This window comes from Natrix helvetica (assembly GCF_964273705.1).
Source record: "Natrix helvetica genome assembly, chromosome: 1".
NCBI lineage: Eukaryota > Metazoa > Chordata > Lepidosauria > Squamata > Natricidae > Natrix > Natrix helvetica.
The window spans coordinates 110,665,719-110,719,526 of NC_138548.1; the positions used below are offsets into that span (position 1 = coordinate 110,665,719).

The 53,808-nt window shown below is 39.6% G+C and overlaps 1 protein-coding gene across 1 annotated transcript; it reads right to left on the bottom strand.

Annotated features, from left to right (window-relative positions):
• Window positions 1-29,699: 29,699 nt before the first annotated feature.
• TNNI2 (troponin I2, fast skeletal type) lies at window positions 29,700-42,647 on the bottom strand. The gene is made up of 7 exons (XM_081935470.1): window positions 42,569-42,647; window positions 41,053-41,091; window positions 36,943-36,984; window positions 34,862-34,990; window positions 33,133-33,222; window positions 31,907-32,083; window positions 29,700-30,106 (listed from the first exon to the last, which is right to left on the bottom strand). Exons 4-7 carry the CDS (start codon window positions 34,982-34,984, stop codon window positions 30,011-30,013), a joined length of 486 nt encoding a protein of 161 aa, XP_081791596.1. The 5' UTR covers window positions 34,985-34,990; window positions 36,943-36,984; window positions 41,053-41,091; window positions 42,569-42,647; the 3' UTR covers window positions 29,700-30,010.
• Window positions 42,648-53,808: the final 11,161 nt, after the last annotated feature.

A 53,808-nucleotide genomic window follows, 5' to 3' on the forward strand; every position in this document is an offset into this window, starting at 1 on the left:
CTTCAATGTCACTTGGACAAGCAAACTGCTGGTTTGTCAAGCCACAATTTGAACATCTGCAGTCATTTGTTCTTTCATCAAAGAATTTGCCAGCTCACTCCAAAAAAAAAATATATCCATAGGACAAATGATCTTGGGTTTAACAATACAGCACATAATTGCATATATTAGATTCCAAGCATGATATTTTACATCTATAGACTACCACAAATAATAGAGGTAAGATTTTTATTCCAGGATTTCAGAGAACAATCTATAACCATTGTTTCTATTGGTCTTGTGCTCAATGTATGGCAATTATAGTGTCTGTTACAAAGCCTGGAAAATTGTCTGAGCCATTCAACATGTTTGATTATGTGATTGCATTGTCTAAATATCATTCATTGATCAAACTGACAATTACTGTAGCAAAATAAAGCTTTGTCCCATTATAGATGTTACACAGCCCTATGATGTTGATAAAAATGATCAGTTTTATCTTGAAGGACTGCTATCTAACAATGAAAAAAATTGAAGGTAGATTATCTATCTGGGCATGCTTATACCAATGGGTATATATTTGGGATTCAAATTTTTTTACTACTGGTTCTGTGGGCGTGGCTTGGTGGGTGTGGCAGGGGATGGATACTGCAAAATCCCAATTTCCTCCTGATCAACTGGGACTCGGGAGGCAGAGAATAGATGGGGGCAGGGGCAGTCAGAGGTGATATTTACTGGTTCTCCGAAGTACTCAATGTTTCCGCTCACGATTCTCCAAAACTGGTCAGAATCTGCTGAATACTACCTCTGGCTTATACCAACATATATTAATTGCATTTGGTCTAGTCATTATCCTTTATCACACAGAAAAAATACTGCTTGATCTTGCATTTTAAGGGAGAATCTTTATTTGAAATAGTCATAACCTGGTATGGCCTATTTCTCCACCTTCTTTGATGTTTCCACTATATTGAATTTTACACTGTAAACTCTTTGGAGCAAGAAACTGTTTCTTCACATTCAAGAAAGAGCCATAAGCATTTATTGCATAAAGAAAAAATGCCAGTTCTTATTTCTCTGTGTTTCTTACTTGTTTTCTAGAAACATGCATAGTTTATTGCTCACAAAACCATGGCATTTTTCCATTACCATGTGATACAAAAAGCTTATTCATTTAGCAGCTATACCTAACCTGACAACAGAATAACACCCTTCAGTGGGCAGCATCGAATCTTAGGAAGTCAAGATCAACTGAATTGGGAATATTCAGTTGTGTTCATTCTGCATTCTTCACCATTCAAAGTCTGGGCATTCTGTTTTAAGTGTCTAAGATTCTCAATCATCCAGGTCTTCGTTGTCCCAAAGGTGCTTTTCAAAAGGCAACTAGACTTTGTTAGGGTTTTTTTTTTCTTAAAAACATTTCGCTTCTCATTCATGAAGCTTCTTCAGTTTTTGGATGAGAAGCAAAACATTTTCAATGGAGTAAATCAAGAAAGTCCCATTGTTTTTTTTGAAAAGCACCTTTGGGGCATTCTGTTTTAAGGGAGAGCTGGCCTGACCTCTGTAGAAGGCTTCTCCTTAGTGCTTTTTGTCTTGGTTAAAGGTTTCTAGCAGCACACCATTTCTACTGATTAATTATTTTAATTAGTTCTCACCAAAGCATGTACCCCACACATATACACACATACCCACATACCAGTGGTGACATTCATTTTTTTTTACTACCGGTTCTGTGGCCGTGGCTTGTTGGGCGTGGCAGGGCAAAATCTCCATTCCCACCCCACTCCAGGGCAAGGTTACTGCAAAATCCCAATTCCAATCCCACTCTGGGGCCAGCCAGAGGTGGTATTTGCCGGTTCTTGGAACTACTCAAAATTTCTGCTACTGGTTCTCCAGAACCTGTCAGAACCTGCTGAATTTCACCCCTGCCACATACCCATCCTTTTAAAAAAAATGTAAACAGCCTTTTAACAGCTGGAGGTACAGAAGGTTCAGACCTTCTCAAATGGTGAACAATCATCACCTTGGACAAATATTTATGCATTGTTCATTGCAATATGAAATAATTTATTTGTGGTTTCTGTCACTCATAAGATTCATGTGATATGCTCATGAAGGCCTGCAGAATATAAAAACTGCATGCATAAGCATCTCATGGGAGGGCAAACGATGGCATTCTCATCATGATGGCAGGTTACAGGCATGCCTTATGCATTTATATCAGATGTCATGATGAAAGTATTAAGTTGTATTCTTTGCACAATGAGGGCATGATGCACATCTTTAAACACCTCTGTTATTACAGCCTCAAACCCTCATGGCTTCAATCTCAAACTGTCTACCATGGACCTTACCCCCTTCTTAAGAGGTCCGTAAAGGGGGGGGGGCGTGCATAAGCGCACCAGTGTGCCTACTGTCCCTGCCCTACTGTCCCCATTTATCTGAATTTACTTCCTTTGTTCGTGTTTATGTTCATACCTATACTTGTTACCTTGTACATGTTTGACAAACAAATAAATAAATAAATTATTTTGATGTCATCATGGCTTGTTAAAGATGTTGCTGCCCAAAACAAGGAGATAGTTTGGGATCTTAGAAACATGTCCAATGAGCTAAACATGTTTGGGATTGCAGCCCTGAGTTAAAATACGAGAAATATATCAAGGTTTCACATTAGGTTCACATGCTTATTAATTGTAACTACCACTTCAGCTTCTTTAATCTTGGAACAGTGCACCATTTCCAAGAATCAAATCAAACTTAGCAAAATAACATTTTATCTAGAAATATTGTCAGAAAGGTTGAGTTAATGATGAGAATTCCTTTCTTTTTTATTTTCCAGGCAACTCTTCTGAATTGTGATTTTTTCTTAATAAAATACACCTAGACTGATTCTCTTGTTTGATGCTTTCAAAGAGTGAATCTTTAGTGGTCATTCAGATTTTTGCTGCCCCTTTCTGATAGCTCTAGCATTACCAATTAAGTTATTAACTTATGGTACATTTTGATGGCAGAAAGAATCTTTTAAAAATGAAATCTACAGTATATTACTGGAATCTGAAAGCTCACAGGGTGAGCAACCTCACCAATAACTGGTTTACTTAAAGCCTATTATCATAAATTGTGTAACCCCTGACAAGAAAAAGAGTACGTGCAGGAAGGGGTTTATTCACTAAAATAGAATGTGTTGCTTTTTACCATCTTTAATACAGCCACAGGCATTGGAGTTAAACATAGAGCAGTGCCTCTTCTGCTCTGCCCTACGGAATGCAGTTCTGAGGAGTCCAAAGATGCCTCCTTGGGTATCAATTTTCTTAGACAATCTCCTCCCAATGCTGGATATTCTTAGCAACTGCTGTAATTGACTTAGGACTCTCCAAGTCTCCTCTAAGAGATCTAGAGAATTCAGGACAGCTGAAGATGTACATGCAAAGGAAAGGCTGAAGCTTACTGGCCCCATAAAGCAAGTCTTACTCAACGGCCATATATGGACAGCCTCCAGATATTGGGAACAAGAATGCAGAGCAGAAGGCAACCTTGAAGGTTGGGCGGGGATAATTAATCGTGCCTGTAAGGAGCTATTTTCTAGTCCACGAGCTCATAGCTCCAGCCACAAAAATGGTGAGACTGCTTCACACAACGCCAGCCTGGGCTCACCCTTCTGTGTTTGCTTTAATTGCATCCAGTTTTGATTTATGCAAAATGCAGTTGTTCAATTATCGACTGAAACTAATGGCAGAGAATATTTGTCACGCGTGCTGAGACAACCCCCTTGGTTATCATATTTCTTGAAGGCACTATTTAAATCTGCACTTTTGCCAGTCCATTTATTCTCCATCTAAGGTGACTTTTGGGGAAAGAGAATTACTGGAAATTTAGGGGAAGGCACATTTGCCGAGAAAGGTCTTTTTCAGAGGGAGAGGAAGGTTGGTAACCAAACAATACCAAAACCTCTTTCTATTTCTATGGGACATTTTGTCCTGAGTTAGTCAGGAATGCCACTCCAGTTTTAGAGAACAATCTGGCCCAAAATGTTAAGCAGCAACAATTTATTTATTTATCTCCAGCCTTTATTGTTTTTACAAATAACTCAAGGTGATGAATGGATCCAACACACCTTCTTTTAGAGGTGGTATTCAGCAAGTTCTGGCCAGTTCTGGAGAACTGAAAGTGGAAATTTTGAGTAATTTGGAGAACCGGTAAATACCACCTCTGACTGGCCCTGTCCCCATCTATTATCTGCCACCCGAGTCCCAGCTGATCGAGAGAGAATGGGGATTTTGCAGTAACCTTTCCCTGGAGTGGGAAGGGAATGGGGATTTTACAGTGTCCTTCTCCTGCCACGCCTATCAAGCCATGTCACACCATGCCCACCAAGCCATGCCCGCAGAACCAATAGTAAAAAAAATTGAATCCCACCACTGCCTTCTTCCTCTTATTTTCTCCCCAGCAACCCTTTGAGGTGGAATAGCTGAGAGACAATGATTGGCCCAAGGTCACCCAGCTGGCTAAGGCAGGACTCAAATTCATTTTCTCTCTTTCTAGCCTAGTACCTCAACCACTGGCTCTGTTTTTGTTTCAAAACAAAAAAAAGTCTTCAGATGAGCATGCACCAATCCTCCAGATCAAAATGCCTTAGCTCCACATTGTAATTACTTCAAAAGGTCAAAATATTGAAGTATTTTTGCTCATTTTTATTTTCATGTTTTTGATGTAGGTTTCTCTGCTTCTTCTAGAAATGAAGAAGCTGGTGCCTGTGCTCAACCTTAAACTTTTATCATGAAGCATTTGAATACTAGTTTGAGATTTTTGTGGAGGTCAATGAATTCATTCTTTAAAGCGACCAAGCAGTTTTCTCCAGTTGTGGTTATAACCATAGCAAAGACACACCCTAGTAATCTTTTGTATGTGTGTATGTGTGTATGTCTTGTGCCATCACCCAGAAAACATTATGAGCCCAAGTTTAAATCATCCTTAGTTATAATGAAATTCCCTCATTCTGCCTCCATCCAAGGCCAAATTTCTAAGGCTTTCACCAATTTCCTTGGAAGGAAAGCAAAAGGTGACTGCAGTGAGTGAGAACAGAGGAAATTGAGACAGAGATAAGGACTGGGTAGCAGGTCCAGCAAATGTTATGCTACTAGATTTTTCTGCCAAATGTACCAAGTGGTGCAGCCAATTTTATTCTATTATTTTGTCCTCACAATAATTGGTTTGCCTCATCCTCCCATCATGTTTTGCATAGCTTTATCCCTGCTTCTCATTAAGTAATTACAAAATACAGAGAGCTAAAATAGTCTAGAAAATTTATATTTATGCAGCAGATCTTCCTTTTACAACAGGAAGAGCTAGATTAGGCTAAGAGTCTATGATTTTGTAACTGTATTTGCATGATATGTTTAAATGTGGTTAACTTCGTCGGGTTAAAGCTACTGTATTTATACTGTCAAAATCCCAAACATCACTAGGTGGCAACCTTAAACTAATTAGAACACATGCACAACACAGTTAGCTCAACTATGTTGGTTATTTTATGGTTGAATGTGTTGCATAAGTGTAATCAATATTTTTTTTAAAAATGGATTGAAATAGCCAGGTATCTTAGATTTCAACGCCATTCATCCATTTAGATTGCCATAGGCCAAATCAACTGCAGATTATGAGAGTTCTAATCCTATATTCCTGAAGACTATTCAATTAGAGAAAGCTGGGCATTGTTTTTTAGTTTGTTGCATTTTGTTGATGTTTTATCTGCTGTATTTGTTATTTCTAACAACTTAGGAGACCATTTTCCAACCAAGGCATTATTGTGTGCTCCCCAGCAATGGTTTGGATGTTAAGGGTGGGTGGGCTGGGGAATCACCCACAGGATTTACAGAATTTAGCATTATTTTTCCTTGGATGATCAGAAGAAATTTCCTGATCTAATAGAAATTGGTTCTAAATCTTTGAAATGATCATAGTAATAATAGTACCTAGTTTGCTCACAATATCATGCCAGATTCTCTTTCTTTTATATTAACATGACATTAAATGTCACCTTAACTAATATATACATTTGAAGTTGTGACTGTTGTTGCATTTGAGAGATTAGAAATAATCCCAACTAATTGAAGCTATTTAATTTACAGGAGATTGGAAAGAAATAGCATTATATTTATGGTATGGTATGGTATGGTATGGTATGGTATGGTATGGTATGGTGATATACATTCTGCACACATCCATCCATAAATAAACCAAAATGCATCATTTATAAATAAACAAAGAGTGAATAAAACTGAGATATCTGTGAGATTCACAGTCAACCAGGTCGTGGTTGTCCCAAAGGGTGCTTTTTCAAAAGGCAACTGAACTTTGTTTTTCCTTGAATAAGGAAGACTGGAGTAAAAGTGAAGTCTTAACAGCCTTGGGGAAACTCCCAGTATTTTCAAAACAACAGTTTTAAAAGTTAGAAAAAAGAGGAAGAGGAAGTAAGACAACTATGAGGCTACGGCATGTGCAGCAAGAATAAAATACTGTTTTGTGGGAAGATGATCAAAATGGAAAAGGGGAAAGAGAAATCCTTAAAAAGGCTATGCAGTTAGTCTGGAACCTACTGCAATATTTTGTTGTAGGTCTCACTTTGCTTGAATTTCTGACTCAGCCCTTTTTGCTCAAACCTCTTGCTGAAGAGCTAAAGTGAGTTAAAGAAAGGGAAGTCTACTTCAGATTCTTGCAATTATTTTAGACCATTGCTTGTCTACAGCAGATATAATTAGGTTAAGCCGGTATTCAAAGAAAATGCAAAGGAAATATATTAAAACACATTTGTGCATGCATGTACACACACATAATATTTGATAGTGCATGCACTTTTAATGTTTATATGTTTGCTTAAGGATATGTCCCACTAAATACAGCAGAACCTCAGTTCTGATTTGATAGTCATAAGATTACAGTCTGAGCTTCTTACAGCAACTTTTATTCATATGGTATTTCCAAGCAAGACTTTTATCATGCATTGATTTTTCTTCATCTCCATTATGGAATTCTGCAGAAGGTAAGGTATCCAGACACCATCATTTTCACTATAAGCATAACCTTCCCATATTTTTATACAACATTTCTTCTATCTTTTTTCCTATGAAAGAAAAGAGATAGAAAATCCCACACGGAACTTTTGACTGCAGCTGTAGGAGACATCTGTCTGCAAGTACCCATTTTCTCATACGCACAAATCCTCCTTCAGTTATATTTCAGTTTTACTAAGTACAGTCATTTTCATTCAAATGTAAAGTTTGATATGCAGTTTACATTGTCCTGTTTCAAGAAACCTGAGTTTAAAAATTAAAATGAAAATAGACTTCTTAAAGGGGGTAAAAACCCCAAAAGCTGCCTTTCCTAAATAAAATATACCCGTTTTAAACTTTTCCCAAAAAACCCAACAACAACTATGGAAAATGTTGCAGTTTTGTCTAAAGGGCCCACTCCTTATATTATGAAGCTAAATAATATGTGGCCTCTGCCCTAGATATCCAAAGGGATTACTAGAAATGCAAAAATATGGAAGAATTGTCAGTGTTTTTTGAAAATCAAATAATCATGTGTGCAAATAACCTCTTAAGTGCATGCTGCTCAGATGACCTATCTAGGCTAAAAGGATGAAGTCTATATAAGTTCCACAAATACTTGCTGGCTACACTCACCGGCTGTAACCACCAGCTAATTAGTGGGAGATCTTCACCAGATAAGGATCTTCCACCAATGAAACAAGTTGACCAGCATGGGGGAGACATGCACCAACATGGCTCAAGACATCATGCAACTGTTCTCTCATTGCAAGGGGCCTTCTTACAGGCCTCCCCTAAGAAGCACTGCAGGCCTGCAGATGAGTCAGAGGTCTGACACAGTCATGCCTTTGTGCTGAAGATTTGTTGAATGTGTTAGAAAATATGTGGTGACTGGTAACTGCTACTCCACAGTGTGAAAACTGTCCATTTGAACATTATGAATTAGGACTATGCATGCTTTGAAAATGAGTCACAGAACTATTGCAAAGCTGCAAGTCCAGCTCATATCTGCTATTCATTGGAACAGCCATAGTTTTCTCTTCCTCTTTCTCCTCTGCCTTTTTTTTATTGCTAAGCTTCTACAAACTGCTTTAAGAATCACATCACTCATTAATGCATTAAAGCAGCTGTATTTTTTTCTTTAAAAAAACTGGCATGGCTGCTGGAATTGTCACAGAGAGAAACTGAATTCATGCAAAGTGCTGAAAAGCATTTCTGAATAAATGTGAAAGTATAGACTGTCATAATTGCTTTCTGAGTTATTTATTTGATTGATTGAATATAATTTCAGTTTCTCTTGGGAAGGGGGGCAGGAAATAGATCCCCAGTCTTGAGCCAGTATGATCATTTCCCAGGTATATCAATCAATATGGATAATTCTAAAACTGTTATCTTCAAATCCTTCCAGAGTGCCATTTTTCAATATAGCTAAATTTTTAAATGTTGGCTAGTTGGCAAAACTATCTCTGGAATGTGTAAAATGCTTACTATTCATGAGTACCAAACAATTTTAATGCATCCAGAAGAAAAATCTGAAAAACTAGCTCCCAAATATGATAAGCAGAATCATTTAATACCATCAATATCTTCATACACTATTTTAGTGGAAAGAGAAAATATCATAAACTACCCTCTTACTCTGAAAGATTGATGTCTAAAGATTTGATTTTAAGAAAAGGAAAATGTAGGATCTGCTTGCATAGCCAATTCCATCTATTTTCTGTATTAACTTGCATACTCACAGTGCCACATTTTTTATGTTTCTCACAAAGGCTCTGAATGACAATCAGAAAAAAATCATTTAAAAATGCCTCAGTAAAAATACTACCCTCCCCTAACTCAACATTTATTCAGCCATGTACCTGTCATTTTGAAAACATAAAAGGGAAGTTGGTAGTTAGGAAATAGCACTGACTGGAAGGGAGTCTTTGCAAATCAAGATGAAGTCCTGCAAAGACCTTGAGACTTTCTGTCAGATAACACCTAAGTATATTTGTGCTGCAAAGCAAGTTTCTTTTACTAATACCATACATTGCTTTTTAGAATGTTAAGGGAGGAGATTAGTAATAACCTAATACCAAAAGCAAAATCTAGGGACACTTGAATCAATTCACGGTTAATATGATTACAATCTTTATCTCAAGATTAAGTGAATTATCCATTGACTACTTTGCAAGGTCTGTATTTAAAGTGTTAGCAAAATGATTGATCTGTTGTTCTACATTCATTTTTGATTCACTGACTTCATGCTAAACCTATAAATATACACTATTCAAGCAAAGTAGGGCATGTGACTGATTCTAATCGTCTATTCCAAAATGTTACTTTTCATTCATTTGTGATGAGGGGCCAAACTGGAGGGTCCAGGCAATGGTCTCCCAAGGGCACTCAAGAATCAAGGCTGTTGAAGAATGCCAACTTGGTTAAATGATAAATTAATGTGTCACACCCATAGCTTTTCATTTGCACAGTGTTTGATGCTTCTTTGCTCATAGGGCACCACTATGCCACTAAATCTTACAATTACAAAGACACTTGTAAGAGGAAATCAAATAAAATCTCTTTCTCTTAAGCCCTTGGTTTTCAACAAAGATCCCCATCTAGGGTAAATTGCAACTGGGTGGTAATCAAGATTGTAATATGGAGGGAAGATGGTGAAAACATGTTTCATATCAGATATGCCACAATTTAAGTCTTGATCATTTTCTTCTTGCCCACCCAGTAGGTGCTACCTTAAATCTACCCATCTGAAATCCTGAGTACATGCAAACACACACAAACAAGAGACACATAGGTCTGCATCTGAATTTTCAGAATTGTGATGAGAAAATACAATTTCTTCTGCATTTAAATCAATTCTACTAGGGAAGACATGCACACACATACTTAAGAAAGGCCAAGACTTCAGTGGGATTGTAACATCATGAGCATCTTCACAGTCATTGCATTTTTTGAAATCCAAGGCTGACATCAGAAATTTGAAAGGCTTAAGATTTGTGGCTGTATTAACTTCCACCATGCTGTAAGATGCATAGCCACTCTGTGTCTTATAACCATTAATATAAGACTCAGACTAGGTATCGGGTTTTTAAAAATAGATCTCCCACAGTCTTGCTGAAAGTGAGAGGCCAATGCGAGGAGCAGAGAGTACAGAAAATTCTATCTCCTGGCCAAAATACCCACTCTGGTGCTATAGTATTTCCTACTGCTTTCCCATCACTACATTGTAGTTTGCATAGTATAGAGTCTGGCTCAGAGAAAAATGGTATCAGAGGGGAACGGACTGGTTCATTTCCAAGCTCCAATACAATCCTCATGACTGAGGTTTAAACTTATGGTATCTATTCTAATTGTATATTCCAAAATGTTACTTTTCATTCATTTGTTATGAGGGGCCAAACCCAAGACTTGTGCCTATAATACTGGAGGGTCATCTAATAACTGTGACATCTAATTTGTTCCTAAAAGCCAGAATTTAATATTTAAGTCCGAGGAAGAAGTAGAAACTGGATTCATCGGAAACACAGATCAGCCAACCATATCTTTGCATAACTTATTGTACAAACCCAAACCAAGTGGTTAATGTGTACCCAGGAATTTGGTTAATTGAGTAAGATACCCATACGAATGTCTTGCAAGCTTGCAAAGAAGGCCAACGTAGCAAAGAAGCTGGAGCCTAGATCCCAAATTGTTTACCTGATATACCTCTGGATTTGTCATTCCCCTTTCTTCTAAAGAGCCTCATTTTATCTACTTTAAAAGGAAAAAAAATCAGAAGAAAAAAGCGATTAACAATTAAGCTGAACTTCCCTACCTTTCGGTCTCTCCTTCGGCACCTTCCTGTTCCCCGATTTCACCCTCAAGGTCTCTCAAACATTCTTGCGCATCAGCCATTTTCTTTGCTGGGTTAAGACTCTGAGTTGAGTCACTTTTCTCTCCAAACTGTTTTGTAAGAATGATAAGAGTGCAGTTGTTCTCTCCCCACTCTTCCTGTATTGACTCTAAAGCCAGATGCACCGGAAACCATGTGGGACTGGGGGGGTGTGAGTTTACTTTTTAATCAGAAAGAATCATTCTTTTTTTAAAAAAAAAGTCTTAAAAGAAGAAAACTAATCCCTCCCCTCCCCAAAAAAATCTCAAGTACTAATGCAGGCCATAAGGGGAACAAAGCATAATTGCAGCTCACAGAGCAATCTTGGTGTTTAAGTCAAACTCACAAAAGCGGCAGCACATCTGTACTTGCAACTTTAGATATTTCGCATTCTTCTTTCCAGCCTTATCTGTGTTTTGTCTGTGTAAGGATCCTGAGAGCAAATAACAGGGTTGGGAGATTGGGGCAGTTGCAACACAACTTCAAGTATCTACAAGCTGCATATTTTGAAGGGATGGAAGGAACAAGAAACCCACAGTCTAGCAAAAGAAAAGAAAAAAAAACCTGACCAAAGGGGCCATGTAGGATAGCAAGAGATATTGTTAATGGGGGTTAAAGGTTTAATCAATGTTAAGCAACCCTAACCACCTATGATGCATCTAACCAAATGAAACCATCCTTTTCTGCCAATCGGCCAAGTGACTTCCTTAAAAGGACAGATGATTTCAGTGTCCTGATAGGTCAATGTACAGTTAACTGTTTGGTTTTATTTTAGTGTTTTTACTTTTAGAAGAAGACACGGATGAAGCGAGATGCTTCAGAAGATTAAAATGAAATGAGCATTGTAAAGAGAATATGCTGACTCAAGAGAAGGAATGGAGGATGTACTAGTCTACTGCAGACAAGCAAAGTATTTTGGATTAGCCTACTTAAATATGTCATTTTCGCGAAGAGCGCACAAAGCAAACCAGTACCAACTGGTACAGGAACCCAGCCCTGGTCTACTTCCTGCCTTAAAAAAAAACATGTTTCTCCATTTCTCATCCAGGGAAATGTAATATTCTGCCTTTTTAATATTTCCTAGAATATTTCATTCTTATAGCAGAGGGGTGAATGCCAACTTCCCACAATCCCCTCTTCCATTCTTCTCTAGAATGTACAGTAAATGCATTGCCAGATACAGGTCACGAATCACACACTGAATTTCAGCTTTATGCTTGCTTCATTCTAAAAGAATCCCATCTCTCACCTTTGACTACGCAGCTTGTATGTGATCTGATAAGAAACCTCAGTCTGAATTTAACCCATGAGCAATGGTGTTAAATCTTAGAATGAGTTTTCTTCTTTTCTTTCTCCTCAACCCAGAAGAATTGTGTGCATGTATAATGTTAATAAAAGAGAATATCTTTAGGTCAGAGGTGAGGTCTTGGATGGTCTCAGAAATGTTTGTTTGCTTCTGGGTTTTCAGCTAGGTAACATTTTCAGTGCACAATGAAACAAGAAACAACCAAGCTCAGAGAAAAGGACTTTTCATAGGACTTTATTCCAAAATCTGCTAAAATGAACTGCAGGCAATAAAAAAAATTGTTGGTTTTGTTCTTTTAACCAGAAATACATACTATTAATAAGTTCAGCGAGATCTACATCCTTTTGGGAAGCTGTGCACAGAATTGCTGTCTTATATTATTAAAAATTATGGCCTTAATACTTTTAATTCCCCTCATGTGAACCTGTACGTAGATTGCTTCTGTTTAATTGAAAAAAAAAAGGCACGAAAAATGGTTTTGTACCTTAAACAAATTCTCGCAGCTTTTCAAACTAGAATCCTGTTTTGCTCCATAAGTATGGGCAGGTCTGTCAAATCATAATAGATTTTCTATCTTCCAGTTGCTCTTAGGAACTACCAACCTTTTTGACAAAATGTATTCCATCAATTGCATTAAGACATGATATTTTGATTATATGGCTGTGGCTGCATTTTACATATTGACCTTTTTGATATAACTAATGACTATCAGATTTAACTGTTGAAAATTGTTATTATGTACTGCATGAAAAAGCAAATTCCCTCAAAAAATTTTTCTTTTTTACCATAACATTGTACAAAAATGTTTCAACCAAGGAATTACATATGCCATGTGAACCTAAGTATGATAATGCAGAGGTTATAAAGAAATCTCAGCAATATGGAGGAAGCTTGGTCTATCTCAGGTAATGGATAGGCAAACACAGGCTAACGGTAACAACAGCTCTTTATTAAATGCAACAAGTGAGAACAATCCAGCAAAGGTTGAGTCTAACAGCAGCCCTTTTATAGGGAGCTGTCAGACCCTTCGACCAATGAGATTAAACCTCTGTTCCTGCTGGATGCCTATCACTGTGGCAGGAATCCATAGAGTTCCCCCGGCATAGTTGTGAGCGTAAACTGAATCCCCTACGCTAAAGTTCCAAATTTTACTTGTGGAGTCAGGGGGCGATGGGGCAGAATAATTGGGGTGTAGCCGGTCTAAGTGGGACCTTAGCTGGTGACCCATGAGAAGCTCAGAGGGGCTTCTCCCTGTAGTGGCACTGGGTATGATATGCTGAATTAGCAAATAGTGGTCAACCCGTGTTTGCCAATCTCCCGGGCCCATCCTAGTGAGGGTCTCTTTTGCAGATCTCACCATTCTCTCCGCTTGACCATTGGAGGCCGGATGAAATGGTGTGACCAGGGCATGTCTGATTCCCTGAGCTGCTAAGAAGGTCTTGAATTGCATGGTCGTGACCAGGACATCGGGCAGGCCATGCATGGAGAAAAGTCTCCGTAGTACCTTGATGACCACTTCTGCCGTAGTGGAGGTCATCAGGACTACCTCTAGCCATTTTGAGTAGGCGTCCACAACTATGAGGAATGTCTGGCCATGAACTGGGCCAGCAAAATCAATGTGCACCCTAGACCACGGTGCTTGAGGTCGCTCCCACTCCTTAGCGGGCGCCTCTGGGTGAGCTGGTCTGGACTCCTGGCACGGTGTGCAGGTAGCCACCCATTCTTCGATCTCCCTGTCTATGTTAGGCCACCACACGTAACTCCTAGCCAAAGACTTCATCCTGACAATTCCAGGATGCCCTACGTGTAAAGCCTCTAATACTGCAATCTGCAGTTTGGGTGGAACAACGACCCGGTCCCCCCACAGCAAACAGCCATTTACAACAGATAACTCGTCACATTTATAATGGTACATTTTGAATTCAGACCCAACAGGCCCCATGGGCCACCCCCTCCACACCCAGTTCAAATTTTTTTTGATGGTGAAGTCCTTTGCAGAGTGACAGGCAACATCACTGGATGAGACAGAACCAGTCTCTAGGCAGTCAATGAGAAGGACTGGCATCTTGGGGGTTAGGTCAGCAATAAGTTCTGGCAACGGGCAGCAGCTCAAGGCTTCGGCGTGCCCCAAAGTGGAGCCTGGTCAGTGGATGAGATGGTAGGAGTAGGCAGCAAGGAAGATGGTCCATCTGGTCATCCATGGTGATAATGACACAGGGGTAGGATGGTCCCCAGCCAGTAAGCCCAGTAGCAGTTTGTGGTCCGTAAGGTGCTCGAAATAACGGCCATATAGGTACTCATGGAACTTTTTTACTCTGGCCACTGCAGCCAAAACCTCAAGGTCCAGCTGGCTGTAGTTCCGCTCGGCAGCAGACAAGGTCCTAGAGTAAAAGGCTATTGGAGCCTCAGTTCCGTTGGGCATGCGGTGGCTGAGGACGGCTCCAATGCCGAACGGTGAAGCATCGCAGGTCAACACCAGTGGCAGGGTCTGGCTGTACTGCACCAGGAAAGTGTCCTCCGAGAGAAGTCTTTTTACCGCGGCAAATGCGGTGGCTTCAGCTTTGCTTCAGGACCACTTTGTGTTCTTAGCCAGGAGACAGTGTAAGGGCTCAGCAATGGTGGCTTTCTGTTTAAGAAAGACGCTGTAGAAATTAAGGAGCCCGAGGAACGCCTGTAGCTTGGTTTGATTGCGAGGTGTAGTGGCATCCTGGATTGCTTTAATTTTTTTCAATCCCAGAGCCATCGATTAGGTACCCTAGGAATTCAACCCTTGGCACGTTAATTTGGCATTTTTCTTTCTTGAGACTGAGGCCTTTGTCTCTAATTCAAGCCAAAACAGTTCATACACATTTGAACAATTGTGCCTCATTTGCAGCCAATACCAAGATGTCGTCGAAATAGGGGACGACTCCTGGAATCCTCTGCAAAAGTCATTCCATGACACTTTGGAACAGTCCAGGGGTGATACTAACACCAAATTGCAGGTGGTGACCTTTGAATGCACCCCTGTGCGTCACAATGGTTTGGGCCTCTGCTGTAGCACCATCTCCAGGCAATTGTTGGTATGCCTGCACCAGACCCGTCAGATTTGACAGGTGTCACTATAGGAGTCTCCCAGCATGATCAACCAGCTCTAGGATTTCCTGGCCTACGAGCGTGTCAATTTCCAGATCTATTTTGGGCCGGAGAGTGAAAGGTACTCTCCTGAGCTTTAGCCTTATGGGGGCTATGTTGGGGTCCAAATTAAAGGAGATTGGAGTCTCCACAAACTTACCCAGATTGGTGCCGAAGACATCCTCGAACTCCTTAAAAATTGCTTCAGCACTTTCATCTTTTAAGCCGTTGATACCGGTCACTTCTAGGCCCAGGGCTTCAAACCAGTCAAGCCCCAGGAGGCTCTGCAGGTCGCTGCTGACCACCATCACTGGGGGTTGGCCGCTGTATTTCTTGAATTGCATCCGGAAGGTGCCCTGGCCCACGATGGGGACTCGGTTCCCCTGGTAATCACGGAGGCGGATGTCAGGGGCGCATAGATGCTGCTCTCTACATGGGGCTTCCCTTGAGATGCACTCGGAGACTGCAGTTGGTCCAGAATGCGGCCACGCGGGTGATTATGGGGAGTACTAGATACTCCCATGTAACACCTCTCCTGCGCGAGCTGCACTGGCTTCCTGTGGTGTATCGGGTGCGTTTCAAGGTTCTGATTACGATCTTTAAAGCGCTCCATGGCACAGGACCTAGTTACCTGCAGGATCGCATCCTGCCCCATACATCCCTACGACCAATCCGCTCGCACAGAGAGGGACTTCTTCAGGTGCCGTCCACCAAACAGTGTCGGGGGGTGACACCTAGGAGCAGAGCCTTCTCTGTGATGGGCCCAGCCCTGTGGAATGACCTCCCCCTTGACATCAGGATTACCTCCGATCTCCGCTCCTTCCGTGTAAAGCTCAAGACCCACCTCTTCCAATTAGCTGGCCTGGCTCAACCATAGTTTATCCCATTGCTCCTGACAGTCTTTTTTAAATTTGGAATTTTAACTGAGGGTATTTTAATTGTTAATTTTAATTCTATTATTATTAATGTATGCATTTAACGATAGTTACCTCCTCCATGTACATGTACGGGTATGTGTTTGTATGTATGTGTATATGTATTGTATGTATATGTATATTTGTATATGTATATTTGTCCTTCTGGAGAGGGAGCGGCTAACAAATTAAATTTATTCTATTCTATTCTATTCTTCAGGCTAGGGATAGCCCTCTTGAGCGTAGACCATAGCATGATAGTCAGTGATGACCCTGTGTCAATCTCCATCTTGCATGGAGAGCCCTCGATGAGGACAAAAAACCTTCAGCTTTTTTGGCCACCTAGTGCGGCCTTGGCCGATTAAGGTGTGGTAAGTGACTCTGGCGGCACCCTCTGAGTGCCATGGTGGCTTCTGCCATGTCCCTTGGTTGGGCCTCTGCTGGCGGTTAGCTCGGCTTCTTGTTTGCCAGGTCATCGTGGGGTGCTCGCTTCTGCACATCTTGGCAATGTGCCCTTTTCGCTCGCAGTGCTGGCAGGTAGCGTCGCAGAAATGGCAAGCCAACCGGGCATGGTCTCCTCTGCAGCTAGCGCAAGGCAGGAATCATTGTTCAAATTTGCGCTCCTGCTTGGCGCGGCTACGGCCTTATTGGCCTTCGGAGCTCTCGGCCTCAGCAGCCTCGCAGTGAACGTGTGTATTCTTCCGTGCGTCTTGCGGCGTGTTTTGATGCTGCAGTGTCTCTGTGGACTTGACGGCCAATTCTGACACCCTGGCCTCGTCCAAGGCAATTGGTAGAGTGAGGTTAGACTTGGCAAGTAACCTCCTATGTAAATTAATGTCCCGCATACCACAAATTATGCGGTGAAGAATGAGTTTGTCTAGGTCTCAGAACTCACAGTATGCTATGGCCTTTTGTAGCGCTGCATCGTACTCATTGATTGATTTGCCTTCCCGCTGGTTGCAAATGTTAAATTCATGCCAGCGAACCTGCTTAGATGGCTTGGGAGCATAGTGGGTCTGCTGGAGCATGGACCAAAAGACCAATTGTAGTGGCGTTGGTTCTGACAGGTCTTTGGTAGTTTCGAACACTTCCCATCCACAGTAACCAAGGAACATATTCTTCTTGCAGCCTTCAGAAAGGCCCATTAGGTCATTGGCCTCAAGGAAGCAGTCAAATTGTAGGATATACGAGTCCTAGTGCTCGGTGACTGGGTCATACGGTGTCGGTGGGGTGTGCATGGCCATTTTGTATCCTGAGAGCGTTTTGAGTTTGGCACTCAAAAATGGCTGCTCGAAGCCGCACTGAGCTTTGGGCTGGATGTACTTGCTGGATTGCTACGCTCTTTTTGGTTCGCCTAGTTGCCTTCCAATCCCACCTTCGTCGCCAGTGTTAGATCGGGTAATGGATAGGCACACACAAGCTAATGGTAGCAACAGCTGTTTATTAAACACAACAAGTGAGAACAATCCAGCAAAGGTTGAGTCTGACAGCAGCCCTTTTATAGGGAGCTGTCAGACCCTTCAACCAATGAGATTAAACCTCTGTTCCCTCCAGAACAGAGGACCTTGGTGGAAACCACTATAGTTGAAGCTAGTATGTAACAGTCTATAATTAACCTGGAGGTAATAAAATGTAATTTTGATTTTAAAAAGGAGCAGGGATTACTAGCATTCTCAGAATGCCTTGACTTTCCAAATAGGATTTCACCATAATGTTTTTTCTTAGCACAAGTACACATTGTATACCTGGCTTGCTAAATTAATCTCATAAAGTTAAAAATGTGAGAAATACAATATTTAGTTTTATTAAGAGCTTGAAGTTTACCCCTTCTAATAAATCTGTTTTCATGTTTTGCTTAAAAGGATGTAAATTGCTTTCATAGTAATTTAATAACGTAGCTAATCCTTTTACCAAGGTCATGAGCAATTGAAATATAAATGCTGCTGTGGTATAAAGTGCACCCAAACTGTACAGGTTTTTTTAAGGATAAAATAGCTCAATTATTTTCTAAAATGTGTTTGGGAATCCACCTGGAGCACATTAACCACATTTCTACATCCTTTTACCTGGGAAAACCCATCTGAACTCAACCAAACTTATTTCTGAATAAATATTAGGATTGCCCAGTAAAACATTACTTGTCTAATCACACCAAGCCTAGACAAGAATCACTGCTGCTAATAGTTGCTGATTGTACTCTGCTGCATAAGCACTGATCAATGTTCTTTCAGTGCTTGCACAAGTGAACTTACTATGGAGTGTTGAGACAAAATGGTGTAAATGCTTATGTATGTCCCTTAGGCGTTTTACAAGCCTCTCATCCAAAGTATTTGGGGGCTCAGAATGAAAGAGCTGTGGTTAGAAGTAGACGGGGTGGGGGAAACTGAAACTGCTTCATTGGAACAGCTTGTACACAGATAGAACTCTATGGAAGAGGAAATAACAGCATGAAGCAACCATGCTCACCATTCTACCACTTCCTCTTGATGTCTTCTTTTTTTTTCCCCTTTGTGTCAATATCTTCCTCATTTTTTTCTAAATTCATACATGAAGCAAGGCCTTTAACACACAGCTCGAGCAATGCAATTTACAGTACCTCGGGTGGTTTGAAACCGTGAAACTATCTATTCTTTCTTGAACAAAGTTAGTGAAAAGAAAGAGATTGCCTTTAAGCAAGACTCCTAGGATTAATTAGATTAAGCGTGTGAATAGCTTGGAAAATGTTAAGAAGCCCATATTTTACATGTCTATTGAGAAATCAATTATTCCTGGTTTATTGTGCATAGGATTGCAGCCTGAAGCACTGAATAAATGCAGAAATACTGTATTCTGTTAGCAAATGGTAGCACTTTAAATGATTCCCAACAATCAAATATTTCTCCAAAACCAATGATCATATTGAATCTGGTTATTTATCCCCCATATTATGTCATACTATTTACTTAATTTGTATGTCACCCAATCCTGAAGTCTTTAAATGTCAGTAGAACTTCATAAAAGGGTCTGAAGATGTGAGATGTCCTTCTAATCCCACCCATCCTTTTGCATGCTAATGTTCTCTTAAATGGGCCGTTTCTTGTTTTACAGAAGGAAAGCCATAGGGAAAGTCTTTTGATTCAAGCAAACACAGCCATATTGTTTTCTTGACAAGAGCATAGAAGTGGCTTCTTCTGCTTCACTGCCTTCTTCCAGTACATATCTTTTAAATGTCTCAGTCACATCTGTATGCCTGGAATTCTCCGGAGGTCTCCCATCTAAGAATTACCCAGACGGACCCTGACTTCACTTCCCAGACCAAACTAAGTTGGCCAGGTGCTGCCACCTGCTGAAGATGTCCCTATTTCTCTATCTCCAAGATATGGGGAATAAGTGACAAGATATTTATACAGTGTTGTGATAAATAAATAACAGTAGAATAAACCTTCAGCACTTACACAGTGGTATGTGTAATTCCAATGTATGTACCCATCATTAAGAGTTGCATCAAAAGGGGTTACATACAACCCTGCCCTTTCGAGTATGCATATTTACCACCTGGTTTCCAATTCTTGTATTGCAGTGTTTGCTGAACATCACATTCTTTGTACTTGATAAGAACTTCTGTTCGGCACAAAATGGATCATTATTCAATGGGACTCAAAGAAGTATTTAGTATAAATCAGTTTTAAATGTGCCAAAGTTTCAATTTGGTGCAAATTCCCTGAAAAATCCTTCCTTTTAGTTCCTAAGTTTCACATTCTGGATATATCTTTAGCCATATCTATTGTTGTTGTTGTTGTTGTTGTTGTTGTTGTTGTTGTTATTATTATTATTATTATTATTATTATTATTATTATTATTATTATTATTATATCAGGGGCCTAGGACGTTATAACGTATTTTTGTAATATACGTGCAGATCCAAGCAGTGCAGCTTTTTGCATTTGACTGATGGTGATTTTGTCAAGTTTTAAATGTAATTCCAGTGCTTTTGGAATAGCTCCCAGTGTGCCGATTACCACTGGAATTACCACTGCTGGTTTGTGCCATAATCGTTGAATTTCAATTTTTAGGTCCTGGTTTTTCGCAATTTTTTCATGTTCCTTCTCATCGACCCTGCTATCACCTGGTATTGCGATGTCTATGATTGTAACCTTATTTTTCTCAACCAGTGTGATGTCTGGTGTGTTATGCACCAGTATTTTGTCCATTTGTATACAAAAATCCCATAGGATCTTGACCATCTGATTTTCGGTGACTTTTTCAGGCTTATGTTCCCACCAGTTTGTTGTTGTTTTAATATTATAATTTTTGCACAAATTCCAGTGGATCATTTGTGCTACTGAATTGTGCCGCAATTTATAATCAGTCTGCGTGATTTTTTTACAGCAGCTGAGTATGTGGTAAAAAAAAAAACGTAACATAAGTCTGAAAAAGTTACCAAAAATCAGATGGTCAAGATCCTATGGGATTTTCGTATACAAACGAACAAAATACTGGCGCATAACACACCAGACATCACACTGGTTGAGAAAAATTATTATCATTATCATTATTGTTGTTGTTGTTGCTATTATTATTATTATTATTATTATTATTATTATTATTATTATTATTATTATGTTAATCTTTGGTGGGATTCACAATCTTTGGGGTTGGTTTGTAGCTTTATTCATTAAACATGAAACAATCAACTGAATATTCAAAATTGCATCACAAACACCATTGACTGGTACTAATGGTTGATACCGGTTGCTGCTAGCATCCTAGGTGTGGTATTATTGTTGTTGTTGTTGTTGTTGTTGTTGTTGTTGTTGTTGTTGTTGTTGTTATTATTATTATTATTATTATTATTATTATTATTATTATTATTATTATTATTATTATTATTATTATTATTATTATTATTATTATTATTGGGTTTCAGCTTGACAAAGAATATAGTCAAGCCAGAATTCATAGGAGTAGTTATTTTGTCATGAGCAATTGGCTTCAACTGAAGGCGATGTCTGCTGCCATTTTCTGTTCTTCAACTCTCTTTTGGGAAGTGATTTTTCTAGTTAGCCCAGCATCCTTTTAAGCTTTGTTTGTTGCTTCACACATTTAGATGGGAAGCAGCAATCCATTTTTTTTGGTGGGGGGGGGAAGTAAATCAGGAAACATTCTGCTCTGCTCCCACTCAAATTGTTGTTGATATGTGAAAAGGTTCAAAGAGCTGTGGAATTTTGCCACAACCACCATAATTTTGTCAAGGTTGGGAATGCATTTGTGATATTGGGGGCTACCTCAATGAACAGAATGCAAACAAAGGTTTTGGTGCATGTGGCAAGCATGAATAATCCCAATACATCCCACTATTGGGTTCAAGAACTTTCCTTCTTGAGACAGCATAAAGTAATAATGGCACAAAATGTGCTGTGCATATTGCTAACTCTTATCCTGCCTCTCACACTACTGGTGGGAGGGTGGCGCCATTTTGTCTACTCCACTCTAGCTTTGGCAGCACCCAAGGACCAATGTGAGAACTTGCTTTACATGCGGTCCAATCTTACATTCCAGCACTTGCATTCTCATTCTCTTGCAGCCAAAGAAGAAGGCACGTTTGTCACAGCAGGATGGCATATGGAAAATGGCAGGCGGGGCCTGTATTTTGTGGTGTTGCAAACAGTGGAAACAATGGCATTATGCAAAAAATATCTTGAGACAGCAAAGGATGCATTTTTGATTCCATGTAACTGTTCCTTATGCTTCACACTGATTGAAATTTAGTCTAAGCAGATGCTTCTGATTATGAAGTATGTAGTCTGAGAAGATATTAAACGAAAGGAAAAAAGAATTACAAAAAAAAAAAGTAGGAGTGAAGAGTGAACTCAAAAGAAAACATTTCTGGCTACATTCCTAACATTCCTTCAAGCTTAATTTATACTCATTGCTGCATTTATTTGTTTTACTGGGTTTATAAGCCACTCCAATCATTCTCAGCAATGTCTACAAAAACAGCTTTTCTCCTGTAGGGACTTCCAGGGAACAAATGGTAAAGTAAAGACAGCTCCACAATGACCATGATGGAATGAAGATTGGGTGACTAAACTAACTCATTTGTAATTCCTTTCTGGACAAAAAGAAAATTTGAGATTACCCACAAATGTTCCAAACAGTTCCTCCTAATAAGGAGACCGCAAGATAGTGGTGGATTTAGAGTTTTGAGAGATGAGAGAATAAATATCTTGCTGAAACTGTGGTTGACACCTTCAAAAGATGCTGGGTTTGTATATTTCCTTTTCTAATCACTTTTGGAAATAGTTTGTTAACTGCTTTTCAGCTATTAGGAACTTCTGGATTGATATGTTTTACAATACTGGGTGAGTTTCCTTCAAACCTTAGTGAAGAATGTATTTAAAAACAAGTTTAATAACATTTCTTTTTCTTTTATAATAAACAGCAAGAGTGATTAGAATTTTTATTTTGGGAAGATACAAATAGACTAAGAGTCCAGATGGATTTGAAATAAGATTTTGGAATTAATTATAAGAATCCTTCCAATGTGAAATGCTTTTGTTTCGAATTCTCTTTTAAAAAGAAACATGATAGGATAAAACTTTGAAGACTGGATGCTAAAGAGAATCAGAAGGAGCTAAAGTTATAATTAAAGAGAATAACATTTAAATTTGACTTACTAGTTCAGAATACAACATAATATTTTAACATTAGACATTCTGAAGGATATTTTTGAGCAATGGACCCAGAACTTAATTTAAAGAGAAATAGACAAACGCTATAGACAAACTTTGTTTAAAAGATGTGGAAGGGGAACTCATTTTACTGGTTAAGACTGAAACTGATCTGAAAGTAGATTTAAAAGTAGATTTAAAAGTGACAGATTATAAGAATGATATGGGAAAAGATGCTACACTGGATATATCAATAAAACTGGATGATATTGTAATACTGTATTTAAAAGGGATATTCAAATAAGAGACAGAAAGAATGATCTGGATAACTTTCCTTCATTGGATTTACAAAAGAGGTTTACTGTTGAAGAAGAGTAAGAGTGCTTTGAAGAATTTTGTGGGGGGAAAAACAAAAAGAAATGAAAAGAAATCAAGTTTCAGGACATTATATAAAAGGAGTAAAGATCAAGAATGAGTAAAATGTAAGGTTTTCTCTGGTGACCCTTAATGCATTTGTGCTGATCAGGACTGAATGATGAGGCTTTAAGGGTATGTTTAGAGATAAGTGATGGGATATGAGAAGAGATCATTTATTATATTTTAAGAGAATGTGGTAAGTTACTAAAATTGTTTGCACTTTATGTATTTCTTTTCTTTTTATTTATTACACTTTTCTTTTTTCTTCCTTTTCTATTTTTTATTCTATTTTTTATTTTTTGCACTTTCTATTTTTTTCTTTTCATTTTTCGTTTTTTACTTTGTATTAGTTTTTATTTTTAACTGTAATTTAATAGCATTATTATTTTTAAAAAGAAAAACAGAAGTACTATTTGCAGAGGAAGTAAACTTGAGAAATTGCAATGGTGATCTCAACACCATACTTCAAGCCTTGTCTCTGCATCCTCCTAATTATAGCAATAGCACTTAGACTCTACAAAGAGTGCAGAGAAGAGCAACAAAGATGATTAGAGGACTGTAGGCCAAAACATATGAAGAACGGTTGTAGGAACTGGGTATGTCTAGTTTAATGAGAAGAAGGACTAGGGGAGACATGATAGCAGTGTTCCAATATCTCAGGGGTTGCCACAAAGAAGAGGGAGTCAAACTATTCTCCAAGGCACCTGAGGGTAGAACAAGAAGCAATGGGTGGAAACTAATCAAGGAGAGAAGCAACTTAGAATTGAGGAGAAATTTCCTGACAGTTAGAACAATTAATCAGTGGAACAGCTTGCCTCCAGAAGTTGTGAATGCCCCAACATGAAGTCCTTAAAAAGATGTTGGATAGCCATTTGTCTGGAACGGTATAGGGTTTCCTGCCTAGGCAGGGGATTGGACTAGAAGATCTCCAAGGTCCCTTCCAACTCTGCTATTGTATTGTATTATTGTACTGTAGACTTATATACCACTTCACAGTGCATTACAGTCCTCTCTACAGTCCTCAGAGTCAGCATATCACCCCCAACAATTTGGGTCATTTTACTGACCTCGGAAGGATGGAAGGCTGAGTTAGTTTTGAGCTTTTCTTGGTATATAGATATTCTGATAGCCAATTTTAATTATCCTGTCTGCTGATATTGCTGATATTGTTAGTCCTGTTTCATAGAGAGTTGATATTTTAAAATCAGGGAAGAAAGTCAGGTTCTCCCAGCTCTGCATTGCTGATTCTATCCAAAATGAGTGTATTACACATGCCTGCTGCATTTGCCAGCAACGGTTTGCTGTCTGATGTTTGTATTATGTTGGGTAGGGAGGTGCCATTTTGGCCTTCTTCTACGCTAGGGGTGTCAAACTCAAGGCCCTTGGGCCGGATCCAGGGTGCTTAGATCTGGTCTGCAGAGCTACCCTGGAAACAGCGACGGACCTGCACACCGCTTTCCCAAGCTCCATTTTCTCAGGAGATTTGCAGGAGGCCATCGCAGCCAGAAACCTGCTTACCAATTTAGGAGATATGTGAGCTGTGGTGAAAATGAAAAGAGTTATATCTGTTTCACTTTTAGCCCACATGAAGGTCACAAACAGAATGACATGGGGTGACACAGAAGGCCTTGGTGCTCCTTGCTACTCCTCCATCATTCCAGTGCTCTGCCATGCTAGTTATTTTTGAACAAGGATCTACCATACTTCTGGAAGATCATTTAATCTATACCTCCAAATAGCTTAGCTAACAGGTTGATGGAATAAAGAAGGGAGTCTTGTCTAATGAATCAGGAACCATCAATTCTTCTTCATGCTGCATTCCTCCCCCACTCTACCAATCTTGTCAGCTGGGCTATTTTGGGACATGGATTGTAGGAATGAGAGGTAAGACTTATGTAAAGACATACGTAGGAAGCTACCATGATCTCAGTGGCTGGTTATCTTGGATACCTACAAGCTCACCTAATTAGCAGAACCAGATGTGGGAATAAAGGAAAGGTTACGCACAGCCAGTTATCTTTTAGCCCACTATCTCACCAAGCAAAGGCAGGAGTCAACTTTGGCTTGAATAGCATTCTGAATTCACTAGGGAAGAAATGGGGGAGTAAACCAAAACAATGTGTTGTTGCTCTGTGCTTTGCTTGTAAAAACTATATAAAAGCCAAATAAACTCTGCAAAGGGAGACAAATATTTTGGACACAAACTGCCGTGATTGATTTCTGAAACCTACAATGGATTTAATACTCTTCCAGAGCAAAAAAGCAAACAAACCCAGAACTGTGTTCTGAAATGGCCTGAGTTGTAGGTCACTGGTACAGAGAAACTTCACACCAATGACCTTCAAGGTGGCTTGAAAAGGGACTAAAGCCTCCAATACAATCATTATCCATCTCAGGTAGCTTCTTGGATTGCTCCCTAAGCATGTTTACACACATCAAGGACACTGTTGTTGGCTGTTGTTTCTTCCATCACCATCTTCTACCAGCTAGTGACAAGGAGTGAGATGGGAAACACATCCAGGAGAACCCATCAATCACTGCACCTAAATTGTCCTGCATTAAAAACTATAAAGACAGCTCCACTTACCATTTTAGTAATGAAGCAGAAAAGGATTCAGCCACTGGGGCAGTTTAATTTGTGCCGGCATATTTTCACCCAGTTCAAGGACTAGAGGATAAATGTCAACACAGTCATAAGGAAAAGCCTTAGAAATATGCATTTCCTGTCCTCAAAGTTTGAAAAGTTGACAAAGAACGCTTTGGTTTTAGAACATTATAATTGATTCTTCCAGATCCCTAAACATGAAAAGAGTTTGTTTCATTATCCTCTATCTGGATGTTTTCTTCAAATGCTGTCAGTGAAGCATAAGGAAGTAGTCAGCTTTGGAAATGTTTGTTTTCAACAGCACACTAAATTATCTCTTTCTAAGCAGAAAACATCCCAGGAGACTAATCATCACCAGTTCTTTCTGTTGTGCTTGTTCATATATTATAAAGCTGATCCCACATGGCAGTTCTGGATCTGGTTTTATGATATGCAAGTGAAATCTTCAAGAAAATATTACCACCTGTATCTACAACACAGTTGTGCCATCTTCCAAGGTGGTCTCTTCCATTACAGCTTCCCCTGCCTAACCCATCTCTATTTCATGCCACTAAGCATGGTTTTTCCCCCTCCTCCCTAAAAATTCCTTGTATAAATGCGGTGTCTTTTTTGTTCTTCTGCAGATCTCATGATTTTTCCTAAGCCTGCTGATATTCCCCAAGTGCATGAGAAATGCCACTTTGGCTGCATATGAAATGGCAGACAGATAATTGAGTTCCCGTTAAAAGTGATCACATGGGAGAACAAACAGTAGAAAAGAGTTCCAAAGGAACTATTGGATCTGTAGAAGAAATGAGTATAAATTTAAGTTGCCAGCTTTGTTTTTAAAATAATAAAAAAAATTAAAAGAAGCAAAACTAACCACTGGATTATTTTATTGCTGATGCTGGGTTGCTTTTCAGTCCCTTTCTTGATCCTCCGCACCATTTCTTTTTACTGCATTTATTACTGAATAGTTTTTTCCTTTCCCCCCTATAATTCGAGAATATACCCATAAAACAAAATTATGATTTTTTTTCCTTACAAGACTCTAGAGCAGTGTTTCTCAAACTTGGCGACTTTAAGTCCTGTGGACTTCAACTCCCAGAATTCCCCAGCCAGCTGGCTGGGGGATTCTGGGAGTTGAAGTCCACAGGACTTAAAGTCGCCAAGTTTGAGAAACACTGCTCTAGAGTCTTAGGAATAATCTATTAGGTCCATATTAGGACAGATGCTAGCTGTAGTTAAGAACAAAGTTAAAACTGGGCAAAGTATCCTCCTCCTCTTTTCCATTTCTCGTTCTGATTTTCACTCTCTCATCTTTTTTCTTCCTTCCTTTATATCTAGTGTTGTGGATGTACAAGTGCCCAAATAATTTTGCAAAATGTCTTACAAAACTATCTGTTCTTGCTCTTTTCCCAACTGCCTGCTCCTTTGGGATAATCAGATATTCTATCTCTCTCTACCCACATATCAACTGTAGGCAGTATATTAGGGTTCAGATATATAAAAGGAAAAAAATATTTAGGAACTGTTTTCATTTCCACAAAAAAAAAAGGACCAGAAATAATGGGTATAAATTGCAACTACCTGGGTTTTGTTTAAGTATAAGGGAAAACATTCCAAAGCTAATGTCTGCACAGCAGTGGAAGAGTCTATCTATTAAGGTTGTAGCTCATTTCTTTTTAAAGTTTTTTAAAGAAGAAGTTAGACAACTGCCTCTCGTACATAGTTTAATTAGTTTTCCTGCAAATTGCAGAGGGTTGGACTAGATAATGCTTGTGGTCTCTTCCAAATCTGTGATTGTATGATCAGACAGACAGAAAGACAGACAGGTGTAGGCCATGTAAAGCCCTGACTGAATGCTTCAGTTCAATTGACCCTTACTTAATAAAACCATACTTTGCCTTCAATATTACATCAGAGCCACTCTAATACATGGAATCTACCACTTTGCTGGTCTTGGCAAAGCAAAATGGTCTGTGTTCAGAGATGTGTTTTATTGATGCAAATTATACTATTGTAATCAATATAGCAATTGAACCCATTCCACAGCCTAAAATGTAGACAACCAATATGTTGGGATAAATTACAACTATTGCCCTAAAGGTGCCAGTCAATCTCCTTTAAGGAGGACTTTCAAAATCATGATTTGAGTATTATGACATCCCTCTCCTGTGTCTTTAAATCATTTCCTTCTGACAATCTACCAGGAGTGTCAAACTCTCAGCCCGCAGGTTGGGTGTGTCATGCTCTGGCCTTGACCACCCCAGTTCAGCAAAGGGGGAAAAAAGTCGTGATACGTCACATGACAACAATGTGATGTCGTGAGTTTGACACCTGTGATGTAGGCAATTGATGAAAGGCCAACAATCTTATTGTTATGTATTGTATATAGTTGTCAGTTGAAGTTCTCAATCTGGTCCTCTGTTGGAGTGGGAAAATGCTCTCTCCTGATTGGTTGTGGGCTGATCCCTATAAAAGGAGCTGTCAGCCCGGGAGAGACAGTTTACCTCACAGGCAGTATTGAAGAGAGAGCTGTTAGAAATCACTCAGGCCTCACCTCCATTCTTCACCCAGAGCATAACACTTATAATAAACACAAACCTGTATGAGAAGAGGTATTTGAATGTGAAACTATTTAGAATTTAGAGTAAATAATATTTATACTTTGAAATGAAGTTACAAGGGAGAAGAAGTAAATGAGGTTCTTGCAAAGGTGATGCATTTGATTATATTTGCCAGAAGTCCAGCAGTCGTACTCTTACGTTTTTAAATCATTGTCAAGAAAAGGCCCACAGAGAGCACCCTGCAGTAAGTCAGCTGGGAAATTATTAGAGCATGGATGACTGTTGCAAAATTATTCCTGTCCGGAGTTGGCTATAACCTGACAATCCAGGCAATGTTAGTAAAAGCATTTAACACTGCTGAGGCCACCTGGATTTCTGGCAACAAATTTGGCTCTAGAAACAGCTCCCAGTTGTGAACCTGCTGTCTTAGAAGTAATACAAACTGCCCAAAATAGATTGTGCATGTGTGTGTATGCACATATATACATACTCACGATTTTATCTAACTATAGAATCTCTACCTTCTCACCGTATCCAGGCATCTTCACATCTGCCTTTATCCAGATGATAAAAAGTATTTGAAAGATACCCAAAAGTATTTGAAAGGTATCCACTCTGAATCACATGGAAATTTGCCCAAGGGTTGATGGGCAATAACTCCCAATAACTGTTTTCATTGCTGAATGAAATATTGGGATATACCCTTCATGCTGTTCCTTGTTAAACCCTTTGAACTGATCCAGAAGAATGGAGAATTAAAGCAACCAATCACCATCCTAATACCAGAGCAAAATAGGTGCCAGTTTCTTCCTACTATTCTTAGTGCTGACACTTGTTCAGTCTATTCCTATGGGCTTGCATCCCCTAGGAAAAGAATTGTTTCATTAATATGTGAATGCATCTGAGAAACTATTCACCCATTCATGAACAATTTGTGTCATTTTTATGATCATCCTGTGGCCACCTGCAATTATCCTCCATGTTTCTGAAACATTTGACCATTTGCCAAAAGATTTAGTCCAAGAATAAATCTGAGTGCAACAGCAAATTTGATGGCGTTCAGCTTTGGAAATATTTCTCAGCCGTACGGTTAATTTCCTGATGAGTTCTTTATGTTGCTTTCCTAAACACCAAAGGTAATTTTGATCAGAAATGTATGTACAATTCCCCTATTAGGAAATCAAAGCCCGTGTGAGACACAGCCCTTTCATGCCTTGATTTCCCAAGTCTTAAGATAGCAGCCATACTTTCAAAGCTTTATTTACATCACTTTTAGTTCACGTTGCAACACCAGATCCTACCAAATGACAAGAGTTAATGAAGACTGAATAGTTGAAACTCATGCAACTACCTTTGTTGTACTATGTATTTAAGGATCTCATCAACTAGTACCCAGAAATAAAAAGGGGTCAGGCAGCAGGTAGGTTCTGTATGGTGGGCTGCACTATGAATGCAACTGTGGCATGAGGAAAGTCATCCCAAAAACAGCGCTGTAAAGGTTTGCAGAAGATTTGGATAGGTATTAGAACTGGATTAGAGTTGAGCAGATCTTATTACTCGCCACCTTCAAACATCTTCTTCCTGCCCTCCATTCCAGACTTTTCCTCAATGTTTTTCCTCCAGTCACCCACATCACGTAGGTCCTTCTCCTATGGAAAGACAGGAGATAAAATGTTATGCTTGGATAGTGCCTTTAACAGGGCTCATGCAGGGGGCAACCTTTGCCTTATTGATACGATTCCTCCCTGGACAGAAAAACCCTTTGTTCATTCACAGATGACTGCCAAGTGTGCTAATATTTATTGTGGTGGTTCACAAGTTTTCATCAAGAAAGCTGGAAGCTTATCAACACATCCCAGAAGAGTGAAATGTTCAACAGACAGTAAATTGGAAAGAAATTAAATTTGCCTACCCTGCTGAGAACTCCATAGTATTTTGTATATATTACAGTCAGAAAGCCCATTTTTACTGTCACTGACTGCTGTTACAAACTTTAGTAAGTCATAGTTTGTTTAATGAACCGCCACGGTTCATACAATGCACTAAACCATATATTATTCTTTACATTCCACAATGCTTGAGTTCACTCATTATTGTGGTAAAGCTGCAAGCTGAGTGTCTCACCTTTCAGTTCAGTGCCCTCGGGTACTTTGGAGAACAGGCTGTCACTCTTCTCTGTGACAGCCCCTCAAGTACTGGAAGACATCACTCTGATTCCATCTCTTTATTACAGAACGAGTTTCCTCAAATATTACACTGAACAACCAAGGGTAAATATTGAGGGTGATGGATGGCTAAGCATAGGTTTAATATACCCAAGACATCAAAATACTTGGTGGTTGCAGTGAAACCATTTTTGGAATCTTCATTATTACAAGTCTTTTAAAAATCTTCAATTTCTATCTATCTATCATCTATCATCCATCAATCATCTATCTATCTATCTATTTATCTATCTATCATCTATCAATCTCTATCCATCCATCCGTCCATCCATCCATCCATTTCTGGCCATGCTAGCAATTTGTATGACAAGCTTCCTGGATGCAATCTGGAAAACTCAAGGGGAGACTTTCTTGGAGCGAAGGATCTAAAACAATTATTAATATCTAATTTTATTTTGTGTTTCACCTATTTTTAATAACATTATTCTTCCAGCAGGAAACCATAAATGACATTTAGGCAGGAGGAGCAGTTAACTTTTTTTTTAAAGGATTATATTAACTATGACCTCTATCTTAAATTATAAGTCACTTAATGTATTGTTAAGTATTTCATTTTATTTGCAGGGCAGTCCAATATTGTGAAATACCTAGTGAGATTGATTGGCCTTACTTAGACAGCATAGGATTCTACTTTGACCTTGATTTGAAAGACTTCCTTAATCTCATGCACATCCAAATAAAGCATGCAACTTACCCCTTCAGTATTAGAACATAGAATAATAAGGTTAAAAGGGACCTTGGAGGTTTTCTAGTCCAACCCCCTGCCACATCACATGAAACCTTATACCATTCCGGACAAATGATTGTCCAGTTTTTTCTTGAAAACCTCAAGTGATGAAACACCCACAGCTTCTGGAATCAAGCCATCCTACTGATTATTTAAGCGTCAGGACATTTCTCCTTAGTTCTAGTTTGGAACTCTCTTTAATCATCTTCCACTTGTCCTGCCCTCGGGTACTTTGGAGAACAGGCTGTCACTCTTCTCTGTGACAGCCCCTCAAGTACTGGAAGACATCACTCTGATTCCATCTCTTTATTACAGAACGAGTTTCCTCAAATATTACACTGAACAACCAAGGGTAAATATTGAGGGTGATGGATGGCTAAGCATAGGTTTAATATACCCAAGACATCAAAATACTTGGTGGTTGCAGTGAAACTCTTGACAGATGCATTTAGCCAAACTACTAGTAGGAAATTACTACTTCTCAACTATCTAAATACCTTTTCACTGTCTTCCTTCTTGACTTGCTTCAGATTAGCTCTAAGATCCATGCAGACTTTGTGTTTGGAACCCAGAAGGGCTCTCAGCATAGCGTCAGCAGACATGCGGACTCTACGCAGGGGTGGCCTCTTGAATTTGCCCCTCAGGTCAAACAGTTTCTGGCTCAAATCTTCAAGCTACAGTCAGAAAGAGATGAAAATACCCAATGATGTGACCGAAGTTAAGAATGACGAAGGAAGGCAAAATCAAAGTTTAAACCAAGAGGTGCCAGAGGAATCCAATCCATAGTCAGAAGAGAATCTGACTAAAAGATAAGTGTATTGAAACTATAAGAGAAAGTGCTTGTGAACACAAAGGGAAAATAATGCTAGAAGTGCTACAGAAAATCACACACAGGCAGTTCTACATCAGCTGAAATAAAATGCAGAGGCCCTGATTTTGCATCTTAACCTCATATATCTCCTTTATAATCCCGTGATTGGAATTTAATTATCTCTTCAAATAAATATGCTCACAATTAATCTGCATATGATAAAAAAGGCTTGGGCTATTTTCTCTCAGTTCTTTATCTTGGTTAACCATTTTGCTTCTGTGTATTTTTTGTAACTAGATTTTTATGTTTATGTGTGTCTGTGTGTGTGTATGTAAACAAACACACTTCTACCATACTTTGTTTTTTGCCACTGATGTGGATATATTCTAAATGTATTCCTGTCCCACTTACATATATTAAATATTGTATATACAACATTCATCTTAAATGTTTACTAAAATGGAAAATGTGAGCAGTGAAGATACAGTCTATCTAGCAATATCAGTCCAGCTATTCTTTTTTCTCTTCAATTTTTCAAAGTTAGCTGTGATGTCAAATGCCTACACTATTTTGAGCAAAGGAAAATATCTAAGAAGTCAACTTGGTAGCCCAATCCATATGATTGGACTCACCCCTTTTGTACAGTATGTGTGTTACAATCCACATTAAAAGGGGTGTGGCTTTAATTGCACCATTCAATTGTACCTATTGTATTTATTTTTTAAAACCTACTCCTCATGGCCACTTCCCAGCATGCTGGTCTCATAAAATACAAAATTGTTGTATTTCTTTATGAGATGAAAATTTCAAGCCTCTTGGACACAAATGCTTAGAAATTGCCCATCCAATCAATAAACCATATGTATGGATGCTGTACCATATATACATACGCTCTGTAATTAAGATAATTACCTCTTTGGTAGTTTTCTGCAATTTAACTTCTGTGTCGTATCTTTCCTCATCAACTTGTTCTACCTTAGCATGAAGTTTTTTGACAAATTCCTGTTGAGAAACAACAAGTGATTATTAAAGGAGGTTGCTTAAACTTACTTAACTTTTTTTTTTGCCAAATCTTCCTAATTCTTCTTCTGGAGGCTTGTTTTTGATAGATGATATGTCTAGGTGTGCAGTTTCAGAATTACTGAGTCTGTTCCATATCTTTGTTTTTTTTATTATTCTTGGAATTAAATAAAAATACTTTTTCATAAGTCAAGTAAAATCATATAATTATGAAGAAAGAGATAAAGTGAATTGGTCCTGCATCACAATGAAAAAACTTAAGGTATACCAAGCCAACACAATGAAAAAACTTAAGGTATACCAAGCCAACAATGTCTTCAGGGATGGGATATATGTAGCCCATATAGCCCAGGTACATATACATTTAGCCTAAACTATTCATTTTTTGAAATGATGTAACATAGTTAACTCTCAAGACAATTAGGTGCCTAAAGATGTTTAAGTATAAAGCAGATGTACATACAGTACATAGCATGGATTTCCTGGGAAGAAAAGTAATGCATAAATACAATTAATAAATGATGGGATTTCCTATTACTTTGTGGTTGCTGCTTTGTTTGTTTTTTTCAAGGTTGATCCATTGCAGGTTTGGCTGAAGAAGAAGCAGGAGGAGCTGCCTTTCAGAAATTCCTTTGCTATTACTTTGAGATTCAGATACTACCAAATAAATAACTAAAACCACATGAGATCTGAGGACAACGGGACATTGGGGGTGGGGAATGAGTGTAACTACTTTTTAAAAAACAGAAGTCTTCAATCAAGGAAAGAAATGGGAGGAAATAATTCATAAAAACATGAAGTGCTGTAACCCAATGTGTCACTGTAATTGTACCTGTAACCTATAATTGTTTGTTTAGATTTTTATTTTTATTTAGTATGTGTTTGAACCTGTACTTTGATATGGCCTACACTATAGGCTAATATATACATATAACAGCAGCTTCCTCAGCAAAATGCAATAGGAACAAAATGCAATATCAGCATATTGACATTATCACATAAATGTTGCCCTGAGATACTTACTGTCCCGACCTCCAACACAAGCATATACTGTATTTTTTGGACTATAGGACGCATCGGTGTATAAGACGCATCAGGATTTTGAAGAGGTAAGTAAGAAATAAAGGTTTTTGTCCTCCCTGGCCCCCAGGAGCACTCTGCAGGTTTCAGCAGGGCTGGGGGAAAGCGAAGACACCCCAGTTTTTGCGAAAAACTGGCAAAAATGGGACATTTTTTTGCAAAAACGGTGGCATTTCCCCTTTCCTCCAGCCCTGCTGAAGCCTGCAGAGTGCTTCTGGGGGCTGGAGGAAGGGGGAAACGCCTCTGTTTTTGCGAAAAAGGTGCATCTTATACTCTGAAAAGTACGATAGGTTTCAGTGGGGCAAAAATCATTTGTCTCCTCTCCATCGACAGTCAGGCCTAGGCCTCTAATATCTTAAAAACATAAGCCAAATTAAGAACATATATTTATATTTGGGAATGATGGGTCTTTATAGTTTGCAAAAATCTAATTTGGAAAGAAACTAATTGTCAGATCAAATCAGCAAATCAACCAATGCATTATACGTGAAGTTTAATGCTCCTGTTCTTGAATAGGAGATGGAAGGGATGAAATAATTACCTGCAGTTCTTGCATGGAACTTGGCATGTGCAGAGGTGGACAATGTTCTGCAAGATAATTAGCTTTTTCTCCTTCCTTAGCTACAGCTTCTTTTTCAAGCTCAGTAGCAGCAATCTGGAGCATAACACTCTGGAAGATAATTGGAAGAAGCAAAATTACATTGGCAGAAGAAGTATTTGTCAAGGAAGAGAGAGAGAATGCATCATAAGGTATATAATTGTGCCCAAAACAGCAATAGCCTCTGCTAACATCAAAATAAAGGGTAGGGCTTAGAAAGTAGCATAGAACAGAGTCAGTATAAAGGTAAAGGTTCCCCTCACACATATGTGCTAGTTCTTCCCGGCTCTAGGGGATTGGGCTCATTTCCGTTTCAAAGCCGAAGAGCCAGCGTTGTCCGAAGACAACTCCGTGGTCATGTGGCCGGCATGACTAAACACCGAAGATGCATGGAACACTGTTACCTTCCCACCAAAGGTGGTTCCTATTTTTCTACTTGCATTTTTACATGCTTTCGAGCTGTTAGGTTGGCAGAAGCTGGGAGAAGTAACGGGAGCTCACTCCGTTACATGGCACTAGGTATTCAAGCTGCTGAACTGCCGACCTTTCTGATCGACAAGTTCAGCATCTTAGCCACTGAGCCATCATGTCCTTTATCTATGAAGTAAAATATAGGACACAAATGGGAGATCTTTCAGATGTTACCAAAAACTACAGCTCCCAACAGCCATCAGCACTGGCCAAAACTGGCTGGATTACTACTATTTCTGGTTCAACAAAATATGAAGACCATCATTTCTCCATTCCTAGGACTAGAATGTTCATTCATGTTGAGGCTACCCCATGAATTCCCTAGCAGATTTTCAGCAAATCAGAAGCGCTCAAGTCTCAATAGAAAGTGTTTAAAATTCAAAGTGTAATTATTCATGATTATTAATTATTTTCATCATTACTAGAGGTTAAGCACAATGTCCTTTAGTTCAATGAAAGAACTCTCCCGATCATGTAGAAAGATGGAATGAAAGTCTGATCGCACTAACTTAATGAATTTGCCCATAAGCAAGAAGCTTTTTCCAGTCACCAGTAGGTTACTGAATGTAGATTCTTTCCAGAGCATTTTCCCTGACATTAATTTGGCATCAGAAATGACCTCGAGAGCAAAATGCATTGTTGAAATGGGGTTCATGGAAGGTATGAGGATGAAAAGTCTTCCTCGTGTGTCCTCTTCTTTTAAATTTGGAGGGAAGGGAAAGAATGAAAATCCACTCCTAGCACTTTGACCAGACTTGCATTTAAAGTGTCATCAGAATTGTCACTGTCACAACTAACCTGCAGCTCCTGTACTTGAAAATGGGACAGAAATCTTAAACTGATCATTAACTTGAAACATTCTTTGTTAATGAATGACAGCAGATATCTGTATACATGTGGAATTTTCAGTCCAGTTCTCATTTTTTCTGTCTCATTCTTGGCAGATGCCCAGTCATCATTTGAGAAGTATTTTACTAGACATTGCAGAAGAGGAATTCTTCATGGCATAAGACCATGATGGCGAACCTATGGCACATGTGCCACAGGTGGCATGCATAGCCCTCTCTACGGGCACATGAGCTGTCACCCAGCTCAGTTCCACCATGCATGCGTGCACGCCTCCCACCGGCCAGCTGTTTTCCAGGTCTCTGCTGCATATGTGGGAGATGTGCACGCATGTGCAGGGGGGCATGCGTGGGGGCCCCCCAGCATCCCATTTTTGGTCCCAGGAGGCTTCAGCGAGGCCTGCTAGACCCAAAACGGGGCACAGCGGGGGTGTCGCACATATGTGCCAGGGGGCCACGGGGGGTCACTCACATGTGCAGGAGGGTGAGGCACATTGCATTTTGGATGTGGGCACACGCACATGCACTGTTTTGTGTGCACACACAGGTTTGGCACACAAGGACAAAACAGTTAGCCATCACCAGCATAGGATTTTTTACAATTCCCTTCCTTCTTCTCTAGGGAGAAAGGCAAAAAGACAATAAAATAGCACTGCTTTTTAAAAAAAAACAATCTCCATAAATATGTATATATATATATATATATACCTTGAGATGCTGCCGGCGGGCAGTGATAGCCCTCTTCTTTTTCTAAAATTAGGAAAAAGGAAAAAACAAAGACTTTGAGCTTTCACTGTACCATTTCCATGAGCCACATTTTTGTCTGCATCATTCCTAGAAATCTGACCGCGCTTTCCATGTAAACATGAGATAACATCACAAGAATAACATTCATAGTTGAAGTAGACGATAAACCCACTTCTCTTCTGTCCTGCCACTTGCTATTCAAAATTTTCTTTTCTCAGGCTTGCTTTCACAATCCAAAGCGGTGCAAAGATTGAATTAGAGCCTCCCACGCTCTGGAGACAGGAAATATTCAAGTCAAAATTTGTCTCCTATTAATATTGTTCTAGTTCTACTCCTGCTATCTTTTTTTTTCTTCAAATTAGTTAATATAGATGTCAAAATGTGTCCTTAAATTATATTAACTAAAGAACTTTAACTTCTACAAATTGATTTCTCAACCTTATATTTTGTCTCTAATGGTTTGGTGTAACAGGAATAGTTACTCGTGTTTTGAATAGCTTCGTGTGCTGCTTGTTGCACATTCATTTGAGGGCTTCCTATCCAAGTTAAGAATGTTTAAGAAATCTGATAAGGTCACTTCATTATGTGGACAGCCTCAGTTCAGAATTTGTCCTTTTGAAAGACTCGGTTCAACTTTAGTAAGTTTTGATCAAATATATTGTTTGTAGTTATATGTTTGCTCTAAGATGGCTGTTCCAGAAACCAATTGTGTAGCAGCTCTTTTTATGTACAGATAATCCAATTCAATATGGATGGGATTAAACAAAATAAAATGGAAGTTTTGAAGCTATTAAAAAAAAGCAAACCCTGCACATTAAGAAAGTTAATTAGAGGCAGAACAAAAGAAGTGTATTATATTGTCTGAATTATTAGATTGATAATTCCTTCAGTTTGATCTCAGTGTAATATGTTAAGCCTGAAACACAAAAAGAGTTTGTTTATGCAAGCTTGGGCCATTGGTCCAGCTAGTTTAGCACAGTTGATGTTAGGTTTTCAACTGGAGTTTTCCAGTTTCATCAGGAAGTGACTAGGATTGAATCCTTAGATAGGAAATATTTAGGTCCCAATTTGATTTCCATAAATTCTGTCATATTTGTACCCATATATTTTTATTTTATACAGAAATAGAGATAATATTTCCATAAAGTATGCTAATTAGAGACTTAAGTATTGTACTATAATTTCACTTCTCTGGAAGTGAAACAGTACGTTTTTCTGACATTTTGGTCCAAAGGGAGTAAAGGTTTAAGGAAATGCCCAGAACTGAATCCCAGAATATTTGTGCATGCATACATGTGCTCTACCAAAGTTATGAATCTCAAGATAGGGCTTTTCCAGTCATTGCTAAAGACCGTGTCTACAAAATTGAATCTACCATGAAACTCTGTCAACCTACATTCTCTTGGTGAAAATAATATTTTTCCTATGGAACCTTTAAGAATGCAGCCAAGTGTTGTAGTATTGGTTTCTGTTCGCTTGTTTGTATTGACACACTGGTTTTCTTTATTGGTTTTGACTGAGTATTTGAATGCAATTTACTATTTCGCCTAATTTAGCTCAATTCAAGGTAAGGAGGTTGGAAGGAAAAAAACTAACCATGATTTTTAAGTCCCTTTCAACAACTCAATCCCTCCTGGTAATACATGAGCTTAGAAAAGCTGCTGGTCTAGAATTCTTCAAATAATTTACAAAGCAATTACATAAAGAGAACAAATATAATTAGAGATAAAGCAAATTCTTCTGCTGTTACAAATTTGCTCTGGAAAACAGGATTCTAGTTATAGCAAAAGGAATTGTAGAATCATAACAGGGAGGGGCAGGCTGTATATATTCTAGCAGCTTTTTAATTCAGCCTGTAACTATCTGCAGATTTAAGCTTGTAGATTTTTTTTCCAGTTCTTATTAAAGTGAGGGACATGGAAGTTTAAAGAAGGAAAGATGCACTTCACAATTGATTTCATCCTACATCCTCCTTTAATAGCTCTTCAGATAGCAACTTTGCAAATCCTTCAAGGCTACCCACACAATTTATAAGAAAACAGATTGCCTTATTACAGTGCATTGATAGTTACCAGGAGAGAAGGAACCCTTGAGGTATTGTCTATTTAAGCTTTTTAAGTTACTTTAATAGCTTTTTATTATATAAGGAAAGCTCTGCTTGGCAGGATGACTTCCATAACGGGAAAGTTATCTGGTCCATGCTGTGTGTAGAGTGGTTCAAGGAGACTCTTTAAGAGGAAGGAAGGACTCCATCATTCTTCTCCTGCTTTACTGCTACAGCTGTTGTTCCTTCACTGCATGTTGTGCAGTCAACATGCACTGCTTCCAATGGGTCTTGAGAGTGCAAAATTCTGAGGTATTAAAAGATTTAAAGCAAACCATCTTTGCCTGAAGCATGCCTAGGGGGCCGCACCGGCTGCTTTCTTGCATGGTAGGGCAGACTAGGGCTGGCTTTAGTCCTTAAAGTTTTGCTTTGGGGCTTCTCAGAGCACAGCTTTGTTTGTTCATAGCCCCAAAGCTTAATTCCCAAGAAGATAGAGGAAATCTTTGGAATGGCAGAGCCATTAGGGATCCAAGAGCAAGATACGGGAGGTCAGCATGCACTCCAGAGAATTACAACTGCTTTCCATTTGATACTATGAAATAGCCACTCCAAGGAGTGGGATGGGAATTTATTATAATCCAAATATTTTTCTCGTGTGCTACCTAAAATGTCGATTTCATTTTACTTAACAATAAGGAGTCTTTAGAGAATGCTGTTCCCTTTTGCAGGATGTTTTGAAAAGGATATGCAATCTAGTATCAGAAATGGGAGGGAGGCCTTCTCTTGCTATGACAGTAATTTGGGCAGTAAGATCAAATGTTCATGTTGGGAACAAGTCTCATCTACAGCTCAGCTCTTTTAATCTAGCTATCAAACATAAGCCTTTGTCCTGTATATGCAGCCCTTCCTCTTCCTTTGCATAGGTTGTTTTCCTGGATTCTGTTGCTTTATCACCCAAGAATATGTGATGCAATGTTGAGATCAGAGATGCCATTTCAGTGGGACTTTGGACCAAAAACAGAATGTTTCAGTATAAAACAAAGTCCCAACCCAGCAGGATTGGCTTTACCCAGATTTAAATAAACTAGTATATATTGTGTATGTGTGTGTAGGCGGGGGTGGGTGGCTACTGCCATTACTGCTGGTTTGACATGCAAAAAAATGTGTGTGTGTGCTCGGTTTGCTTGCATGCACGCCAAACGCGTGCTCTGCACGCATGTACATTTGCACCTTAAAAGGTCTGTGCATGCGCACAATGTTAGAAAAGGAGAAAAATTACATTTTTGGAAGGAAGATTGTTCTGCGCACACGCAGAACCAAAAATCAAGATGGCAGTGCTGACAATAGAACCGGTTCGGGAGCATGGCAGGCCAAGTTGCTACCTACTTGGCCGAACTGATAGGAACCCACCTCTGTGTGTAGGGGATGTCTAATAAGCTATAATAATAACTATGTAATACAACTGAATTGAACTGGCATTTATATGAAGAAGCTGGAAAATCTGTTATAATTATCAACTATTCATTGTTCTTCAGTTTCTTCTACCCAAGAGAAAATTTAGGTAGGCTGATGGTGTTACCAAGTTAATCATATTCTAATTCTAAATAGAGTCCCTAAAATAATCAATTTAAAAAAAAACTTACTTCTTCTCTGTTGGGAAAGAGGAGATGATCACAAGAAGAAAGGAAAGGAGGGAGGAGGAAAAAAAAGATGGTTAGTTTGAAGGTCTGAAAATGAAATATAAGTACCATTATCCCTAAAAGAAACATGGGACAGTAAGGGCAACACTGGTGAAATATTTCCCAAAGGTTACAAGGAAGGAACAAAGAAAGCAGAGTAAAAAGTTCAGTGCCAGAAGTCCATAACTGCAAATGCACCTCCCACATCTAGATGAAGATAAGACTCAAAAAACTCATTTTCCACCTGCCTGGACTTCAGACAGTTGGGGCACAGAAAACAGTTCTTTTTTTAAAAATCGAGAATAAAAAATATTTGAATCTCATAAAAACATCCATATTACAAAGAACAACTTACTCTGAGGACATCTTGGTTTTGTTGATGAGGACCTGCAATAAACCAGAAGGAATAAATTTTTTTAATAAAATTGAATTCTTCAGATTAGTTATTATTGGACACTGCTTTGAACAGAAAACAAATCGGGTGATACTCCCTCCCTAGCTCTTCTCCTTCTGTTGAGTGGAGAAAGTTACCCCATCTATGGGCAGCAGCCAAACATGTTGTTAATCATAGCTGGAGAAAACCATGGTCCACCAAGCATTTCAGAAAGTTTCCAAGCTTTATTCCTTTTTTTCTTAGAAATAGTGTCTATCTGAACAACGTCAAGCATTTTTTATAGCAAGGGATATTTTTGAACAGGGGAGCAAAACATGTTTTGAGATTTAGTCCAACATCTCATATTTATTATAAGGATTCTTGGTCAATGACATCTTCTACAGTCAATGTTTGCACACTGATTACTGTGGGAGTGCTCACTGGTGCAGTGCATAACTATAACTGGTGTCTCAAGGATACCAGGATGATAAGGTGACATTTTCTCTTATTAGTGAAGCTGCTGGTGTCCTTTTTTTATGCTAGCCTCAGTCACCACCAATGTCCTTTTAAGTTGGAATAAGATGAGCAACTGCTTAAAGATGCCCTGCAAGGACATCCAGAAGGCAGTGGCAAGTCTCCCAAAAGAAATCTTATCCTAAAAATGTGTAGGACCTATATCACATAACCGAGAAGAAAGTGCTTCTAAAAATGGCTTGTAAGGAGCTGCAGCTGTCTCCTTGGATTGTAGCCTTTTCCAGTCCCAACCACACGAATTGTGAGGGAGTCGCTGTGGCAACGACAGGAGCCCAAAGTATGAGCGACAATAACTTTGACAAAAAATGTCAGCCCACAGTTTGGGAAAGCGGCACAGCTTGCCCTCCTTGAAATGAAAAGCAATCTCTCCCTTCTAATTTATTTTTTTGCCAGCAAATGTGAAAAAGACCAGGCAGCCAAGTAATAACTTCCCGGCTCCCTTTAAACAAGTGGTTTTAGTGTTTGCTGCCTGAAGCCTCAAACTGCTTCCATTTCTTTCTGCCCCAAAACTTCTTTTGGCAAAGCAAAAAATTGCTGCTTTTGTCCAAGCTTCCTCATCTGACAAAACGGGATGAAGGAAAAAAAAAAACCAGGTAAATTTAACCAGCATGCAAATGTATATCTTTCAACTTTAATGTATTGAGAATTAGAACAGAGGAGAAATGCCAGCATTTCTGAAGTGCCATGAACCGGCATTCTTGAATGGAGTCAGAGCAGCAAGAAACATAGTAGGGAGAATGTCAGATGAAGATGTGTAAATTAAAAGTGGGGATTAGGGGAGAAATGGGACTTCCTGACAGGTGATGGGGAAACAGCTTTTTGATTCAATGCTCATCTTTACATCCTATAATTCAGCCAAGCACACACTGTTAATAGAAGCACCAGAGCACTTCTATTCCTTCGTTTTAGTCCCTTAAAGGTAAAGAGAGATGAGTAAGAGACATGCAAACGGCTCACCCAAGTCCCAAGAAGAAATACAGAGAGCGCTGGTGGGAGGGCAGGTTCGACTGGCAAGCCACAAGCAGTCGGCTTCCTCGGGAGGTATAAATGGGTTTCTTAAACAGCTCAGCAAAAAAAAACCTCTCTTTAAGGGCATGAAGCCTTCCTCAGACCAATAGTGTGCAAGGATCCAGAAATACAAATCACCACCCTCAATTAATGCAGTCCGGTTGGGAAACCCTGAAGGAACCTTGGAGGAATCAGGCATCCTGCTCTATCAGGCAATCCTCCTAAAGAGAAATAAGAATCTTTACCATTGGGTCAGTTATTTATTTTAGGCAGTAGGTAGGGAAAATTAATCTGGTGAAACAAAGGGATGAAAAGATGAACACACTGAATTTTGCATTAGTCTTGCGTGTTAACTATGGCACTGATTTGTCTAAGTTGTACACATCTTTTCTTAAGAAGAGAGAAGTAGATTAGGCTGAGCACTAATATCTATTTTGAGTTTTATTTATTAAATTTATATGCTGCCCACTGTTCAGAGACTCTTACAGGCTGCATGTGTGGTCAGCTCTTTGTGAAATATACTTTAAGTAACCTCTAGCATAAAGGTAAAGGTTCTCCTCCCACATATGTGCTAGTCGTCGCCGACTCTAAGGGGCAGTGCTCATCTCCCTTTCAAAGCCGAAGAGCCAGTGCTGTCCAAAGACGTCTCTGTGGTCATGTGGCCAGCATGACTAGAATGCTGTTACCTTCACACCAAAGTGGTTCCTATTTTTCTACTTGCATTTTTCCCATGCTTTTGAACTGCTAGGTTGGCAGAAGCTGGAACAAGTAACGGGAGCTCACTCCATTATGTGGCACTAGGGATTCAAACCACCAAACTGCCAACCTTTCTGATCAACAAGCTCAGTGTCTTAGTCACTGAGCCACCGCTCCAGCGTAGATCTATATTAACATTACCTTGAACTGTTATAAGGGGCAATGTAGTACTTAGCATGTTTACTGCAGAGGGGAATTTTGAATTCCTGACTTCTCAGTGGAAGTGAGTGGGTGCTTTGTTAGGCTGTGCCTAACAAATGGTTCAGAGGAAGTACTCTTTTCATGTCTCTCCAGGAACTGGAGCAAAGGACAAGTGCTCACCCTGCCCCATGGTCTGCACTTGGGTCTTGAATGCAGGCTTGCTGCTTGTCAACCCAGTGTCCTAACCACTTTACCCATCATGCTCCCTAGGCAGGATATAAATAAATAAATACATTCATATGGATATATAAACTTTTGTATCTCTCCCAAAGATTAGAAATGTATTTCTATGTATTCTCAAACTATGTGGGTTGGGAGCAGTGGTAGGTTTCCAATGTTCGCTCATGCGCGTGCAATGCTTCTGCACATGTGCAAAAGCGTCCGGGTGGGTAGGCAGAGCCTCCTGCCACTGCTACTACCAGTTCGCCCGATCTGGGCCAAACTGGGAGCAACCCACCTCTGGTTAGGAGGTGCTTTTTAAAAGATTTCTTTCAATAGATGTAACTATTAATTTGTCAATTTACACTAAAGATTCCATTTTAAAACTACTTCAACATTCAGAACTTGAGTACAGGTTTAATTGCAAGAGGTTAGTAAAGAAGGATGGACTTATTTGTATGAAGTAAAAGTTCTGGGATTGTGAAAAACTCCAATATCTGATTTATAATTTCATCAAACTACAAACCAAAAAAAAAAAAAGGAAGGGCTAATAATCCATTAATTCTGTTGAGATGCCAGCCATATACTAACACTTTGTTCCCCCAGTCCTGCATGCAGATTGAAGCAGGGAGAAGACAGATGAGCAGATTCTGCATACCATAGTGGACATTTTTATGTATATTTGTAATAGAGAAAGGCACCTTCCTTAATATTTAAATGCCCATGTTATACATCACTTGCCTTGTTGGAGACAAGATAGTTTTCTTTTGCCACCTGCTGGTAGAGCTGCAGCCAAAACACCAGCAGATGACAGTCAATCCAGCTAATGCCAACAGATCCTTGTGGAAAGGAATCAACAGGTACAGTGAGAGTAGAACCTCATGCCAACGGAATTAGGACTGTTTCCACAGCCACGCCTTCTTCCTTTTGTTAGCGTTTCTTGAACCACCCACCTCCCACCCCCAGAATCTGAAGTGACTCCCAAACCAAAGCAAAAGAGGTATCTGAGGAGATGGAGCAAAGCCAGTATGAATAAAGTATGCACTCAGAATGCACGAAACTGTTGATATACTGTAAAGGTAAAAGGTAAAGGTTCCCCTCACAAATATGTGCTAGTGGTTCCCAACTCTAGGGGGCAATGCTCATCTCCATTTCAAAGCCGAAGAGCCAGTGCTGTCCAAAGACGTCTCTGTGGCCAGCATGACTAGACGCCGAAGGCACACGGAACGCTGTTACCTTCCCAACAAAGGTGGTTCCTATTTTTCTACTTGCATTTTTACATGCTTTCGAACTGCTAGGTTGGCAGAAGCTGGGACAAGTAACAGGAGCTCACTCCATTATGTGGCACTAGGATTTCGAACTGCCGAACTGCAAACCTTTCTGATCGACAAGCTCAGCGTCTTAGCCACTGTGCCACTGCGTCCCACTGACATCCCGCTAACATGGACCACAGAGCAGGATGAAAATATGTGAATGGCATCACCATTATACAAAACTGCCTAGGTTTGGGCAGGAAGCTAGAAGAGACTGATTCATGGTAGAAAATTTGAAGATCTACAGACTGTCCACTATAGAGGGCCCTACCGATCTAGCAGCTACAGAGATAGTTTCTTTAAATATATATTCCTCTATTTTTTAAACCATCCAGGAGGTGGTGCTGGGTGACTCTCATTTGACACCTAGGGCACTAACCTATGATGCCCTATATGGTTCTATCTTGCCCTCTGTGCTGTTTAGCATCTAAATGAAACCAGTGGGTGAGATCATTTAGAGTGCTGAGTGGGGTGCCATTAGGATGCTGATGACAGCCAGCTCTACAGGTCCCTGTAGTCTAATTTAAAAAAATAATTAGCAACTGGGAATGTTACCTAAGATCAACAGGGGGAGAGGGGAAAATGGGAAATTAAATGCAGGCAAGGCAGAGGTGCTGTCAGTAGAAGAAAACTGAATTTAGGGATTGTTCTGCCCTTCCTGAAATGAGTAAATTTGACGTTTGGAGATGCTCCTTGACCTCTAGTGGCCACTGGACTTGCAGGTGATGTCTCTGGTAAGGAATACATTGACTCAGCTAGCTATGGCTAGTGGTTAACTATAATCTTTGCTGAGCTGGGTGGACTTTGCAACCAGTATCCATGTATTGGTTACATTCCCTCTGGACTACTGTAAGATGCCTTTCCTGGGACTATTCTTGAAATATCACATTTGGTATAAAATGCAGAAGCTCCAACTCAGTGAAAGATATTGGGATTATAGGATGCCTGAAACAAAGGATCTTCAATGATAATCTGAGCCCAGATTAAGGTGCTAATATTGATCTTTAAAGCAATGATCTTAGGGTCTGACCAAGCCCAACTCTGAACCTTTTCAGCTATTTACATCAGCAAGAAATTCTTTTGAGCACCCTTATTGTTAGAACTCACATACCTGGCAGGAGAGGACCGTATCCTATGTGGCTCCTAGGCTATAAAATATCCTACGCAATGGAGTATATTTGTCACCCTTATCCCCACGCTATTTTTTCCAGTATTCAGGAAAACAGTAAAATATAATTTCTTACACCAGTTATTGACTGAACTGATTTAAGTGACATTGATTTTTAAGTTTAAAATATATTTATTTATTAAATTTATTTCTTGGAACCTTCTTGGAACTATTGAAAGGACTGTGTTATAGACTGGAAATAGATATTGTATCCCTTCTCCTCTGTTGAGAGAGAGCTGTTCAATTTTGACATAGATGGCTTCTTTGACCCCTCTTTCAAACCAGCAGTCCTCTCTGTCCAAAATATGGACTTTGCTGTCTTCAAAAAAGTGGCCTTTGTCTTTTAAATACAGATGGACCTGTGAATCTAATCCTGATGGGTTTGTACTCCTATATTGTGCCATGAGTTTATGAAGTGGTTGTTCTGTTTCCCCAATCTACAGATCGGCACACGGCTCAATGCATTGTACTGCATATACCACATTGTTCAGTTTGTGTCCGGGTGTTTTCAGCTTCTGAAACACCTAAGATATTAGAACAACATGTTAAATACTTTTTAAAAATACTTAAAAAACAAAAATCTACCATACGTTTCTATGGATTCTTGTTTATCATAAATGAATGTGATAAGAAATTGTGAAGGCATGAGTGGAATAAAGTAGGAGAGGTTTCCATGTTGCCTAGACAAGGGGGACAGCATTTTAACTTTCATAGCAAGAGTGTCAATGGAGCTCAGATACAACTTATACAACAAAAAGTAATATTTAGAATGTATTGGGCTTCATTGCATTTACTGTATATAGAAAAGGACTGTCGAAAACAGAATTCTGTTGAAGATGTAACAAAAGTTACATCTTCTTTGAAAGACATGTTTTTGCAATCTCCTACACTTACCTAGTTTTGGAGAAAAGAATTGGATTATATGAATATAACTGTGCGACAAAAGCTAACATTTCAGGCTATAATATTTTTTGAACAATATATCTCATACTCGAAATTTGATAACCAGGCAATATAAATGGATTCATCATGCCCTTACCCTGGCCAAAAGTGTGATATTACAGCATGGGAAAGATAAAGGTATGGCCCATTTCAGCCAAAGGATTGAAAACTTGATTGCACTTGCCACTTATGAGTGGATTAACTATAGGCATAGGCATTGTGCGGACAAGTATAATGAACTATGGGACTCATTTATACAAAATACAATACATTAAAATGTTAGTTATATAAATATGTTAGAAATGCACGCAGGCACAAACACACTTCAATAACTGTGTTAGATAATTATATAGAGAATTCTAACATTTTACTTTTAAAATGATATATTATACCTCTTTCCTTTTTCTTTTGTTGAATTTTTTTCATTTTTTAAAAAAGCATTAGGCGGTTTTCCTTTTTCTTTCCTTTTTCTTTTATTTGACATGTACTTTTATCTTTGTGGAGTTTTTATGAGCAAAAAATAAAATAAAATGAAAAAGACAAAAAGATTAATCATCTCATTCCTATTTGAGCAACTTAGCTAACCAGAAAGAATGAATTTAGCTCAGGTAGCTTCAGGATTATTTTGGATTTAAATTAACTCTTTCCTCCCTCAATCCTACCCCAGAGAAACACGACATAACAAAGCAGACAATTCAATGACAATTCAACGAGGATCAAAATCTATCCCAATTTATTCAAAGTTTCTAGACAGCAAAACATTTCAGCAAAATAGTAAGAAAGGAACAACTGTATAATTCATTCTATTGCCCCCCAGAAGGTGCTTTTTCAAAAGGCAACTGGAGTTTATTTCTTTTTCCTTGAAGACGTTTCGCTTCTCATCCAAGAAGCTTTTTCAGTTCTGACTGGATGGTGAAGAATGGAAGGATTTATATTCCTTGCAGTCACCTGGTCATTAGCACTCTCTCTGAGAGTTGTTGAGGCCTGCAAGATGTTTTCTTCCCTGTGTTCTTTCACTGCACACAGGTGCAGGCTGTTGAGGATGAGTTTGTCTTGTCTGCATCTCAAATTGAAGAGCAAATGGTTCCTGTAGGCTACAGATTTTCTGGAAATCCATTCACATTTCCGCACTGTTTGAAGGATATTCATCCCACAGTGAAAGCTAAATATCTATGGAGATTCTCAGTCACGAATGTCCCAAAGGTGCTTTTTCAAAAGTCAGCTGGACTTTCTTTGTTTTTCCTTGTAAATGTTTTGCTTCTCATCCAAGAAGTTTCTTCATTCTATTTCCTTGAACCTACATTCTCCTGCAATTTGGACTAAGTGAAATCAGTTCAATGAGGCAGCTCCTATGCAAGGGACATTTCATCAGACCAAGGCAGTGAGTCAGAGCGTTGCCTTAAAACAACACTTTCAAAATGATGTCCCCGTGAAGTAATTCAGGAAATGGCTCCACTTATTGCAATGAACTGCTTGGGCTGTTTGCTTACAAACTTTACCATCTTTCTATAAAAAGACAGCCCTTAAAACTTCAATCTTGCAATATGTTATCCACTGAATATTAAGTTAAGTAACCTGTGCTATAAATTTTATAGCATGCTAAACAGCATGGTTTAAATGCAAACAGGTGCCAAAGACTGACCAGTGGCTTAATTCCATCAAAAGGAAATTTCAAATGAATAGGTACTTGTTTGTGACCCACTGAAGCAAAAAGGAAGAGAGGAAAGGAAAATAAGAGAAGTTCTGTAACACCAGATTGTCACAGAACATAAAAATACAGTGAAAAAGTAAAATTATCTAGTGAGGAAAAAGGGGGGGACCCTAACCCTAACCCAATAGTACAGTATCATCTTTCTTCTCCTTTATTGTAACCACTTTTTTCCTTGCGTTACATTTTTTAATTCAGCATTGTCCAGTGGTGGGTTTCAAATTTTTTTAGAAGGTATTCGGAGTGTGTGGCCTATTTTGTGGGTGTGGCTTGGCAGTCATGTGACTGGGCAGCTATGGCCAACTTGACATCACTCATGCACAGTCAGTCACATGACCACACACACACCCAAGCCATGTGGCAAAAAAATTTGGGACTCCTATGAAGGGGGGGAAGAGAGGGGAAAACCTCCCAAAAATAGACAACTGGAGGATTAAGGGCCGAAATTAGGGAGATCTGAGAAGGACAGAGAGGAATCCAGTAGAAAGTTATCACATGCTGGGGAAAGAACCTTGGGAAATTGGAGGAGGCAAGACAAAGGGGAATCCAGTAGAAAGCTATCACACCAGTGACCAGTTCTGTGGAGAGATGATTTTCCATGGACCAGAGGGGGCATGGTTTGAGGTGCTGTCTGCATCCCATGGATGGGGCTTTGCTTGTTTGCGTGGTCTGGTTTCTGACATGCCATGGACCATTGCCACTCCACAGACCAGAGGTTGGGGACATAATGGGTTTAAATCATAAGAGCAACTGCAGCACTAAACTCAATGGCCCTAATGTGTGCAAAATGCTACTATGTTATGAGTTTGTCTGTGCTTCTGTGTTTTGGGTGATGATGACTGATTTCTTGAAAGCTGCAGTCTGTTTATAATACATTGCCCTGGGAATCACATAATTAATACATGAAAAAATTAAACAAACAGCTTATGAATACAAATAGCTTTGTGACACAAACAGCCTGCAGACTTCCCTCCTATAGTCTATGCATTTACATCAGATATTTTTTGTTGACACTTACAAACAGATTGTAGAGATTGCAACCAGTAGAGATTGATACATTTAAGCTTCTCTGCTCGGGGGACCCTTTGATTTGTTGTGCCTTTATTCTTATAAAGGTCAAGATGCTGAGCTCTGCTTCTGGGTTCCACCCAGATGTTTTGCTTCTATGCCTGAATCCAAATCCAACAGAGGTTTAGACGGGCTTTCAGATTTTAATTGAAATAATGTTTAGACCTCCTGGTATGTTCACTTATTGCCTATGAGAGCTATATCCTCTAAATAGAGCATTAGGTGCTGCTGACCTGGATTTAAAAGAAAAGACAATTAAGCAAACTCTAATCACAACACAATGCTCAGAAAGTTAAAACATAGAGAAGAATATCTGATGAAACAATAACATCTTCAGAGGGCTTGGGAATTATCACTGATTCCAAGTTTTGGGAGCAATAAGAAAACTCTGTTTCTTGTAGGTAATTTGTGGGTTATTCTCTTGTATCTGAATGGCTACCCTTGACTTTGTAGTATCTTGCCATTTTGAGGCAAGAAATATAAACATTTGCAAAAATAAACTTTACATCCTTAAGTAGGTTTAATACACTTGAAAAGCCAGAAAAGCAAAATGAAAAGTGCTAGCCCCTTCCAGCTCTGCCAAATTGCTCTCCTCAAAAGGGTGGATCCCTACCACCTATAAAAGCCACTTGTTAATTTAAAAGTAAATTATCTTGCAAACAAGATCCATCTTACAAGGAGCCAGCTGGTGCAGAATTTAGCTTGAGCTGCCACCCCCCAAAAACGAGCCTGGGAACAGGCAGGCTGCTGCTGTATGAACCATTCAACATGCTAACTCATGAACTTAACCCCAAGTTACTCAATTTTCCCCAAGGTTTTCACAATATACTCAACCATAAAAAGGTGGGCAGCTTTGCACAATTCACTCTGCTCAAATTTAGCTGGATAATTTAGGGTTCAGTAAGGATGTGAACGTAGGGCAATTCTGCATTGCAGTTAAAGCTGCTTGTCTCCCATGTTGCTGCTGCTTCTAAAACTGACTGAAAATTCTAGTCCAAATTGCAATGGGTTGGCAACAGAACTGGATGGGTGCCAGTGATGGGATTCAATTTTTTTTACTACTGGTTCTGTGGGTGTGGCTTGGTGGCGTGGCAGGAGAAGGATACTGTAAAAACTCCATTCCCAACCCACTCCAGGGAAAGGTTACTGCAAAATCCCCATTTCCTCCCGATCAGCTGAGACTCGGGAGGCAGAGAATAGATGGGGGCAGGGCCAGGCAGAGGTGGTATTTACCAGTTCTCCAAACTTCTCAAAATTTACACTCTCCAGAACTGGTCAGAACCTGCTGAATACCACCTCTGGTAGGCGCTAAATCTGGCCACCACAAATCTTAATCCTTGCTTGGGTTTTCCTTCTCATTAGTCCCCAATCTTTTCCTTTACTTTACCAGATGTTTCACACATGTATGCTTGTAGCCCCTTCCCAATTATCTCTTTTGACCCTTCCTTTCCTCCCCATCCTGTGGTGGGATACGACCGGTACACCCCAGTAAGGGCATACCGGTGCCTGCTGGGAGCACCAGGTACTGTTTCAGTATGGTACTCCAGAGGGCCCACCCGCCTGCCCGCCACCCTTACCTGTATTTGAGCCGATCGGGGCTTACACACACGCACACAGAGTGTACGGTGCCTGCATGACACTCCACCAAGCAGCTGGAGTATCACGGAGCATCGCGCGCGGTAAGTATGCATGCACGCACTGCACGCATGTTGTGTACATGCATGTGGTGGACGCCTGGCCCCGTTGCATTGTACTGGTTGCAACGGGATCCGGAACCACTGTCCCTACCCCAATTATGTCATCAAAGCTCCAATCCTACAATGATCAATGCAAAAGGAACAATTGTTTTTATGTTCCTCTCTTCCTTTGTAGAAACAAAGGCAGTGTGCTTATCTTGCAACCTAAAGATACGTTAAAAAAAAATAAGGAAAGGAAGTTTTGCAAGAAGGGGGTTGAAAAGCAAAGATTTGCTTTACCCAGCCTGGGTAGAAATTGAAAAGATGCTCACTGAGAAATGTAAGGGTTGAATAGAATTGAGTTTTCAGGGTTACAAATAGTCCATTGACTTAACAGGCTAGCATTGAGCATCAGAGAACATAAGTCTGATAATTCAGGGTGAAATGGCTACCCAGAACAGTGGCCAGCCACTGCAGGAGAACAGACATGCCAGGCATTGCTGTGGGAACCAGTGGGAGCTGAGGCTGCTATTAAAATAGAACAAGTACTGGAGAAGAGTTCATGGCAACTCAGATTGGGAAACAACCATTCTGAATTGAAACTCAAACATACAGAAAAGGTGTAGGGTCTACTGAGATAAGGACAAATTCATCTGTTTCTGTACTCAGGAACCAGTGAATGACCCATAAAGGTGATAGTTGTCAGCCTTGCAGAATTGTTCAACCAAGATGCACACCCAGAAGCAGTGGTGGGTTCCTCCCGGATCGCACCGGATCGCGCGCGCTCCCTTTCAGCGCTCCACCTGGCTTGCGCGCTCCCTTTCAGCGCTCCACCTGGCTTGCGCGCTCCCTTTCAGCGCTCCACCTGGCTTGCGCGCTCCCTTTCAGCGCTCCACCTGGCTCTCGCGCTCCCTTCCGGTGCTGAAACCGGAAGTACAGTTTTGCCCGGCCCTGGCGAAGCAACGACGCCTGCCTGCGCTCCACCAGCTCGGAGAGGAAACATCTCCGTTCCCAGCCGAGCTGGTGGAGCGCAGGCAGGCGTCGTTGCTTCGCCAGGGGCGGGGCAAAACTGTACTTCCGGTTTCAGCGCCGGAAGGGAGCGCGAGAGCCAGGTGGAGCGCTGAAAGGGAGCGCGCAAGCCAGGTGGAGCGCTGAAAGGGAGCGCGCAAGCCAGGTGGAGCGCTGAAAGGGAGCGCGCGCGATCCGGTGCGATCCAGCAGGAACCCACCACTGCCCAGAAGTATTAGTTCTAACTTTAGTGGAAGGTTACACTCACTGAAACTTGCAAATCTGAAAATGCACTTCTCCTTCCCCCACCTTTACAGTCTAAGATTCTATGGAGGGTCCTTTCTGAAATGTTTGCCATGCCCACATTCCTTTTGCAGGCTAAGCTGTCACTTATGGAACTGTTGCCCTGGCTCTTCCCTCTGTATCTCAAGGTCATTCGACATGCCATTACAATAGTCACTGGAAAAGGACTCTCAAAAAGGGCATGCACCTTCATCTTTGCTTCTAAGTGTCAACATATATGACCTCTCATTTGCTTTTCATCTTAAGGCTTCACCCGACGAGTTTTAATGCAACTGAATTATGAGTCTACAGTATATTCTGAAGTCCAGATTTCATTTCCCACCCTCATATTCAGTTTTCTTCCTGCTTTTACATCACACTTCTTATTTAAGGCAACTGAAATCATTCAACAAAACAGATCAGCTTCCAAATTCGGTTGTGCAGAATGATTAAAGTAATTTAAAAACAAGGCTGTTTTCACTGTATTTTAACTACAACGACTCCTTTGATATCCTACTTGTTTTACTTGACTGGCAGGATGAGTGGCTAGAATATCCATAATTAAGTTATATGAATGGTGGAAATTATTAAAATATCTGTATGGCGGCACACTTGATGGTGATATCAATCTCAGTAAGAAAAATGCCTTGAGGTTCAGAAACACATTCAGTAGGTGATGCTAAATTTTGAACATTTGAACATTGTGCTGCCTTCTTGCTTGATAAGGGTATATATCTTTACTTTCTACATACAGTATATTTCATATATGTATATGCATATGTAATATATGTGTGTGTGTGAGTGTGTGTATCTATATATGCTTACCTTTTGCATGCAGATATATATATTGTGAAGTTCAATATGAGAACCTGCCACAAAAATCAAGACTCTTTGATATTTGATATAGA

Excerpts from the sequence above, each read along its gene's own strand:
- TNNI2 (XM_081935470.1), bottom strand. The coding sequence starts at position 34,984 with ATGCTCCAGATTGCTGCTACTGAGCTTGAAAAAGAAGCTGTAGCTAAG. Across the intron at positions 33,223-34,861 it reads GTTCCATGCAAGAACTGCAG|GAATTTGTCAAAAAACTTCA; the intron begins GTAATTATTTCA and ends GTTTCTCAACAG. Across the intron at positions 32,084-33,132 it reads TGCAGAAAACTACCAAAGAG|CTTGAAGATTTGAGCCAGAA; the intron begins GTAATTATCTTA and ends TTCTGACTGTAG.